This window comes from Adiantum capillus-veneris, unplaced genomic scaffold (assembly GCF_014529385.1).
Source record: "Adiantum capillus-veneris isolate H3 unplaced genomic scaffold, ASM1452938v2 Hic_scaffold_461, whole genome shotgun sequence".
NCBI lineage: Eukaryota > Viridiplantae > Streptophyta > Polypodiopsida > Polypodiales > Pteridaceae > Adiantum > Adiantum capillus-veneris.
In genome coordinates, this window is record NW_028221547.1 from 309,432 (window position 1) to 380,474 (window position 71,043).

Sequence of the window (71,043 nt, forward strand, 5' to 3'; positions counted from 1 at the left end):
CTAGTCATTTTAGTAGCTGGTATCCTAGTCATAGCTTTTCTTTTCGTATTCGCATTTCTGATTGAAGTAACTGTGGTGGAGATGGCATCATTATTCGTGAAATATCAATCGGTAATTATTAGAATTGTTTTTACTTAAGTAATTCCTAAAATCTCCAGCCTTTCCTCTTGGCAAAATCTAAATGATATTCAAGGCGGAAAAAAGGTTCTTTCCTTTCTACTCATTTTCATTGGCTATCCATCTTCGTTTTATTGAGTTGTATCTATCTAAATAGATATAGATAGAATAGATATAGATAGATTTTTCTGTATATTTGTATATGTGTATGTATTGGACTATTCGACAACTAACTCTTCAAACCCAAATTTTTAAAGGAATTGAAGTTTCTTTGAGTTCTAATAAATGAAACGAGCTTTCTTTTTTTTTTCATTAGTTATCGCAACACTTCGGGAGCTAACGAGACTACTCTGGCAAAATTACATTCCCTCAATTCCCTTGCTACTGGACCAAAAATCCTAGTTCCTCTAGGATTTCCTTCCTGGTTGATAATGACGGCCCAAGAGGCTTTCGACTTATTAACGTGGATGCCACGATTGAGAAACGGGGAACTTTGACTCTGTCAACGAATGCTTAGTTGTATTGTTGACATTATATAAAACCAATGAACCTTAATGATAACATTACCAATCTACCACTTATTCTTCATTTGGGTCAGGGCTCTGCTTACTATGTTTTTTCTTTGGATTCATCCGGAAATAATCTTGTTATCCGTTAAATTGTTACAATTAAATGGGCTTGCTTGCAAAGAGACAACAAGACTGTTTACCAAATGTCTTGGTTTTCCGACGACATCCAACGTGTTTGGTAAGGTAGGCATGCAAACTCTATCTTTCTTCTTCAAAGGCGTAAGCTTTCTTTGCCAGCCAACCGCTCTACTTCGTTTAAAGTGTGCTAACTACACTTTTTTATTATTATTACACAGACACTTAAGAATTAGTTACGCTAGAAGGTGCAAAATTAATTGGAGTAGGAGCGGCTACAATAGCCCTAGCAGGAGCAGCAGTAGGTATTGGAAACGTATTTAGTTCTTTGACAAGCCCTGTGGCGTGAAATCTATCGTTAGCTAAATAATCATTTGGTTATGTTACTTTAGGCTTTGCCTTAACAGAAGCTATTGCCTTGTTTGCTTTGACGATGGCTTTTTCAATCTTATTTGTATCTTAAAAAAAGAAAACAAGATAAACATGAATAACCTCACTAAAAAAAGAAATCTTTTGAATTTGAATAACCTCACCAGAAATCTCTCCTTTCTTTTGAATAACCTCACCATATATCTCTCCTTTATTTCTAAGAACCTCAACATATATCTCTCCTTTCTTTTTAATAACCTCACCATATATCTCTCCTTTCTTTCGTTGAGAAAGGTATTCTTGTTTGTTGCTCTTTTTTTAATTTTATTAAATCTAATTGGGCTTGGGTTTGCTGAAACAGCATACTGTATGAATATGGGCGCTAGTAGTTCTTCAATAGTAACTCAAGCGTCTTCACATTCACAGTTTATGCAACTAAAGGAGGAGGATTGCCGTTCAATCTTATTTGAAACTTGGCAAGATTGTGATAAAATACTAAAAACCTGCCAACAAGGCAGATTGCCCAGCGCTGAGAACGGTTATGAATTCGTTTCACAACTGCAGCCTGCGCAAATAAACAATCTAGTAAACTCTATCTCTGCCAAGTTAAACCCCTCCATAGTCAGCGAAGCCACAATGCAGGAATGGGCTCAGATTTCGGTACAGTTTAAGGAGGCAAACTCCCGTCTGTTCACGTCGTTCCATAAGGACCTTATTCCTGGCTTGATGCTCATCTCTGGGGTATCTCTCCCTTTAAGCATGTCCCCGGAAGAGGGCATAGAACTCCTCTTGAAGGTCCCCTTCTCCCAGGAAGTGATAGCGCATTATGCCGCGCAAATAGTCTCCCAGGCGCAACCTTTGATTGACATGTATAAAGCCCTGTTTGAGCTCTTGCCTTCGACTCCAGAAGTAGTTTTTGTTGAGCAAGACATGCCGCCGCTGAATCCAGAAACAGAAATAACTGTTTCGCAGGAGGAGGCGGATAAAATCCAAGCCGTTCATAATAAAGCCAGGGACGCTGTCCAGATTTTCGTTAAGTTCCATAGGCTTAGAAGCCGGATTCGTAAAGGGACTGCCTTTAAACTTAAACGTAGACGTCGTGGTTAAAAAACCGTCTCACGGGCAGAGCGGACACCCTGGGGAGGGTAAAAACCACAGCTGACGACTGAATCCGAATATTACGGATTACATATATCAAGTAATTACTTTCTTTTAGGGAAGGGATGGTTAAATTATTCGGTAACCAACCGAGAGATCATCAACGACAAAGATTGACTTTTTTGTCTTTTAATTGAGTTAATTTTCTTTAATTACGTAAACTCATTTTGAAATAACGCAAAAAACATTTCCAGGGTTGGGCTTTCCTTGACCCAACCCCCCCGCACCGATAGCTCAATTGGATAGAGTCCCTGGCTTCGAACCAGGTAGTTAGGGGTTCGAGTCCTCTTCAGTGCAACATCGTTTCATTTCGGGCTTCGATAAAGCTATATACCACTAACTCTCACTCTTATTGAGAAGAAAGCTTTCACAACTTGCAAGGTAAAGCATGTATCTTCCACCCGGTATTATGTTCAGTCCTCTTTCTTTCAGTTCTTGTTTTATTTAAAGTAAGCGGTTCCCTACGCTTTTTCCTATAGCCCACCTTTTCGATGTTTTAAATCCTATGCCAAGACTAGGGAGCGAGGGGCACAAAGTGTCAAGCAGGGTTGGGTTAACCTTTCTCGCCGATCCAATTTATACTGGGATCAGAGGAATGAGTTGAGAACGCCACTACGTTCCTGTACCCTTTGCTCTTAAAAAGTATCGCTGGTTTTCCCTGCATAATCTGGGCGCATGGTCGAATACGTCCAGTCTAGCGTTGGTAATTCCGTAGAAATAAATGGATGCACGAAGTTCATTCTAACGCCGTAGACACCGAGAGTTTAATTGGTTGAGCCCTGAAGTGCCGAAGGGCAATCCCAACGCAAACCGTAGACATTGATAGTTCCTCATACACGCCTTGTTTCTAAATTACCATGTTATCGCCATGACGGGTTTCGTAACCTCGTCGTGTACTCGAAGCGACAGTGAATTGATCTCTAATCACAATCACCCAGTCCTCTTAATGGTGTCGCTAGGGCAAACAAAACAAGCCAACCACGGGAAGGAAGGCAGAAAATTGAGTAAATAGAAGCAGAGGATCAATAATGTCTGGGTTATTGCACTGGCCCACTTTCCCTTCTTGCCTGCTTTCGATACTTTCTGCCTACAACCTCTAGCCTTTCTTGCTATCAAAGCAGTGCTTGCTTGGTTGCGGGGAGGCTAACCTTTCTCAGTTCCACGAGGCCTACTTTGGCTGCCTTTGCAGGATATCGCCTATCTTTACTTTTTAGGGGTTACGGGGGCTATCTTTCTTTCTTGATCGTATCGGTTCCTTTTTTGCTTTGTACGTACCCTGCATTAGTCTTGATCCTAAGTGGCGAGGCAAGGAAAAGGTATTCTGTACAATGAAACAACGAGGGCCGCAGGCAACGGGCAGTTCATATCTATGGCAACGCCAATCTATCGGTTACACGAAAACGCGTCGCGCCTTCGCTTCGGCTGCCCCCTTCGTCCCTTAGAGAGCAGTAAGACTTTAGCCATCGCAAATCAGTCAGTACTAACGTGTTCATCCCTTCGGGCCTCAATTTATTCATGTATTCAAAGCGGCAGCTAAAAGTTCAAGTGCTTCGCCGTGTTACACGTAAGTAGGGTCTAAGGTTGTATAACATAGTGACGAGGCTCTTGTCCTAAGCGTAGTAATGCGATTAGGCCATGCCAATACGATTTCAGCGGCTTCGCGCCTACGTATGCCCTGGTTACGTGTTATCGCTTCCCTTCAAAAAGGCTTGTATTTTCTCTAGGTTTCGAAGCAACACAAAAACAAGCCAACCTATGTAAGATTCAGCTTGCCAAGTTTAAGTTTAAGTTCTTTGAGCTAACCTCGTTCCCTTATTAAGCTACTGCAAGGCAGCTAATAAAGCAGCAAATTGCTAATCTATCAATCAATACATGGAAAGTGGCAGCTTGGACAGTCAGCTTCATGGCAGCAACATAAAACGGGATGGTCACGATGGGCAGCCTGTAGCCGCAATGGGGCTTAGTTGGGAGAGTTAGAAGCGGATAGCTTTCGGTATAGCGTTTCGCTATTCTTGCATAAGTGTTGTTTTCTCTACATCCTTCATTAGGGTTTTTTGCTCATTAGGCGAATGTGCTTCTAGACAACGCGCTGAGCTAGAGGCATACGTTTCTGACTTCGAGATGGCATGATTCACTTTTTTTGCCAAGCTTTTCACGCTACAGGGGCTGGGCCCCAGACCAGTAGATCTGGGCCAAGACAGGATTTTTGGGGGAGAAGGCACTTAAAAAAATCCAATACATACAAGAACTTTAAAAAAGACCGAGGATATAATATCTTTAAGCCAATCTGCCAAAGTGGGAGGGTCCCTTCCCAGTCAGGCACTGAATCACTTGAACCTGAGCTACTGCCCGGAGCAGGTTCTTGTGGAACTCCCTTCGAATTGTTAGTAAAGACTAGGGAATTAGAGGACTCTGCCTGTGGCCTTTCCGTAGGCATCGGCGGAGTTTTTGAGCGTTCTGCACGCGAAGCAAATAAACATGAGAATAAGGAAAAAAGCTAATCCATTAGAAAAAGGTTTCTATTTGATTTGTTTTACCGATATTTCTGGCATTTCAATTTAATTTTCATTGCCTCAGGCAGGATAGCGAATAATCTTACTTTACTAGCGGCCTTTAACTTGCTTGATAAACCAACGGAGCTTTAGATGTCAGCGTCCCAAGCAAGGACTACAACGAGCCATGCCCGTGTCATTAACGGCCAGACTCCTATACATAGTGACTCTACACCGTTTAAGGTATAAAGTTAACTGTAGATAGCCCGACTTACAGCTTATAACATAAAACTTCCTAAATGCCAGCCAAAAACGAATAGGCAAAGCACTGTCAGACTATTTGAATTGCTTTAATATGCTAAAATAAAGCAGAAAATAAGGAAAAAAAAGATTCCAATTCCTATCTTATTCGATCATAACGACTTTACCTGTCTCTGTCGAATCTAATCTTGCTGATAACTCAATAAGATGAAGCAATAGCCATAAAAGAAGAACTGCCATGAATACCGGAACAAAAAAAGAAAGGATTCATTAAGTACGTACTTACTAACAGTATCGTTGCCTCTGCTTGGTAGCTTCATAGCAGGTGCTTTTGGTCGTTTCTTAGGGTCAAAAGGAACCGCCATAGTAACTATTACGTGTGCTTTATTCTCTTTTACTTTCTCCCTGACTGTTTTTTACGAAGTTGCACTGGGAGCCAGTGCTTGCTATATAGAGATTGCTTCATGGATTTCCTTGGAGATGTTTGATGCTTCCTGGGGCTTCTTTGGCGACTGTGAAGTCACCGGATGAATTGCCGGATAGATCGATTGTCTGGACGCTGCTGTTGCTTTGTGGCGAGACGGGCTCGACTCACTCTATGGAATAATTTTCTTTTTTAGAGCCCCATAGCATGTTGAAAAAGGGGCCTGGCCTACTAGACTCAAAAACTGCCCTTGGCGGCTCCCGACCGTGTCTCCGAGACACGGGTAAGACTTACGGATCATGAACTACAGATCGGTGGAGAAGGGATCCTGGCTAGCGTCAGACAGGGTCCCCCCACACAATACAGAAGGCTATGGATAAGGCATATCCCTCGCGCATGCGCAGCAAGAAGGCGCAGATGCCTAGACAAATAAAGGCCTAACTGAGTCTAATAAGGACAACACACACACCATTAGCAAGCGCACCCGTGCCTCAACATCAATAGAGTATTCGGTGGAACCGGCGAACCATGCATTCGGCCCGCTGCCGGTTAAATGCGTAAAACAGAGGGCCCACAGTACCCGCTTCTTTAATTAGCAAAAACCAACTCCCGGATCGCCAATAGGCAAGTTCTCCCCTGGCCTAGTGAAATTGCCGTAGGGCTCAGCGACGCAAGGATATTGAATAAAGCGTAAAGCTTTTCCTAGCTTCCAACTGCCCCCCAGAGCCTCAGGGAAGGAAAGCGCTTGAATTAACAGAAGGAAAAGGGCCTAAGTCGGCTCGGCAGATGCCGTACACTTGAGTGTTCCCGCGACACTGTACCCTTGAATGAGACACAGGTAAGTGAGATCTCCCTGCCTGGGTACACAGAAGTTATCCCTTTACTAACCGTAATCCTAAGTTGGTGAGCCGTGTGATGGGCGACCATCTTACACAGTTCAAAGAGCACCTGATTCTGTCACTTGGGTAAACGGCCGCGTCATGTCATGATACAAAAACTCGCTTGATTTGTAAAGGGAAAGGCCTGGTGAAGTCACTTTTGACTCGGTGTTCGATAGTCTGACCGTAGTTATGCTAATTGTAGTGATATTCGTCAGTAGCTTGGTTTATCTTTATCCCATTTCATATATGTCCGAGGATCCACATAGCCCCTGATTCATGTGTTACTTATCTATCCTTACCCCTCTTACGCTAATGTTGGTTACTGGGGATAACTCTATTTAATTATTTCCAGGACGGGAGGGAGTAGGTCTCGTTTTATATTTGTCGATTAATTCTCGGTTCGCACGACTTTAAGCCAATAAAGCAGCTATTAAAGCTATGCCTGTTAATTGAGTAGGTGATTTCGGATCAGCTCTCGGGATTATTGGTCGTTTTACTCTTTTTTAAGTAGTGGACTCTTCTACCACTTTTGCTCGTGTTAGTGTTTTTTCTAAATCTAATCATTATTTTCTTTTTTGTAATATGGGATTTTATGCCATAACTGTTATTCGTATTTTACCTCTTGTCGGCGCTATCGGGAAATCTGCATAAATGGGATTGCATACTCGGTTACCCGACGCAATGGAGGGTCTCACTCCAGTATCCGCTTTGATTATGCAGCTATTATGGTAACAGCAGGCGTATTCATGATAGCAAGGTGCTCCCCTTTATTTGAATATTCACCCAATGCTTTGATTGTTATTACTTTTGTGGGAGCTATAACGTTATTCTTCGCGGCAACTACTGGAATGTTGTAAAACGATCTAAAGAGAGTCGTAGCTTATCCAATTTGTAGTTAATTAGGCTATATGATCCCTGCTCGCGGCATTCCTAATTATTCAGTTAGCGTATTTCATTTAATGAATCACGCTTTTTTTAAAGCATTACCTTTTTTGAGCGCAGGTTCAGCAATTTATGCTATGTTAGATGAATAAGATATGCGTAGAATGGGAGGGCTTGTTTCTCTATTACCTTCCACTTATGTTATGATGCTTATAGGCAGCTTATTCTTAATTGGATTCCCTTTCTTGACCGGATTTCATTCTAAAGATGCGATTTTGGAGCCCGCCTATACCAAAGTGCGACTTGAGGGACATAAGACAATATGTATAGCCCTCCTATAAGAGAAGAGAAAAGGGCTATATTGCCATCTCAGCCCAGTGGGAGGCTCCTACCCCACCATGCGTTCCTTTGGGGAGGGTGTGAAGCATGGAAAACAAAGCAAAGAATAGACAATGCAACATAGAACCTGCTAAAAGAAGCAAGATTATTCCTTTTGATTAACCACAGTGAACTGTGCAACGACGCTTCGCTTCTACAAAGCGGCCTAGCACACACCTACGAGCTGTAATTAAATAGGCCCTTGCTCCTGTAGGGAAGGGATGTGATTTAAGACACGACGTTTGGTTGCGTGCTCCGATCGGCAAATGATCACCGGAGTATAGCACAGGATCGCTTTTCCTTGTAATAAAGTCAACATGTCGACAAGGTAAACCCAATGGGCTCCCCTCAGGAGGTCTGGTCGTAAGATCAGATACGTCCAGTGGGCAGAAGACGATATGAAAAGCTTTAGCTTACCTTCAAGAGAGGTAAGATAGGCAACAATTTGCCGACCAAAGTGCTGACTCGAATCCTGGATAACAAAACACTATTGCGGGCCACTTCCATTAACCACACAAGAGTAGAGGTAGTCGGGACTGTGAGTAGTACTAAGTAATATGAGTCAATCGCGAAGTTACGGCGGCGGGGGAAGGGAAAGAATTTGCCTTTCGTGCGTGCCCCGCCCCAAAAGAAGAGAAAAGAAAGATGTTACAACTGGGCTAGGGAAAAGCGAATTAGAAACAGGCAAATGCGTAACTTGCGAAGTAACATTACGTGTGTCCATCAGTGACTTGCTGAGGCCAGCCCAGCCGTCACTTTTTTTTGCTGCTTAAGCCGTATGCAAGGAAACTTGCATGTGCGGTTCAAAGAGGGGGGAAAGCTTGAAAGAGCCTATCCTTCCTGATTATACCATTAGTGGTAACTTCGCTTTCGGTTAGGAAGCTTCTCTGTCTTCTTTACTTCCTATCACTCTTTTCGTTTTACTTTTCTTACATTTTCTAGCACCAACCAATTCATTCAAGCGAGACATCTTATGATGCCACGATGCGCCTATTCTTATGGCCATCCCCTTGATCCTTCTGGCTTTCGGAAGCATTTTTGTAGGATACTTAGCCAAAGTGTGACCTGTTAGCCCATAAGTCAGTCCCGTGACGAAACGGCTGTTGCTCACCTAGCATGATCCAAGCAAAGTGAACAATAATTGAGGATTGGATGCGAGCGAAACTCCCGCCAATGGCTGAGATGTTCAGTCGACTCTTTTCCCTTTGTAGGAGGTCTGGCAGCCTCTGAGTCACAGATAAGCAAAAAGGAAGAGAGAAAAGAGGCCCCGGCGAACCTTCATAAGTGAACAAGTGTAAGCTTTGCCGCCCAACAGTATCCAGTACTGACTACATCGAGGGACAGGCCCAGTGAGCAAAGGGCAAAAACAAAGGGTACAAGCAGTGTCAGTTTTCGGCCTTGCATCGAACATCCAATGGACCATGGACTAATAAACAGCCACTGCATGAAAAGACTATGTCCAAGAGACCGCCCCACAAGGTACATCTTGCGCCTATGGGCCACTATAACTGTTCAATACACTTGAAACTGGAGTACCCTAATAAGGTTCCCTTGCGGTGGGCTGCCAAGCTACAAGCCCTACGGGAGCAGGATTCTCCGAAAAGCAAAAGCCCTAACAAATAAAGGCTAGGGATATGCCCATTTGGAGATTTAGGATCTCGATGGTCAATGGAAAGAGAAATGGACTATAAGTATATTTTACATAGATAATACTTAAACAATACCTTGATGGAAACAAATCCCCTGGCCCAAAGCTAAGGCAGTTGTAGACCTAGAATTTACCAACAAGCTTCTTGCCCCAACGAACGATATGAACAAAATGTATGTTCTTTAATCTAGGCAACTCATACAAAATGTACACGCAAGATTATAGTAATACGAGTCACACAGGGTAACCAAAAAACAAACACCCCAGACCTCGACAATGGGGTAAGTGGTGACCTTAGGGTCGCAAGGAATAGAGACGGCAAGAGAAGGTCTCCTGTGGGTAGAAAGGCTATAGTACTCATTTGTTGAATATAGATACTAAAGCCTGAGAAAGAGAAAAGCGACTGCTTCGCACCTTTCGCACCTTTAGCTTTTATTTGTTTTGCCAACCACTAAACTAACAGGTGGAGGTGAGGTGAACCCCGCGCTGCGGAGTTGACCACACGAATAAAGGTTCAATGGGAACGCAAGTCCTCGAAAGCACATTACATAAGGGAGGGCGGGGAACTGGAGAGGGCCCTGAAGGTTCCTTTACTCGTCTCGTAAAGCCGGCCAACAAAATAACTTCCATTCCAACAAAAAAAGAATACTTGACAACAAAAAGACTTATAGGGCCAAAGGCTCCGGGGCTATGCCAGGAAAAGCTGCACAACCCCTTCTTTCTTTTTACTTTCTTTTTTCAGTTGAAAAGTAATCGCCGAACCGAATAGTTGAATGGCTAGCTAAGAGCACATAAAAGTAAGACAGAAGCTTAGTAAAACGTAAAGCGTTTAAAATCAATCAACGAAACTACAAACAACAAAAAAAAAAGCTTTGCAAACGCAAACAAAGGCCAGAAGCCTTTGTGGCCCAAAGAAAAATTGTTTAGGTAATCTATCTCCAGGTATACATATATTTAGAGATTGCCTTACATATCCGTATAGAATTGTTTTTTGAAACAAAGACTTAATAAAAGGCAACCTCAGCTCCTATGCAGGCATTGTCATATTGAAAATCCCTTTTTGAACCTTCGTTCGTAAAGCCAATAAAGATCTTCGATCCTGGGAGAAGCCGTATGAGGCGGGTAGAAGCTTCACGTACGGTTTTGAAGCCGGGCCTTTCTAGCAGCAATGGGGTGGCCTAGGGACCGATATGATGATTGGTTTAGGTACTAATTTTTGGGCCAATTCCCTTTCAATGCTACCCAAAAATGATATTCTTGCTGAATCTGAGTTTGCTACTCTAATCACTATCAAACTAGTACCTATTACGTTTAGCATCTTAGGGGCTCTTACGGCGTATAATGTAAATCTTTTTGCAAACGAATTACTTTTTGCTTTTAAAACCAGTACTTTCGGTAATAGACTTTATTGCTTCTTGAATAAGCGCCGGTTCTTTGATAAAGTTTTCAACGACTTTATAGTGAGATCGTTTTTGTATTTTGGATACGAAGTCTCATTTAAAGCCTTAGACAAGGGTGCTATTGAGATCTCAGGTCCTTATGGGATTTCGTATACATTCCGGAAATTGGCTAAGTAAATAAGTTAACTTTAAAGTGGATTTGTTGTGCGAGGAGTATGTCATGACTTGTTAGCCCTAAGCTCCGTGGTGGGTAAACGGTAAACTCGACTCTACGAGCCCAAAAAGCGACAATAGGGACGTAAAGGCCAGAGTTAATGTAGTGCTAGCAAGAACGTGAGTTAATAAGCCTCGGACTCCTTTTTTTTGTCCACAAGGCATGTTAAAATGAATAAAGGCATGGTAGGCGTATTTAACAAAGGTCGCGGTATGTTAGGTTTCGCTAAAGCAGGGAAAATTGCAGCCCCCTGCCTTTCCTTGATAATATGGAATCACGCTGCCGTCACTATACATACGGTAAAAGGTTTGAAAGGCAAAATAGCTAGAGCACAGGAAAAAAACAATCTCAGCAAGAGCCATACGTAACGACTACTAGTGCTCTTAAGGCTCTGGGATCTCCTGTAAACCCCCATACGATATATGACGGATATTAAGGGAAGCAGTAATGGGGACTATTTCGAAAGTGCGTGCTGCAGAGAGCCAGATGAGGGGAGATCTCCACGTCCGGTTCGGAGGGCAGTGGTATCTTGACCCTACTATCATTATGCCTTCGTTATGTTACCTGGATTAACTTTATTTGCGACTTTTTTGGTATGTGGGATTTTTGCTTTTTTTGGGTGGATAATCGATCGTATCTTATTTTCATAGTTTGTAGTTTCCTTTTATAGATACAGATATAGACTTTCTTTTTTTATATTATAAAACAGAACTTGAAAATACAAACTAACGCTGGGGAAGGTCCGATCCCTTCCCTTCCCGGAGGTATGGCTGAGCGGCTTAAGGCATTGGTTTGCTAAATCAACATACAATACATTGTATCATGGGTTCGAATCCCATTTCCTCCTACACTTTTCCTTGATGATTATGCTGAAGTACAGTACAGAATCGAAAATTACAAGACGCTCTTTCCCTATGATATGATGGCCAGGCCGTTACCTGAGCACTCTTCCCGCCGATCTTACCTTGGTAAGAATGTAACTGTGTCGTTGCCTCTGTTCCGTAACAATGAACAGCAAAAATAGACAATCAAAGGAAAAAGTGCAGTGGTCACCCCATTTGCCATCCCTTCAAAATGGCAAACCAAACGACACATAAGTCTACTTTGATAACTGTAACGGTAGCCGCTACCTTTACCTTATCAACGCTTTTTTGTTTTATTAACGCAAGCAAGCAATTCTATTTTTGCTTTCGTTTGCTTTCTCTCTTTTTAGAAAAGCAGCAAAAACAACAAGCTATAGTAGCGCTACAGCAGCTATAAAAGTAACCCAATCCCAGTCCTTCACGTTAAGCGGTCTCCTTTTCATGCTTTAGATAGCATAGCATCTCAGTCTCCTGCATTTATGTTATGGCCCTCGATTTCCCCAGCAGAAGGGAACCCAACCCTTTAGTCTCTTTTTACCCGTATATAGTGGACCTAAAAGCATGAAGCCTTACTACGAGCCCTTCAGACATGTATGCAGCAAGTCTTTCTAAAGGATCTCTAAACACAGACGCCGATTTATGAAGATCTTGCATTGCTAGCTCTGCAACCTCCATCTTTTCTTCAAATAACGCAGCAGCACATGTGATAAGAAGATTCTTCACACGACTGCCAAGATTCAATGCTTTCAACAAATGCTCAAAGGAAAAAGAACCATGCTTTAAAGCTGTTACTGCACTTATTTCCATCTTGGTTTCTTCTGGAGCTACTGAATCATGCACCAGCTCCTTTATATTATATGCTGCTGTTTTTTAGTCAAATGATGGAAACACCCAACCATACCCGTAATGATAAGACAAATGCCAACACGTAAGCCACTATTATTGCAATCAGAGCTCCTAATTGGCGCAAGTGGTGCAAGGACAAGCTATCTATGAAGGTATGGGATGTAGTATGGTGCAATGTCTGCATAGAAACGCTAAGGTTGCATCTCTGCTCTGGAAGTTTAGAATTTTGCTTAGCCTTAAGGGGTGAACTCTTCTCATGGTAAGCACTGAACCCAAGCCATACTCTGTGCATAGATCTTCATGCAGATGCTTGAAAAACGCAGGAATACTCCCTTTCCTGTGAACACATTTGCTTTGCACTAAGGTCAAGGACCTCTAAGCTACTGGAGTTGGCAAGGATGCAGGAAATGGCCCTGTAAAGTTGTTAAAGCTCAATACAAGCTACTGGAGTTGGCAAGGGATGCAGGAAATGGCCCTGTAAAGTTGTTGAAGCTCAATACAAGCTTACGCTTGAAAAAAAGAGAAAGGTTACTACACAGTCGATAAAGTAAGCCAACCGCAGGGACTAAACAAAAAGGCGTCACTTAGCTAGTTATTCAGCTAAAGAGGTGCTCTCTCTTTCCTTTCGCAGGGACTAAACAAAAAGGCGTCACTTAGCTAGTTAGCCAAAGAGGTGCTTTTTTGTATATATACAAGAGATTAATTATGTTCTTATCTAACGTCGTCGTGTGTTTAAACGATTTCAATCAGCGCAGCGGGTTTCTTTCTTCATTAAGCTCAAGTGGTGTGGTAAAATAGGACTAGGTGTTTCTTGGTTAGCTGCATTTTCGTTATGATTGTAAGCTTTACATAGATTCAAGGCTTTCCTTTCATTCTCACTTGCCTTTTGCATATCTTGTTCACAGCTCGATGGCCGTACTAAGAATATAGTAAACATGCGCCTCGATAAGGCGCGGCTAGGACGGCTCGTTGGTTCTTCCAACGTGCGTTTCCTTAGGGTCTTGGTTTCACTTGTCTTCATCCCGCATTCGCATGAGTCAGTTTGAGTGAAGGGCTGCTTTGGTTCCGCACGCTAATGCGTTGTTGAGTACCCTTTTTTATTGGCCTTCCGCCGTAGGTTATCAACCTACCCTTGGTACGGAAATGGGATTACTGCAGGAAAGGAAAGGGAAGGAAAGGAAAGGAATTACTTCCACCAAGGAAGGATCAATAACTTCCATTCAAGCTGTTTACGTACCTGCGGATGATCTGACTGACCCAGCCCCCGCTACGACGTTTGCACATTTAGATGCTACAACTGCGCTTTCAAGAGGCTTAGCAGCAAAAGGTATCTATTCGGCCGTGGATCCGTTGGATTCGACGTCAACTATGCTGCAGCCTTGGATTGTGGGTGAGAAGCATTACAAGACGGCATAAAGGGTTAAGCAGACTTTGCAGCGTTACAAAGAACTTCAAGATATTATAGCTATTCTCGGATTGGACGAGTTATCCGAGGAGGACTGTTTGATGGTAGCTAGAGCACGAAAAAGAGAGCGTTTTTTCTCTTTTTTCTTTTGGATTTCTATTTAATATGCTAATCTGTATACGAATGGAGACGATCGGACTTGAACCGATAACTTCATGCTTGCAAAACATGCGTTCTACCGATTGAACTACGCCCCCGTCCTCGTTTCATGTGCAACACGTATCATGTGGGCAAACAAAACACAAGAGAGCTATTGCTCATACGTGCGTGCCTATAGCCTTTTTTCTACAGAGTTTAGACTTTATCCAAGACACGGCCCCATTTCATCACACTGTCAATGAAAGAGGCTAAATGTCATAAAGTAAAGATGTGTCGTTGGCAGCAAGCAGTAATAGTTCACGAATCTTTTCTCGGTCCACCATTTTGATTGTATCGGCGTTAGGGAGGGGATAAGCCGTCTTGTCTTCTCGGAAGGGAAGCCTTGAGGCCAAAAGCGAAGCGAAAAGAAAAAGGTTATGGATACAAGAGATGAAAAACCGCAATCTTGGATACAAAAAACAAAAAAAAGTTTGAAAGATGAAATTTCAAAAGCCACCAACCGATAGTTATGGCTTCTTTTTTTCGCACTTAGATTTTTGGATAGATGCCCTTATACAGGAATACATCCGAGAAGAAGCGCTTGATAAACAAGAATTGCTTATCCAAAGATTCGCAGTTCTTATAAAAGTCAAAGAAAACCTGAAGGCAAAAAGGAACTAAGCTAGTGGCCCCGCTTTTCCTAGTTACTTATGAAATGGCACGTTGTCTATGTATTCGAGTGGTCTCATTGAATCTCTTCGGGGGTCTGCCCCCTGCCCCCATATACATCTTAATGATAATAGAAGCGTCGAAGGCCGATGCGTCGAGTAAAATCCAGGCCAGGGGAATCGCACAAGTAAGCGAAAGGGGCACGGCACCGAGTTTATCTCAAAGATTGTTTATCAACAGTAACATGGCTGGGTATTCATAACTTTTTCTTGCGTGAAACCACTTGCTCTGCTTTAGGTCGCTTCATAACTTAACTGGTTCGTACATAGCACGAGGCTTAATAAATAGAATAGGATTTTCTTTTGTAAAGCGTTAAAATCAACGAGACTACAAACAAAGAAAAACAAAGAAAGAAAAGAAAGCAAGCTGTAAGCAAAGAAAAAGAAAGGAAAAAGGAATATTAAGCACCATCCATTACCACGCGAACCACCGGTTCATAAAAAAACTAGGGTAGAGTGTTAAAATAACATTCTACATGGTATTCTGGAAAAGAACTCAAACAACTAAGGATGAAACAAATCAACGTAATAGCTAGGTTACCTAAACGGGTGAAGCTCTCTGTCTTTAACCATTTAGGAATGCAATCATTGTTCTTTAATTGGCTGCTCCGCTCGGGCTTTCCCTCCCCACGAAAAACCCTTTGCTACGCTTGCATCTTTAATTGGGCTTTCTCTTCACTTGCCTTGACCGTGGCTCTTTAGACTCTTAAAGGCATTTTCGTTAATCCTACCATTACGTTGAATGTAAATGCATTGTACTAATAAAAGATATAGCGCTTAATCGCTCGGGCTTTCCCCCGGAAATCCCTTCGCTTGCCATTACAGGGGCTAGCTTTATGTCGTAGGAACAAAGGTGCTACTAAAGCAAAGGAAGAGCTAGTGCAACTTGTTAATAACAACTTGTTTTCTAAGGGTAAATAGGGTTTAATTATTAACCATAATAGATTCTTTGTTTAAGGGTTAAATCGTTAATTTTAATGGCCTTTAATAGTTCACTATTAAAGTAAAGTCGTATAAGCCCTGGTCCATCACCTTATTGTCTAGCAATGCTTGGTACGTTGAGGCGAGACGGGCGACTCGCTTAGATCACCCAGCGGCAGTGTCAGGCCTTTACTGCTAAAGGATACGTCTTTACATTTAACAAACACTACACTACCAACAGTTCAGTTCCCTAGCCCCGGTTAGTTAACGTCAGGACAACTGTGAGAAGGGTCTCCGTGCCGTGCATGAACCGCCGCGATGCAATCATAGCCATAGACAACGCCAAACAGTTGCAGCTTCTTCAGTTCAGGGATACGAAGCAATCAGCGCTAAGCAGCAGCTTCGAGAATACAAAGCAAAGCCTCTACGTTCATTGACTGGACAAACAGTTATAAAATACGTATCTTCGGTGGTTGAAGGGCAAAGTGTTGACTAACGTCTACGGGCTTCAATTTTTTCATACTGGCCCTTCCCTTTTGCATGACCGAATAAGCGAGTAGCTATTACGTATTTCGGTATAGCTATCCCTCACTAATTCGTAGTTCGGTCGAGCAGTCATAGAAATCTATCACGGTTCATGATTAGACTTCATTCCACCTTGCAAAAAGTGGCATAATTGGCCCCGGCTAGAGCCGCGGTAGCTGCAGAATCGAGTAAGTAGACCACCGTATGGACAGATAGGCTTACCAGTCGACCGCCTTTCTTGCTACTAAAGCAGTGCCGCAGGCAGTGCTTGCTTGGTTGCAGGGATTTCAAAATACCTTTTCCCTGCCGCTCGGACGGACAATTAATTACGTTTCCCTGCCTCCCATTAATTACGTAATATAGAGAGTTGTTTCATTGCTCGGACGAGGAAATTAAGCAAACGACACACCTATTTGATCAAGGTATTTTGAAATCCCCGTGTCTGCGTGCTCGTTTGGGCACGAAGTTCACTCTAACGCCGTAGACACCGAGAGTTTAGTTGGTTGAGTTTCGAAGGGTAGAGCGGTAGCCTACGTTATAGTTCGTACAGTTCTTCGCTTCGAGGAGCCATAGTTGCCTACAAATAAGAATCAATCTGCCCACATTCTATCTCAAAAGAGCTTTGCTTTCCTCGCTTGGCAGTAGTTTAGTTTTTCGCAGCTCATGTAACTTAAAGGAGAGAGTCTGTGAAACGGCACCGTTCAAGCCCGGTCATGAGCCAAACTGGATCGGAAGGATCATCTACTACTCTGTCATTAAGTTGAGCACTGGTATGGTGACTGGAGATTATTGGGGCAACCCTTTTCCGGAATGTAAGATGATCCGCCTTGCCGTGGCCATTCCGCTTACGGTTATTGGCTTTGCCAGTAACTAACTAAGAGATCATCAACAAAAAATGATGAAAAATAACCTATTCGAAACTTCAAAAAGTCTAACTCTTTCGATGATTAGCCGTCGGGGGGTTTCCAGTGAACTACCAAAAAGAAAAATCCCTTTTCGTTTGTTCGTTAAGAGTTACCCGTACGGTGTCACTCTAGAGTGACTCGGGAGTTCATATCGAATGTGTTTTCTTAGTGGTCGCCATTTCAATGTACGAATTTGGAAGGAATAAGCGGGGCAATTTTTTAACTTGTTACTTCTATTCTTCCAATTCCGACAGTTCAGAAGACAGGCCGGAAGCGGAAACAAGCCAGCAGCCCGCCGAACAAGGCTCGACGCCGACAGAGAATTTATCGTTTCCTCCTCCTCCATCATCTTCGGGGGCGCCGTTATGGGAAGAGGAGTTTGGAGGGGATACTCGTGAAATCAAGGATGACAACTCCACTCCAGAAGGAGACAAGGCCGGACACGAATTGAGCTCAGGGCCGTCAAGCGAAGTTGAGGGAAGCCCTTCGTCATCGAAGAACAGGAAGGAGGAGGGTACTAGCGAGGCTCCCGAGACTAGCGAGGCAAAGAGCCAGAGCCCCTTTTCTTGACAACAAGAAGGAGCTGCTTTCCAAGCTGGATCACCTTGCACAATCACAAGTGCCTAAACGTTCTTGGTGGAACCGGGTTTTGTGTTTCTGTAGGGGACCAAAACCGGAGGAAGACACTCCTTCCGGAAATGAAGGGAACGGTCAGGATACTGGGTCGGGCGATAATGACCCCGGAGAATAGGAAGCACTGGGGGGAATTTCCTGGCTTTGCCCCTTCCTGCTTCCCGAAAAAGAGAATGGCAAGGATGAACCCGAGAATGAGAAAAGGAGCAGCAGTAGGTATTGGAAACGTATTTAGTCCTTTGACAAGCCCTGTGGCGTGAAATCTATCATTAGCCAAACAATTATTCGGTCTCCAGGCTTTGCCTTAACAAAAGCTATTGCCCTGTTTGCTTTGATGATGGCCTTTTCGATATTCTTCGTATTTTAAGGAAATCAATAAACAACCCTGAAGATAAGTCTAGATAAATAACGGTTACTTCGGGTTGGCCTTTGCTTTGGTCACCCCCCAACTAGGTAACATAATGGTAATGCGTTGGACTTACAGTCCTAGAATGATGGTTCGACTCCATCCCCAGTTTTTTTTAAGTAAACCCACTGTGGCATGACGGTACATGACAAGGGACCCTAGCTTAGAATGCAATGGATGTATGTGGGTTCCCCCCAGCTACCTACTCCTTTTGCTAGGGATTTGGACACGCGAGGAGGAGGCTCTGTTGCTAGCCCTTATTGACATAGAGCTACTGCCTTGGCAAGAGCTGCTGTCTTCGCTATGTCAACCGTGCATAAAGAAATGCCATAAACGTTGAAAACAAAGAAATTGCTAGAAGAATGTCGATTGATTCTACGACGTAAACGAATCATGATAATTCGTTGCAACTTGAAGTCCCGCCTTGGCAACCGCTACGTAGCATCCCAGGTTCAGTAAGCACATAGACTCTTAACAAGCTATGGGGCCGGATCATGTTAAGATGAAATGCCATTTGACCTCAGGTGCTGGCAAGGGCATCTAGCCAATGCCTTCCTGGCATGCGTGAATGCTGGGTTGTGAAATTAATCGTTTAAATGCAGAAGCCAACGATAGCACTATGACTACGAGATTAGGTCAGGCCCAAGGATTCCTCCCTTTACCGCGTCCTTTTCTATCTATCTATCACGGATTACCCTTTTAGCATTTGACCATGCCTATCTATTCGTAGCGTCTTAAAAGAGCTTTCGAAAGAATAGTCGTTTAATTTGTTTTTTTGGATTCGTCCGGAGAGAAGCAGTTAGTCGATTTACGCGTGCCGACCTTTTTTTAGAGCTTCGGTTCTTCCGCCTGAGCATCAGTGGAATAAGGACTACATGGCGCTAGCCACACAAATTCTTTGCTTTAAAAGAAAAGTTTTGTTTGCCTATATGATACGTGTTGCACATGAAACGAGGGCGGGGCGTAGTTTAATCGGTAGAACGCATGTTTTGCAAGCATGAAGTTATTGGTTCAAGTCCGATCGTCTCCATTCGTATACAGATTAGCACATTAAATTTATAACTAGGCTAGGAAATTCAAATTGTAATGAAAACTTCCTGTTGCCTGGAGCCCAGCACTACATTGGCCGGGACGCCTTACCCCTTGGCACGGCACCTTAAGCTAGGGAAAACCCGGCTAACCGCCACCCCGAGTCGCTGCCGGGGCCTGGTCAAGCGACTCAACGACGAGTGCACAGCGGCAGTTAATGCATGCTACATGCTCTATAGGCTCTTCTGGCCAAGGGAAAGCACCTACTTTAACCAAAAGAGCTCAGTACGGCACCTGTTCGCTACCACCTATACAGAATCGGTGGGTTACCCGCTTTAGGCTGTAGCCGAAGAACAGGCGGGGGGCTGCTACCATAGCCAATCTAAGGCGCGACCTTGAGGGGGTTCTAAGGGCGGCAATTGACCGTTTAATCCTCTTAGAGGAACTCTCCCTGAGCAAGGTAGACATGGTGGCTTGCCACACTGGCATATACGCCGGGCCCTCTAAAGCACCCGAGACATAGGAAGCCTACATATCAGGGTCCCTTCCCTATGTGAGTACATATTCCTTTGATGGGCTAGACATTTCGACTGCCCAAACCCAAAGCTCAAGCGCTGGCATTCATAAGGGTCAGTTTGCTTGCTGTTTTAGAAACGAAAAAGTTTTCTGTCGAAGAGTATCTCAAGGATCGAAGAGTTTACATCTTTTCTTAATTCTTCACGAAAGTCGAAACCGTATTTTTCTAGGGCTATAGCGGGAATTGGGCTTATTTTAGCTTTCGTTGAAGTAATTGTTTTTCTATTTGTCTTAATCGTCGGCTTGGTCTATGCATGGCGAAAAGGAGTTATTTTGCAGCGTGGCTTCTCATCTAGTTTAATAACAACACTTTAAAACAAAGCCTATATCGTATCCTATACGTCACGTTACGTATTATATCATTCCTGACTTACGCAAGCAAAATACTTGATAACTACGACCCGTATAGGATTTCAACTCGTTACTACTTTAGCTACCCATCTCTTTAGATCGTTTTTTTACCCGGCTATACGTGCTCATGCTAAGGTGTGTGTCGTACGCGCTTTCGTGCCATCCCTTGCCCCACCTGGGGTAACCATACAACATCGTTAGTGGAATCTTGAAAAGAGATTAGTACGAGGAAGCCCATTGTCCTTGCGGCGCTTTTACCTCTCGCCTATCAAAGTGATGTTCTTTCACCCGTAGAAGAACTTGTCTAGAGAAGGATTTCCCGCTTAGATGCTTTCAGCGGTTCTTCCCTACCAACTTAGCTACCCGGCGCTGTTACTGGCACAACAACCGGAACACCATAGGTTGACCTAACCCAGTCCTCTCGTACTAGGGCAAGCTTCTCGCAGTTCTCTAAAACCAACGGTAGATAGGAACCGAACTGTCTCACGACGTTCTAAACCCAACTCACGTACCACTTTCATCGGCGAACAACCGAACCCTTGGGACCTTATTCAACCCCATGTGATGAGTCGACATCGAGGTGCCAAACGACTCCGTCGATAAGAGCTCTTGGGAGTCATCAGCCTGTTATCCCCGCGTACCTTTGATCCGTTGAGCGAGAGCCCTTCCACACGGGACTCCCGGATCACTATGGCCGACCTTCGTCTCTGTCCGACTAGTAAGTCTTACAGTCAGGCAGGCTTCTACCATTACGCTCATAAGCTGTTATAATATTAGCTTGAGCCTACCTTCGCACACCTCCGTTACTCTTTGGGAGGCATCCGCCCCAGATAAACTACCCACCTTGCAATATCCCGCTTCTGACAGCAGCGGCGGTTAGGCATCCAACGACGAGAGAGTGGTATTTCAAGATTGGTGGCGACATTGCCATCACCTCCCATCTATCCTACACATTAAATCAAGGATGTCACTGCAAAAGTATAGTAAAGGTGCACGGGGTCTTACCGTCTAGCCGTTAGTACTCCGCATCTTCACGGAGAATTCAATTTCACTGAGTCCATGTTGGAGACAGCGGGGCAGTCGTTACCTGTAAGTCTTGCTAAACTTTTTGGTTTAGCTTGGGCTTTCTCTTTACCCAGGCCTTTTTCTCAGTTCCAATAGAATAAGCCATAGCGGTAAGCCTGGGCGCTTCATGTAAAGTCTCTGGGGATTGGACCTCTGCTATCCAGTCTGGATGTTCTGGAGCAAGTGCATGCTTTTCCATTCCCCAATCCTGCGGATCGTCCATTGTGTCATATCTAAGTCCTTGAAGACAAGTGCACTTAGATCTTTAAAGTGTTCCCGCATGTAATGTGGCCTAAAACCTAATAATTACTTAGAAGGCTGGCGTAACTTACTGTGTACACCATTCATGCAGGTCGCTACTTATGCGACACAATAAAGTTAATCAAACGGCAATGGATGGTATTCAGTTCCATGCCATCCTCGCCTATGGCCTTATAGTCGCCTATAAGTTCGGACTATATCATCATCTCGAAGGATGTCTGGCGTGTGGTCGTTGGGGATCGAGTTTAGATCTTGGAACTACGTTCGCGGGCGCACGGCGCGAGGCTACGAAAATGGTCAGCCGCGGGCTCGAAAGACGATGTATTTCCAACTTGCTATCCTGCTGATGGTCCGCGCCACCAACTACATTTTCCATTCAGCCGTGGATAGGCCGTAGGTTGGTTGAAAGCGCTTCGCGCTGTCGACAGCCAGATTTTTTTGATTTTATCCTGTTCTGTATGAGTATTGGATACTGAAATTCGGGCGGATGTCCCAGCATATTGCCCGATTATGTTGTCGAACATCTCTGTCAAACCACCCCTTTGTCGGGGAATTTCGCTACCTTAGGACAGTTAGAGTTACTGCCGCCGTTTACCGGGCTTCCATTCAAAGCTTATAACACTTCTCCTTTTTACCTTCCGGCACCGGGCAGGTGTCAGACTCTATACATCGTGTTACCACTTAGCGGAGTCCTGTGTTTTTAATAAACAGTCGCTACCCCCAATATGTGCCGCTTTCCCAATCCTTCAATAGGAGAGCACCCCTTCTTCCGAAGTTACGGGGCCATTTTGCCGAGTTCCTTCAACATGGTCTCTCAAGCGCCTTAGTATATTCTACTTGTTCACCCGTGTCAGTTTGGGGTACGGTTGGTTTTGCATTTTAAATGTTGAATCGCCCTCCCCAATTCCACGAAGTTTTTTCCCGGAGTTTCAACCCTGCAGCCGGAGTGACTTTGTAGCCCCCTGCCCAATCATCCAATTCACGAGTTTAACAAACACGCATGGTTCAGTAGTTAAAGCAACTTCGTCGCTTTCGTGTACCCATCGGACGTTGCCCTTTCGGGGTTCCTTAGGGACCGATTCACTCTGCGTAGATTGACTGAACGCAGAAACCCTGGAAACTGGCAGGCGATCATGTTTTTCACATGATTTCTCGTTACTCATGTCAGCATTCTCACTTCTGGTACCTCCAGGTGTTGTCACCAACAACTTTCCTTGATTGACAGAACGTTCCGCTACTGACACTTGAAAAAGCTTCTTTCAAGGTCTCGTCGCTTCGGTGAGTCACTTGAGCCCCGAGACATTTTCAGTGCCATGAAGCTAGACCAGTGAGCTATTACGCTTTCTTTGAAAGATGGCTGCTTCCAAGCCCACCCCCTGGTTGTCATCGCTTGATCACTTCCTTTTCCACTAAGTGATTGCTTAAGGACCTTAGCGTACGATCTGGGCTGTTTCCCTTTCGACTTTGGATCTTAGCACCCGAAGTCTGTCTGTACAAACCCATGGCCTGTATTCGGAGTTTCCTTGGGGTCGGTCAAGCTTTGGGCTACCCTAGCCCATTGAGTGCTCTACCTCAAGCCATAAACGTTATACGCTCTACTTCAATAGATTTCGCGGAAAACCAGCTATATCCGATCTTGGTTATTCAGATAGGTAAGCCCGGAACGGAAGAGCTTTCCCCCCTCTTTGAACCGCACGTGCAAGTTTCCTTGCATACGGCTCAAATGACGAATGGGAAGTCTAGGCCCCGGCAGCTTTTGGTTCCGCGTTTTCAGGAACCGCTCGGAGCGTTTAGAGAGAAGCTAGAAGCAAAGCGCAACTCAGTTTCCTTGGTTTCCAGTATGCATGAAACCAGAAGAAAGGGCAGCTGGCTCAGCCAGGGGAACCCTAGCGGGGGAAGCCCAGCGACCCTTGCATAACCTTTGTGGCGTTACTGCTCGCAGTTATTCATTTAAGGCACGAAGTGCGTATAAATGGTCTTTTCGCGCGCGCTTCGTCATTCATGATACGAGTTAGCACCGGGCCCCCAACTCAAAAGGTCAGGTCGGCGATTCATTGAATAGATATGTCTCTATCTACCTCCGCTGCCTATTTTACCCTACCCAGTAAAGCAAGCTGGTGGCTTTTCATATCGTCTTCTGCCCACTGGACGGTATCTGATCTTACGACCAGACCTCCTGAGGGGAGCCCATTGGGTTTACCTTGTCGACATGTTGACTTTATTACAAGGAAAAGCGATCCTGTGCTATACTCCGGTGATCATTTGCCGATCGGGGCACGCAGAGGCCCATCGTGTCCCAAATCACATTCTGGTTCATTCTTCGCCAACAGAGTGCCTGCTGGCCCGTAATGATACAGCAGCTTTATGGTTTCTACGAAGCGTTGTCGCACAGTTCACTTGCGTTGATCAGTAGTCTTGCCACTCCTAGCGGGTTCTATGCTGCCACCTCTTGCATTGTTTTGTTAGCTTCACACCCTCCCCAAAGGAACGCATGGTGGGGTAGGAGCCTCCCGCTAAGCTGAAATGACAGTAGCCTTGCAATCGGGTCTCCCCGGACACTTGCTTGTAAAGGAGACAGGGCGCGCGATTTGAAAGGGATAACCAAAGAAGCGCGCTTTTTTAGGGCCCTCTCTCTCCAGCGGAGTGACGTTTGCCCTAACGCAAGCAATTTTGCATTCTGCGGAATCTCATTTCAGCCAGCCATTTCTTTTCAAACAGTTTTCTCTTTTCGATTTGAAAAGAATGGAATGTTGAGAAAGAGTTAGTGCCGTTAGGCACTTCCCCCGGCAAAAGTGGGCGCTGCAGGCACTTACCCTGCCCGGCGGAAGAGAGGGACCTTAGGCTCCCGAAAGGAAAGTGCCGGTAAGTACAACGTTGGTCTTGAGTTTGGCGGCTGCCATAACCATTGCCTTATGCTCCTCAAGTCGCACGGCCTTTCCAAGCCGCTCTATCTCTCGATTGAGATTAGACTATACATTTTTCTCATCTCTAATTTAAGGTCAACGTTAGGGTACAAGTGCCGATGCAATATTTTCATAAAGGTGTGACTCTTGGTCAAAGAAGGCCTTGGTCTCTTCTCCATAAGCCGGACCGCCAACGTCAAGGCGAGATCACATTGGTCCAGTCCCCGCCCAGTGGAAGCATCCACTCGGATAGCAAGGAAAGGTCAGATGACTGCAGCATCCGCCGCTAGCAATTGTTTAGAATGACTGCAGCCACGTCATCGCTTTGGTGGTCGAATTACTGCAGTTAATTCGAAGAATTGCCTAGCTTTTGCTATCCGTTATGGCGTTCCTTTCTCTTCTCCTCTTCGCATCTTTAGTGGGTCCGGGCTGTCAACTATGTCTCCCGACAATTCTCAGTACATATAGCGGAAAACGCTTTTCACATATCGAGGTCGGAATGGATCAGGTGTTCCGCGTTTTACTAGGATGCCCGGACAAAACAAACACGCTTGATTAAGAAACAAAAAAGTGCTAACGACAAAAGCACCTGCCAGAGAAAATGCAAATACAGCTAGTACAAGCCTTTGATTATTTAATCGCTACCAACCCCACACTTCCCCCTCGCACAGTTAGCTTACCCGAACGAATTGACTTTATCAACTCACGTACAGTTAATAAAAAGACGCTAGCGCCTCCCTTTAAGATTCCCTCCAGCCACAGGTTCCCCTACGACTACCATGTTACGACTTCACCCATCACTGACCCAACCCAACCGTGATATGCGCCAAGGAGACCACCCATACCAAAATGGGCCACACTCAACGCCGGCATGAAACACTTTAGCAATAGGTGATCTCTGGTCGATGCTTTGGGCGAAACCAATTCCCAGGGTGTGACGGGCGGTGTGTACGGGCCCGGGTACGTATTCACCGCGGCATGCTGATCCGCGATTACTAGCGATTCCAACTTCATGTTCTCGAGTTGCAGAGAACAATCCGAACTGAGGCAATCTTTATGGATTCGCTCCGCCTTACGGCCCTGCTTCCTATTGTAATTGCCATTGTAGCACGTGTGTAGCCCAGCCCATAAGGGCCATGCGGACTTGACGTCATCCCCACCTTCCTCCATAGTAGAACTATAGGCAGTCTCCTGTGAGTGCAACATCGGCACAGAGGAAGTGTCATCAATCCCGTACCGCCCCGCTGACAAGTAAATAATGACATTGATCCTTTGAGAGCAGCATGTCTTAGCAACACAAAACAAGGGTTTCGCTCGTTATAGGAGTTAACCAAAAACGTCTCACGACACGAGCTGACGACAGCCATGCAGCACCTGTATGAATTTTCGTTTCATCCCGTTAAGGACAAGCACACTTGTTCATATGTCAAGTGTTCATACGTCAAGTGTTCATATGTCAAGGGCTGGTAAGGTTTTTGCGCGTTGTATCGAATTAAACCACATGCTCCACCGCTTGTGCAAGCCCCCGTCAATTCCTTTGAGTTTCAGTCTTGCGACCGTACTCCCCAGGCGGAGTGTTTAATGCGTTAGCTGAGCCCCCGATCCGCGGACCAAGGACGAACACTCATCGTTTACGGCATGGACTACCAGGGTATCTAATCCTGTTTGCTCCCCACGCTTTCGCACCTCAGCGTCAGTAGAAACCCAGAAAGCTGCCTTCGCTACTTCGGCGTTCTTTCGTATATCTCCGGATTTTATCCCTACCACACGAAATTCCACTCCCCTCTATCCCACTCAAGTGAATTGGTTTTGAAAGCATTCCGCCAGTTGAGCTGGCGCCTTTAACTTTCAACCTGATTCACTGCCTACGTGCCCTTTACGCCCAGTCATTCCGAATAACACTAGCCCCTCCCGTCTTACCGCGGCTGCTGGCACGGAATTAGCCGGGGCTTCTTTTTCGAGTCTTGTCATAATCGTCACTCGACGAAAGAGCTTTACAAGCGGCATTGCCCTCCCGCGTTAGCGACGTTTTTTCACTCACTCACGCGGCATTGCTGGATCAGGCTTTCGCCCATTGTCCAATATTCCCCACTGCTGCCCTCCCTATGGAGTCTGGGCCGTGTCTCAGTCCCAGTGTGGCTGATCGTCCGAAAAGATCAGCTAAGCATCTGCGGCTTGGTCAGCCTTTACCCAACCAACTACCTAATACTACGCAGGCTCATCAAATAGCGCTTTTTAGCTTTATCGAAGCTTGCTTTTTTGCTTTCGTTTCTTTGGGATTCGGCCCAAACTGTTTGGCAGATTCCCACGCGTTACGCACCCGTTTGCCACTTTGTCTTCAACTGTTCTATAAACAGAAAACAACGTTCAACTTGCATGTGTTAAGCATATCGCCAGCGTTCATTCTGAGCCAGGATCAAACTCGGTTTTTTGGTTAAAAAAGGTCAATCTTTGTCGTTGATGATCTCTTGGTTAGTTACCAGCTCTTGCCAATAACCGTAAGCGGAACGGCCATCGGCAAGGCGAATCATCTTACGTCCCGGGATTGGGGCCGAGCGGGGGTTAAGCATAATCTCAGATCAACAAAGCAGTGCTCAACTAAATAATAGATACTACCGCGACCTTTCCGATCCAGGAAAGCGACCGGACTTGAACCGGTGCCGTTTCCTTTCCTGGTACATAGGAATGCTCTATCCCTTAAGCTACGTGAGCCAAACGGGGAAGCCCAACAACCCCAAGCCCCCTGTTACTTTGTCGCCTGTGCGCCTCTCTTTTTGTTGAGTGCCCAAAAACACAACACTCTGGCTATCCAATTTCACTCCACCTTATGATTGATAGCCGACAAGTACACAGCTTGCTATCAACGACCGACCTGGCCTCTTAGTTTAGTGGTTTGTTACGTAAAGGATGGCTAAAGCCTAAAGACAAAGATTCTCTAGCGTTCTCGTATAATAGTCAACTATAATAATCAAATGTAAATATTTGTGTGGTTAATGGACAGATCATCAAGAGGTGACTTGCGATGTTGAGAAGTCCCCACTTGCGCTTGGTCCGGGATCCCTGAGGGATAGTTTGGCTTCAGGGCGGGCGCTCCAGCAAAGCTAATTCTGTATGCCTATGCAGCGTGTTAGCCAAAGAAGAAGACTGAATTAACGCCATAGCTGCTCTCCGCAGTCTTAGTAAGAGATTTTATCCTACTTGGTTTTGTGAATAAAGAAAGTTGAACTGTGCTCGATACAAATCCGCAAGGTTTCAGAGCCTCTCCAATTCCAAAAGCATGCCCCGCACAAAAGAAACAAAAAAACAGCTTCCGCTTACGGAAAGCCCCGCAACGAAACCTAAACCAAACAAGAGCATGGTGCAATTAATGCTTTTCTTTTAACATCTGTTTTTACACATTTTCATAAATGCTTTTATGTAGTGTAGCTAGCACGCAAAAAAGCTAATGTCGAACGGAGTAAAGCAGTTGGCCGGCAAAGATTGCTTTGCTTCGATTTTGCTTTCTTTTAAGCAAACGCATCTTTTTCTGCTTTCGCTTGTTTGCTTTCTCTATCGCATCTTTTTCTTTGCTTACAGCTTGCTTTCCTTTTCTTTTAAACGGTGTTATCTTTGCTTTAAAACTGCTGACAACATGTAGTGCGGGGCAGGATTCGAACCTGCAGTCTCAGGTCATGAGCCTGACGAGTTGGCCATTTACTCCACCCCGCAATCTTGGCCTTGGCGTTTGGGGTTGGTTGCCCACCAGCATAGGGACCACCTAGCCTACCATCGGTCCGAGAGGTTACGTTAGCCTAGCACCTAAAGATCTAAGGGGAACGATACTCCCCAGGCGGGATACTTAACGCTAAGTTAGCTACAGCACTTAGGGGTTGATACGCGCAGCGCAGCGATTAGTCTCCATCGTTTACGGCTAGGACAGGGTATCTAATCCCATTCGCTCCCCGCTTTCATCTCTCAGTGTCAGTGTTGGCCTAGCAGAGTGTCTTTGCCAAAGGAAAGGTGTTTGAATTGATTTCTACGCATGAAATAAATTGGAGCAGTGGTTTTAAAGCCTTTTTTTTTCTCCGTGCGTCGTATCCATAACTTTTTATTCTGAAGCAGACATATCATCTCATTAGGAGTTGCCTCGATACCACCGGCATTGCAGCGCCAGTAACTTAATTATTCTCTTATCCCTCGCCCTCAAAGCGTACAGAATCAGTGACCACTCCGCATACAGCCTCAAACATACGCGTACAAAATCACAGCGGACCACTCCGGCCTCAAAGCGTACAAAATCAGTAAAATATCTTATTTGTGTCCATCCTTTGCCTTGCAGGGAATCGGTGGTTCACGATAAATGGAAAGTAAAACTTCGAATTACAACGTGAACCACCGATTCCCCGTCAAGGCAAAGGATGGAACAAATAAGATATTACCTATTTTGTACGCTTTGAGGCCCGGAGTGAGTCGCTGATTATTGTACGCGTATGCTTTGAGGCGTATGCGTGAGTGGCGTACACTGATTCTGTACGCTTTGAGGGCGAGGGATAAGAGAATAATTAAGTTACTGGCGCTGCAATGCCGGTGAATCGAGGCAACTCCTAATGAGATGATATGTCTGCTTCAGAATAAAAAGTTATGGATACACGCACGGAGAAAAAAAAAGGCTTAAAACCACTGCTCCAATATTTCATGCGTAGAAATCACTTCAAACACCTTTCCTTTTGGCAAGACACTCTGCTAGGCCAACACTGACACCCTGAGAGATGAACGGGGAGCGAATGGGATTAGATACCCAGTGCCTAGCCGTAAACGATGGAGACTAATCGCTGCGCTGTCGCGTATCAACCCCTAAGTGCTGTAGCTAACTTAGCGTTAAGTATCCCGCCTGGGAGTATCGTATCCCCTTAGATCTTTAGGAGCTAGGCTAACGTACCTCTCGGGCCGATTGTAGGCTAGGTGGTCCCTATGCTGGTGGGCAACCAACCCCAAACGCCAGGCCAAGATTGCGGGGGGAGTAAATGGCCAACTCGTCAGGCTCATGACTGAAGACTGCAGGTTCGAATCCTGCCCCCGCACTACATGTTTTCAGCAGTTTTAAAGCAAAGAAAAACACCGTTTAAAAGAAAAGGAAACGCAAGCTGTAAGCAAAGAAAAGATGCGATAGAGAAAGCAAACAAGCGAAAGCAGAAAAAGATGCGTTTGCTTTAAAAGAAAGCAAAATCGAAGCAAAGCACATCTTTGCCGGCCAACTGCTTTACTCCGTTCGACATTAGCTTTTTTGCGTGCTAGCTACACTACATAAAAGCATTTATGAAAATGTGTAAAAAACAGATGTTAAAAGAAAAGCATTAATGCACCATGCTCTTGTTTGGTTTAGGTTTCGTTGCGGGCCTTTCCGTAAGCGGAAGCTGTTTTTGTTTCTTTTGTGCGGGGCATGCTTTTGGAATTGGAGAGGCTCTAAGAACTGAAACCTTGCGGATTTGTATCGAGCACAGTTCAAACTTTCTTTATTCACAACCCAAGTAGGATAAAATCTCTTACTAAGACTGCGGAGAGCAGCTATGGCGTTAATTCAGTCTTCTTCTTTGGCTAACACGCTGCATAGGCATACAGAATTAGCTTTGCTGGACGCCCGCCCTGAAGCCAAACTATCCCTCAGGGATCCCGACCAAGCGCAAGTGGGACTTCTCAACATCGCAAGTCACCTCTTGATGATCAGTCCATTAAACCACACCAATATTTACATTTGATTATTATAGTTTGACTATTATACGAACCTAGAGAATCTTTGTCTTTAGGCTTTAGCCATCCTTTACGTAACAAACCACTAACTAAGAGGCCAGGTCGTTGATAGCAAGCTGTGTACTTGTCGGCTATCAATCATAAGGTGGAGTGAAATTGGATAGCCGAGAGTGTTGTGTTTTTGGGCACTCAACAAAAAGAGAGGCGCACAGGCGACAAAGTAACAGGGGGCTTGGGGTTGTTGGGCTTCCCCGTTTGGCTCACGTAGCTTAAGGGATAGAGCATTCCTATGTACCAGGAAAGGAAACGGCACCGGTTCAAGTCCGGTCGCTTTCCTGGATCGGAAAGGTCGCGGTAGTATCTATTATTTAGTTGAGCACTGCTTTGTTGATCTGAGATTATGCTTAACCCCCGCTCGGCCCCAATCCCGGGACGTAAGATGATTCGCCTTGCCGATGGCCGTTCCGCTTACGGTTATTGGCAAGAGCTGGTAACTAACCAAGAGATCATCAACGACAAAGATTGACCTTTTTTAACCAAAAAACCGAGTTTGATCCTGGCTCAGAATGAACGCTGGCGATATGCTTAACACATGCAAGTTGAACGTTGTTTTCTGTTTATAGAACAGTTGAAGACAAAGTGGCAAACGGGTGCGTAACGCGTGGGAATCTGCCAAACAGTTTGGGCCGAATCCCAAAGAAACGAAAGCAAAAAAGCAAGCTTCGATAAAGCTAAAAAGCGCTATTTGATGAGCCTGCGTAGTATTAGGTAGTTGGTTGGGTAAAGGCTGACCAAGCCGCAGATGCTTAGCTGATCTTTTCGGACGATCAGCCACACTGGGACTGAGACACGGCCCAGACTCCATAGGGAGGCAGCAGTGGGGAATATTGGACAATGGGCGAAAGCCCGATCCAGCAATATCGCGTGAGTGAGTGAAAAACGTCGCTAACGCGAGGAAGGGCAATGCCGCTTGTAAAGCTCTTTCGTCGAGTGACGATTATGACAAGACTCGAAAAAGAAGCCCCGGCTAATTCCGTGCCAGCAGCCGCGGTAAGACGGGAGGGGCTAGTGTTATTCGGAATGACTGGGCGTAAAGGGCACGTAGGCAGTGAATCAGGTTGAAAGTTAAAGGCGCCAGCTCAACTGGCGGAATGCTTTCAAAACACAATTCACTTGAGTGGGATAGAGGGGAGTGGAATTTCGTGTGGTAGGGATAAAATCCGGAGATATACGAAAGAACGCCGAAGTAGCGAAGGCAGCTTTCTGGGTTTCTACTGACGCTAGGGTGCGAAAGCTTGGGGAGCAAACAGGATTAGATACCCTGGTAGTCCATGCCGTAAACGATGAGTGTTCGTCCTTGGTCCGCGGATCGGGGGCTCAGCTAACGCATTAAACACTCCGCCTGGGGAGTACGGTCGCAAGACTGAAACTCAAAGGAATTGACGGGGGCTTGCACAAGCGGTGGAGCATGTGGTTTAATTCGATACAACGCGCAAAACCTTACCAGCCCTTGACATATGAACACTTGACGTATGAACACTTGACATATGAACAAGTGTGCTTGTCCTTAACGGGATGAAACGAAAATTCATACAGGTGCTGCATGGCTGTCGTCAGCTCGTGTCGTGAGACGTTTTTGGTTAACTCCTATAACGAGCGAAACCCTTGTTTTGTGTTGCTAAGACATGCTGCTCTCAAAGGATCAATGTCATTATTTACTTGTCAGCGGGGCGGTACGGGATTGATGACACTTCCTCTGTGCCGATGTTGCACTCACAGGAGACTGCCTATAGTTCTACTATGGAGGAAGGTGGGGATGACGTCAAGTCCGCATGGCCCTTATGGGCTGGGCTACACACGTGCTACAATGGCAATTACAATAGGAAGCAGGGCCGTAAGGCGGAGCGAATCCATAAAGATTGCCTCAGTTCGGATTGTTCTCTGCAACTCGAGAACATGAAGTTGGAATCGCTAGTAATCGCGGATCAGCATGCCGCGGTGAATACGTACCCGGGCCCCGTACACACCGCCCGTCACACCCTGGGAATTGGTTTCGCCCAAAGCATCGACCAGAGATCACCTATTGCTAAAGTGTTTCATGCCGGCGTTGAGTGTGGCCCATTTTGGTATGGGTGGTCTCCTTGGCGCATATCACGGTTGGGTCAGTGACTGGGGTGAAGTCGTAACATGGTAGTCGTAGGGGAACCTGTGGCTGGAGGGAATCTTAAAGGGAGGCGCTAGCGTCTTTTTATTAACTGTACGTGAGTTGATAAAGTCAATTCGTTCGGGTAAGCTAACTGTGCGAGGGGAAGTGTGGGGTTGGTAGCGATTAAATAATCAAAGGCTTGTACTAGCTGTATTTGCATTTTCTCTGGCAGGTGCTTTTGTCGTTAGCACTTTTTTGTTTCTTAATCAAGCGTGTTTGTTTTGTCCGGGCATCCTAGTAAAACGCGGAACACCTGATCCCATTCCGACCTCGATATGTGAAAAGCGTTTTCCGCTATATGTACTGAGAATTGTCGGGAGACATAGTTGACAGCCCGGACCCACTAAAGATGCGAAGAGGAGAAGAGAAAGGAACGCCATAACGGATAGCAAAAGCTAGGCAATTCTTCGAATTAACTGCAGTAATTCGACCACCAAAGCGATGACGTGGCTGCAGTCATTCTAAACAATTGCTAGCGGCGGATGCTGCAGTCATCTGACCTTTCCTTGCTATCCGAGTGGATGCTTCCACTGGGCGGGGACTGGACCAATGTGATCTCGCCTTGACGTTGGCGGTCCGGCTTATGGAGAAGAGACCAAGGCCTTCTTTGACCAAGAGTCACACCTTTATGAAAATATTGCATCGGCACTTGTACCCTAACGTTGACCTTAAATTAGAGATGAGAAAAATGTATAGTCTAATCTCAATCGAGAGATAGAGCGGCTTGGAAAGGCCGTGCGACTTGAGGAGCATAAGGCAATGGTTATGGCAGCCGCCAAACTCAAGACCAACGTTGTACTTACCGGCACTTTCCTTTCGGGAGCCTAAGGTCCCTCTCTTCCGCCGGGCAGGGTAAGTGCCTGCAGCGCCCACTTTTGCCGGGGGAAGTGCCTAACGGCACTAACTCTTTCTCAACATTCCATTCTTTTCAAATCGAAAAGAGAAAACTGTTTGAAAAGAAATGGCTGGCTGAAATGAGATTCCGCAGAATGCAAAATTGCTTGCGTTAGGGCAAACGTCACTCCGCTGGAGAGAGAGGGCCCTAAAAAAGCGCGCTTCTTTGGTTATCCCTTTCAAATCGCGCGCCCTGTCTCCTTTACAAGCAAGTGTCCGGGAGACCCGATTGCCAAGGCTACTGTCATTTCAGCTTAGCGGGAGGCTCCTACCCCACCATGCGTTCCTTTGGGGAGGGTGTGAAGCTAACAAAACAATGCAAGAGGTGGCAGCATAGAACCCGCTAGGAGTGGCAAGACTACTGATCAACGCAAGTGAACTGTGCGACAACGCTTCGTAGAAACCATAAAGCTGCTGTATCATTACGGGCCAGCAGGCACTCTGTTGGCGAAGAATGAACCAGAATGTGATTTGGGACACGATGGGCCTCTGCGTGCCCCGATCGGCAAATGATCACCGGAGTATAGCACAGGATCGCTTTTCCTTGTAATAAAGTCAACATGTCGACAAGGTAAACCCAATGGGCTCCCCACAGGAGGTCTGGTCGTAAGATCAGATACCGTCCAGTGGGCAGAAGACGATATGAAAAGCCACCAGCTTGCTTTACTGGGTAGGGTAAAATAGGCAGCGGAGGTAGATAGAGACATATCTATTCAATGAATCGCCGACCTGACCTTTTGAGTTGGGGGCCCGGTGCTAACTCGTATCATGAATGACGAAGCGCGCGCGAAAAGACCATTTATACGCACTTCGTGCCTTAAATGAATAACTGCGAGCAGTAACGCCACAAAGGTTATGCAAGGGTCGCTGGGCTTCCCCCGCTAGGGTTCCCCTGGCTGAGCCAGCTGCCCTTTCTTCTGGTTTCATGCATACTGGAAACCAAGGAAACTGAGTTGCGCTTTGCTTCTAGCTTCTCTCTAAACGCTCCGAGCGGTTCCTGAAACGCAGGAACCAAAAGCTGCCGGGGCCTAGACTTCCCATTCGTCATTTGAGCCGTATGCAAGGAAACTTGCACGTGCGGTTCAAAGAGGGGGAAAGCTCTTCCGTTCCGGGCTTACCTATCTGAATAACCAAGATCGGATATAGCTGGTTTTCCGCGAAATCTATTGAAGTAGAGCGTATAACGTTTATGGCTTGAGGTAGAGCACTCAATGGGCTAGGGTAGCCCAAAGCTTGACCGACCCCAAGGAAACTCCGAATACAGGCCATGGGTTTGTACAGACAGACTTCGGGTGCTAAGATCCAAAGTCGAAAGGGAAACAGCCCAGATCGTACGCTAAGGTCCTTAAGCAATCACTTAGTGGAAAAGGAAGTGATCAAGCGATGACAACCAGGGGGTGGGCTTGGAAGCAGCCATCTTTCAAAGAAAGCGTAATAGCTCACTGGTCTAGCTTCATGGCACTGAAAATGTCTCGGGGCTCAAGTGACTCACCGAAGCGACGAGACCTTGAAAGAAGCTTTTTCAAGTGTCAGTAGCGGAACGTTCTGTCAATCAAGGAAAGTTGTTGGTGACAACACCTGGAGGTACCAGAAGTGAGAATGCTGACATGAGTAACGAGAAATCATGTGAAAAACATGATCGCCTGCCAGTTCCAGGGTTTCTGCGTTCAGTCAATCTACGCAGAGTGAATCGGTCCCTAAGGAACCCCGAAAGGGCAACGTCCGATGGGTACACGAAAGCGACGAAGTTGCTTTAACTACTGAACCATGCGTGTTTGTTAAACTCGTGAATTGGATGATTGGGCAGGGGGCTACAAAGTCACTCCGGCTGCAGGGTTGAAACTCCCGGGAAAAAACTTCGTGGAATTGGGAGGGCGATTCAACATTTAAAATGCAAAACCAACCGTACCCCAAACTGACACGGGTGAACAAGTAGAATATACTAAGGCGCTTGAGAGAACCATGTTGAAGGAACTCGGCAAAATGGCCCCGTAACTTCGGAAGAAGGGGTGCTCTCCTATTGAAGGATTGGGAAAGCGGCACATATTGGGGGTAGCGACTGTTTATTAAAAACACAGGACTCCGCTAAGTGGTAACACGATGTATAGAGTCTGACACCTGCCCGGGCCGGAAGGTAAAAAGGAGAAGTGTTATAAGCTTTGAATGGAAGCCCCGGTAAACGGCGGCAGTAACTCTAACTGTCCTAAGGTAGCGAAATTCCCCGACAAAGGGGTGGTTTGACAGAGATGTTCGACAACATAATCGGGCAATATGCTGGGACATCCGCCCGAATTTCAGTATCCAATACTCATACAGAACAGGATAAAATCAAAAAAATCTGGCTGTCGACAGCGCGAAGCGCTTTCAACCAACCTACGGCCTATCCACGGCTGAATGGAAAATGTAGTTGGTGGCGCGGACCATCAGCAGGATAGCAAGTTGGAAATACATCGTCTTTCGAGCCCGCGGCTGACCATTTTCGTAGCCTCGCGCCGTGCGCCCGCGAACGTAGTTCCAAGATCTAAACTCGATCCCCAACGACCACACGCCAGACATCCTTCGAGATGATGATATAGTCCGAACTTATAGGCGACTATAAGGCCATAGGCGAGGATGGCATGGAACTGAATACCATCCATTGCCGTTTGATTAACTTTATTGTGTCGCATAAGTAGCGACCTGCATGAATGGTGTACACAGTAAGTTACGCCAGCCTTCTAAGTAATTATTAGGTTTTAGGCCACATTACATGCGGGAACACTTTAAAGATCTAAGTGCACTTGTCTTCAAGGACTTAGATATGACACAATGGACGATCCGCAGGATTGGGGAATGGAAAAGCATGCACTTGCTCCAGAACATCCAGACTGGATAGCAGAGGTCCAATCCCCAGAGACTTTACATGAAGCGCCCAGGCTTACCGCTATGGCTTATTCTATTGGAACTGAGAAAAAGGCCTGGGTAAAGAGAAAGCCCAAGCTAAACCAAAAAGTTTAGCAAGACTTACAGGTAACGACTGCCCCGCTGTCTCCAACATGGACTCAGTGAAATTGAATTCTCCGTGAAGATGCGGAGTACTAACGGCTAGACGGTAAGACCCCGTGCACCTTTACTATACTTTTGCAGTGACATCCTTGATTTAATGTGTAGGATAGATGGGAGGTGATGGCAATGTCGCCACCAATCTTGAAATACCACTCTCTCGTCGTTGGATGCCTAACCGCCGCTGCTGTCAGAAGCGGGATATTGCAAGGTGGGTAGTTTATCTGGGGCGGATGCCTCCCAAAGAGTAACGGAGGTGTGCGAAGGTAGGCTCAAGCTAATATTATAACAGCTTATGAGCGTAATGGTAGAAGCCTGCCTGACTGTAAGACTTACTAGTCGGACAGAGACGAAGGTCGGCCATAGTGATCCGGGAGTCCCGTGTGGAAGGGCTCTCGCTCAACGGATCAAAGGTACGCCGGGGATAACAGGCTGATGACTCCCAAGAGCTCTTATCGACGGAGTCGTTTGGCACCTCGATGTCGACTCATCACATCCTGGGGTTGAATAAGGTCCCAAGGGTTCGGTTGTTCGCCGATGAAAGTGGTACGTGAGTTGGGTTTAGAACGTCGTGAGACAGTTCGGTTCCTATCTACCGTTGGTTTTAGAGAACTGCGAGAAGCTTGCCCTAGTACGAGAGGACTGGGTTAGGTCAACCTATGGTGTTCCGGTTGTTGTGCCAGTAACAGCGCCGGGTAGCTAAGTTGGTAGGGAAGAACCGCTGAAAGCATCTAAGCGGGAAATCCTTCTCTAGACAAGTTCTTCTACCGGGTGAAAGAACATCACTTTGATAGGCGAGAGGTAAAAGCGCCGCAAGGACAATGGGCTTCCTCGTACTAATCTCTTTTCAAGATTCCACTAACGATGTTGTATGGTTACCCCAGGTGGGGCAAGGGATGGCACGAAAGCGCGTACGACACACACCTTAGCATGAGCACGTATAGCCGGGTAAAAAAAACGATCTAAAGAGATGGGTAGCTAAAGTAGTAACGAGTTGAAATCCTATACGGGTCGTAGTTATCAAGTATTTTGCTTGCGTAAGTCAGGAATGATATAATACGTAACGTGACGTATAGGATACGATATAGGCTTTGTTTTTAAAGTGTTGTTATTAAACTAGATGAGAAGCCACGCTGCAAAATAACTCCTTTTCGCCATGCATAGACCAAGCCGACGATTAAGACAAATAGAAAAACAATTACTTCAACGAAAGCTAAAATAAGCCCAATTCCCGCTATAGCCCTAGAAAAATACGGTTTCGACTTTCGTGAAGAATTAAGAAAAGATGTAAACTCTTCGATCCTTGAGATACTCTTCGACAAGAAAACTTTTTCGTTTCTAAAACAGCAAGCAAACTGACCCTTATGAATGCCAGCGCTTGAGCTTTGGGTTTGGGCAGTCGAAATGTCTAGCCCATCAAAGGAATATGTACTCACATAGGGAAGGGACCCTGATATGTAGGCTTCCTATGTCTCGGGTGCTTTAGAGGGCCCGGCGTATATGCCAGTGTGGCAAGCCACCATGTCTACCTTGCTCAGGGAGAGTTCCTCTAAGAGGATTAAACGGTCAATTGCCGCCCTTAGAACCCCCTCAAGGTCGCGCCTTAGATTGGCTATGGTAGCAGCCCCCCGCCTGTTCTTCGGCTACAGCCTAAAGCGGGTAACCCACCGATTCTGTATAGGTGGTAGCGAACAGGTGCCGTACTGAGCTCTTTTGGTTAAAGTAGGTGCTTTCCCTTGGCCAGAAGAGCCTATAGAGCATGTAGCATGCATTAACTGCCGCTGTGCACTCGTCGTTGAGTCGCTTGACCAGGCCCCGGCAGCGACTCGGGGTGGCGGTTAGCCGGGTTTTCCCTAGCTTAAGGTGCCGTGCCAAGGGGTAAGGCGTCCCGGCCAATGTAGTGCTGGGCTCCAGGCAACAGGGAAGTTTTCATTACAATTTGAATTTCCTAGCCTAGTTATAAATTAATGTGCTAATCTGTATACGAATGGAGACGATCGGACTTGAACCAATAACTTCATGCTTGCAAAACATGCGTTCTACCGATTAAACTACGCCCCCCCCTCGTTTCATGTGCAACACGTATCATATAGGCAAACAAAACTTTTCTTTTAAAGCAAAGAATTTGTGTGGCTAGCGCCATGTAGTCCTTATTCCACTGATGCTCAGGCGGAAGAACCGAAGCTCTAAAAAAAGGTCGGCACGCGTAAATCGACTAACTGCTTCTCTCCGACGAATCCAAAAAAACAAATTAAACGACTATTCTTTCGAAAGCTCTTTTAAGACGCTACGAATAGATAGGCATGGTCAAATGCTAAAAGGGTAATCCGTGATAGATAGATAGAAAAGGACGCGGTAAAGGGAGGAATCCTTGGGCCTGACCTAATCTCGTAGTCATAGTGCTATCGTTGGCTTCTGCATTTAAACGATTAATTTCACAACCCAGCATTCACGCATGCCAGGAAGGCATTGGCTAGATGCCCTTGCCAGCACCTGAGGTCAAATGGCATTTCATCTTAACATGATCCGGCCCCATAGCTTGTTAAGAGTCTATGTGCTTACTGAACCTGGGATGCTACGTAGCGGTTGCCAAGGCGGGACTTCAAGTTGCAACGAATTATCATGATTCGTTTACGTCGTAGAATCAATCGACATTCTTCTAGCAATTTCTTTGTTTTCAACGTTTATGGCATTTCTTTATGCACGGTTGACATAGCGAAGACAGCAGCTCTTGCCAAGGCAGTAGCTCTATGTCAATAAGGGCTAGCAACAGAGCCTCCTCCTCGCGTGTCCAAATCCCTAGCAAAAGGAGTAGGTAGCTGGGGGGAACCCACATACATCCATTGCATTCTAAGCTAGGGTCCCTTGTCATGTACCGTCATGCCACAGTGGGTTTACTTAAAAAAAACTGGGGATGGAGTCGAACCATCATTCTAGGACTGTAAGTCCAACGCATTACCATTATGTTACCTAGTTGGGGGGTGACCAAAGCAAAGGCCACCCCGAAGTAACCGTTATTTATCTAGACTTATCTTCAGGGTTGTTTATTGATTTCCTTAAAATACGAAGAATATCGAAAAGGCCATCATCAAAGCAAACAGGGCAATAGCTTTTGTTAAGGCAAAGCCTGGAGACCGAATAATTGTTTGGCTAATGATAGATTTCACGCCACAGGGCTTGTCAAAGGACTAAATACGTTTCCAATACCTACTGCTGCTCCTTTTCTCATTCTCGGGTTCATCCTTGCCATTCTCTTTTTCGGGAAGCAGGAAGGGGCAAAGCCAGGAAATTCCCCCCAGTGCTTCCTATTCTCCGGGGTCATTATCGCCCGACCCAGTATCCTGACCGTTCCCTTCATTTCCGGAAGGAGTGTCTTCCTCCGGTTTTGGTCCCCTACAGAAACACAAAACCCGGTTCCACCAAGAACGTTTAGGCACTTGTGATTGTGCAAGGTGATCCAGCTTGGAAAGCAGCTCCTCTTCTTGTTGTCAAGAAAAGGGGCTCTGGCTCTTTGCCTCGCTAGTCTCGGGAGCCTCGCTAGTACCCTCCTCCTTCCTGTTCTTCGATGACGAAGGGCTTCCCTCAACTTCGCTTGACGGCCCTGAGCTCAATTCGTGTCCGGCCTTGTCTCCTTCTGGAGTGGAGTTGTCATCCTTGATTTCACGAGTATCCCCTCCAAACTCCTCTTCCCATAACGGCGCCCCCGAAGATGATGGAGGAGGAGGAAACGATAAATTCTCTGTCGGCGTCGAGCCTTGTTCGGCGGGCTGCTGGCTTGTTTCCGCTTCCGGCCTGTCTTCTGAACTGTCGGAATTGGAAGAATAGAAGTAACAAGTTAAAAATTGCCCCCGCTTATTCCTTCCAAATTCGTACATTGAAATGGCGACCACTAAGAAAACACATTCGATATGAACTCCCGAGTCACTCTAGAGTGACACCGTACGGGTAACTCTTAACGAACAAACGAAAAGGGATTTTTCTTTTTGGTAGTTCACTGGAAACCCCCCGACGGCTAATCATCGAAAGAGTTAGACTTTTTGAAGTTTCGAATAGGTTATTTTTCATCATTTTTTGTTGATGATCTCTTAGTTAGTTACTGGCAAAGCCAATAACCGTAAGCGGAATGGCCACGGCAAGGCGGATCATCTTACATTCCGGAAAAGGGTTGCCCCAATAATCTCCAGTCACCATACCAGTGCTCAACTTAATGACAGAGTAGTAGATGATCCTTCCGATCCAGTTTGGCTCATGACCGGGCTTGAACCGGTGCCGTTTCACAGACTCTCTCCTTTAAGTTACATGAGCTGCGAAAAACTAAACTACTGCCAAGCGAGGAAAGCAAAGCTCTTTTGAGATAGAATGTGGGCAGATTGATTCTTATTTGTAGGCAACTATGGCTCCTCGAAGCGAAGAACTGTACGAACTATAACGTAGGCTACCGCTCTACCCTTCGAAACTCAACCAACTAAACTCTCGGTGTCTACGGCGTTAGAGTGAACTTCGTGCCCAAACGAGCACGCAGACACGGGGATTTCAAAATACCTTGATCAAATAGGGTGTCGTTTGCTTAATTTCCTCGTCCGAGCAATGAAACAACTCTCTATATTACGTAATTAATGGGAGGCAGGGAAACGTAATTAATTGTCCGTCCGAGCGGCAGGGAAAAGGTATTTTGAAATCCCTGCAACCAAGCAAGCACTGCCTGCGGCACTGCTTTAGTAGCAAGAAAGGCGGTCGACTGGTAAGCCTATCTGTCCATACGGTGGTCTACTTACTCGATTCTGCAGCTACCGCGGCTCTAGCCGGGGCCAATTATGCCACTTTTTGCAAGGTGGAATGAAGTCTAATCATGAACCGTGATAGATTTCTATGACTGCTCGACCGAACTACGAATTAGTGAGGGATAGCTATACCGAAATACGTAATAGCTACTCGCTTATTCGGTCATGCAAAAGGGAAGGGCCAGTATGAAAAAATTGAAGCCCGTAGACGTTAGTCAACACTTTGCCCTTCAACCACCGAAGATACGTATTTTATAACTGTTTGTCCAGTCAATGAACGTAGAGGCTTTGCTTTGTATTCTCGAAGCTGCTGCTTAGCGCTGATTGCTTCGTATCCCTGAACTGAAGAAGCTGCAACTGTTTGGCGTTGTCTATGGCTATGATTGCATCGCGGCGGTTCATGCACGGCACGGAGACCCTTCTCACAGTTGTCCTGACGTTAACTAACCGGGGCTAGGGAACTGAACTGTTGGTAGTGTAGTGTTTGTTAAATGTAAAGACGTATCCTTTAGCAGTAAAGGCCTGACACTGCCGCTGGGTGATCTAAGCGAGTCGCCCGTCTCGCCTCAACGTACCAAGCATTGCTAGACAATAAGGTGATGGACCAGGGCTTATACGACTTTACTTTAATAGTGAACTATTAAAGGCCATTAAAATTAACGATTTAACCCTTAAACAAAGAATCTATTATGGTTAATAATTAAACCCTATTTACCCTTAGAAAACAAGTTGTTATTAACAAGTTGCACTAGCTCTTCCTTTGCTTTAGTAGCACCTTTGTTCCTACGACATAAAGCTAGCCCCTGTAATGGCAAGCGAAGGGATTTCCGGGGAAAGCCCGAGCGATTAAGCGCTATATCTTTTATTAGTACAATGCATTTACATTCAACGTAATGGTAGGATTAACGAAAATGCCTTTAAGAGTCTAAAGAGCCACGGTCAAAGGCAAGTGAAGAGAAAGCCCAATTAAAGATGCAAGCGTAGCAAAGGGTTTTTCGTGGGGAGGGAAAGCCCGAGCGGAGCAGCCAATTAAAGAACAATGATTGCATTCCTAAATGGTTAAAGACAGAGAGCTTCACCCGTTTAGGTAACCTAGCTATTACGTTGATTTGTTTCATCCTTAGTTGTTTGAGTTCTTTTCCAGAATACCATGTAGAATGTTATTTTAACACTCTACCCTAGTTTTTTTATGAACCCGGTGGTTCGCGTGGTAATGGATGGTGCTTAATATTCCTTTTTCCTTTCTTTTTCTTTGCTTACAGCTTGCTTTCTTTTTCTTTCTTTGTTTTTCTTTGTTTGTAGTCTCGTTGATTTTAAACGCTTTACAAAAGAAAATCCTATTCTATTTATTAAGCCTCGTGCTATGTACGAACCAGTTAAGTTATGAAGCGACCTAAAGCAGAGCAAGTGGTTTCACGCAAGAAAAAGTTATGAATACCCAGCCATGTTACTGTTGATAAACAATCTTTGAGATAAACTCGGTGCCGTGCCCCTTTCGCTTACTTGTGCGATTCCCCTGGCCTGGATTTTACTCGACGCATCGGCCTTCGACGCTTCTATTATCATTAAGATGTATATGGGGGCAGGGGCAGACCCCCGAAGAGATTCAATGAGACCACTCGAATACATAGACAACGTGCCATTTCATAAGTAACTAGGAAAAGCGGGGCCACTAGCTTAGTTCCTTTTTGCCTTCAGGTTTTCTTTGACTTTTATAAGAACTGCGAATCTTTGGATAAGCAATTCTTGTTTATCAAGCGCTTCTTCTCGGATGTATTCCTGTATAAGGGCATCTATCCAAAAATCTAAGTGCGAAAAAAAGAAGCCATAACTATCGGTTGGTGGCTTTTGAAATTTCATCTTTCAAACTTTTTTTGTTTTTGTATCCAAGATTGCGGTTTTTCATCTCTTGTATCCATAACCTTTTTCTTTTCGCTTCGCTTTTGGCCTCAAGGCTTCCCTTCCGAGAAGACAAGACGGCTTATCCCCTCCCTAACGCCGATACAATCAAAATGGTGGACCGAGAAAAGATTCGTGAACTATTACTGCTTGCTGCCAACGACACATCTTTACTTTATGACATTTAGCCTCTTTCATTGACAGTGTGATGAAATGGGGCCGTGTCTTGGATAAAGTCTAAACTCTGTAGAAAAAAGGCTATAGGCACGCACGTATGAGCAATAGCTCTCTTGTGTTTTGTTTGCCCACATGATACGTGTTGCACATGAAACGAGGACGGGGGCGTAGTTCAATCGGTAGAACGCATGTTTTGCAAGCATGAAGTTATCGGTTCAAGTCCGATCGTCTCCATTCGTATACAGATTAGCATATTAAATAGAAATCCAAAAGAAAAAAGAGAAAAAACGCTCTCTTTTTCGTGCTCTAGCTACCATCAAACAGTCCTCCTCGGATAACTCGTCCAATCCGAGAATAGCTATAATATCTTGAAGTTCTTTGTAACGCTGCAAAGTCTGCTTAACCCTTTATGCCGTCTTGTAATGCTTCTCACCCACAATCCAAGGCTGCAGCATAGTTGACGTCGAATCCAACGGATCCACGGCCGAATAGATACCTTTTGCTGCTAAGCCTCTTGAAAGCGCAGTTGTAGCATCTAAATGTGCAAACGTCGTAGCGGGGCTGGGTCAGTCAGATCATCCGCAGGTACGTAAACAGCTTGAATGGAAGTTATTGATCCTTCCTTGGTGGAAGTAATTCCTTTCCTTTCCTTCCCTTTCCTTTCCTGCAGTAATCCCATTTCCGTACCAAGGGTAGGTTGATAACCTACGGCGGAAGGCCAATAAAAAAGGGTACTCAACAACGCATTAGCGTGCGGAACCAAAGCAGCCCTTCACTCAAACTGACTCATGCGAATGCGGGATGAAGACAAGTGAAACCAAGACCCTAAGGAAACGCACGTTGGAAGAACCAACGAGCCGTCCTAGCCGCGCCTTATCGAGGCGCATGTTTACTATATTCTTAGTACGGCCATCGAGCTGTGAACAAGATATGCAAAAGGCAAGTGAGAATGAAAGGAAAGCCTTGAATCTATGTAAAGCTTACAATCATAACGAAAATGCAGCTAACCAAGAAACACCTAGTCCTATTTTACCACACCACTTGAGCTTAATGAAGAAAGAAACCCGCTGCGCTGATTGAAATCGTTTAAACACACGACGACGTTAGATAAGAACATAATTAATCTCTTGTATATATACAAAAAAGCACCTCTTTGGCTAACTAGCTAAGTGACGCCTTTTTGTTTAGTCCCTGCGAAAGGAAAGAGAGAGCACCTCTTTAGCTGAATAACTAGCTAAGTGACGCCTTTTTGTTTAGTCCCTGCGGTTGGCTTACTTTATCGACTGTGTAGTAACCTTTCTCTTTTTTTCAAGCGTAAGCTTGTATTGAGCTTCAACAACTTTACAGGGCCATTTCCTGCATCCCTTGCCAACTCCAGTAGCTTGTATTGAGCTTTAACAACTTTACAGGGCCATTTCCTGCATCCCTTGCCAACTCCAGTAGCTTAGAGGTCCTTGACCTTAGTGCAAAGCAAATGTGTTCACAGGAAAGGGAGTATTCCTGCGTTTTTCAAGCATCTGCATGAAGATCTATGCACAGAGTATGGCTTGGGTTCAGTGCTTACCATGAGAAGAGTTCACCCCTTAAGGCTAAGCAAAATTCTAAACTTCCAGAGCAGAGATGCAACCTTAGCGTTTCTATGCAGACATTGCACCATACTACATCCCATACCTTCATAGATAGCTTGTCCTTGCACCACTTGCGCCAATTAGGAGCTCTGATTGCAATAATAGTGGCTTACGTGTTGGCATTTGTCTTTATCATTACGGGTATGGTTGGGTGTTTCCATCATTTGACTAAAAAACAGCAGCATATAATATAAAGGAGCTGGTGCATGATTCAGTAGCTCCAGAAGAAACCAAGATGGAAATAAGTGCAGTAACAGCTTTAAAGCATGGTTCTTTTTCCTTTGAGCATTTGTTGAAAGCATTGAATCTTGGCAGTCGTGTGAAGAATCTTCTTATCACATGTGCTGCTGCGTTATTTGAAGAAAAGATGGAGGTTGCAGAGCTAGCAATGCAAGATCTTCATAAATCGGCGTCTGTGTTTAGAGATCCTTTAGAAAGACTTGCTGCATACATGTCTGAAGGGCTCGTAGTAAGGCTTCATGCTTTTAGGTCCACTATATACGGGTAAAAAGAGACTAAAGGTTGGGTTCCCTTTCTGCTGGGGAAATCGAGGGCCATAACATAAATGCAGGAGACTGAGATGCTATGCTATCTAAAGCATGAAAAGGAGACCGCTTAACGTGAAGGACTGGGATTGGGTTACTTTTATAGCTGCTGTAGCGCTACTATAGCTTGTTGTTTTTGCTGCTTTTCTAAAAAGAGAGAAAGCAAACGAAAGCAAAAATAGAATTGCTTGCTTGCGTTAATAAAACAAAAAAGCGTTGATAAGGTAAAGGTAGCGGCTACCGTTACAGTTATCAAAGTAGACTTATGTTGTTTGGTTTGCCATTTTGAAGGGATGGCAAATGGGGTGACCACTGCACTTTTTCCTTTGATTGTCTATTTTTGCTGTTCATTGTTACGGAACAGAGGCAACGACACAGTTACATTCTTACCAAGGTAAGATCGGCGGGAAGAGTGCTCAGGTAACGGCCTGGCCATCATATCATAGGGAAAGAGCGTCTTGTAATTTTCGATTCTGTACTGTACTTCAGCATAATCATCAAGGAAAAGTGTAGGAGGAAATGGGATTCGAACCCATGATACAATGTATTGTATGTTGATTTAGCAAACCAATGCCTTAAGCCGCTCAGCCATACCTCCGGGAAGGGAAGGGATCGGACCTTCCCCCAGCGTTAGTTTGTATTTTCAAGTTCTGTTTTATAATAAAAAAAAGAAAGTCTATATCTGTATCTATAAAAGGAAACTACAAAACTAAAAATAAGATACGATACTCGATACCCAAAAAAAAAAGCAAAAATCCCACATACCAAAAAATCGCAAATAAAGTAAATCCAGGTAACATAACGAAGGCATAATGATAGTAGGGTCAAGATACCACTGCCCTCCGAACCGGACGTGGAGATCTCCCCTCATCTGGCTCTCTGCAGCACGCACTTTCGAAATAGTCCCCATTACTGCTTCCCTTAATATCCGTCATATATCGTATGGGGGTTTACAGGAGATCCCAGAGCCTTAAGAGCACTAGTAGTCGTTACGTATGGCTCTTGCTGAGATTGTTTTTTTCCTGTGCTCTAGCTATTTTGCCTTTCAAACCTTTTACCGTATGTATAGTGACGGCAGCGTGATTCCATATTATCAAGGAAAGGCAGGGGGCTGCAATTTTCCCTGCTTTAGCGAAACCTAACATACCGCGACCTTTGTTAAATACGCCTACCATGCCTTTATTCATTTTAACATGCCTTGTGGACAAAAAAAAGGAGTCCGAGGCTTATTAACTCACGTTCTTGCTAGCACTACATTAACTCTGGCCTTTACGTCCCTATTGTCGCTTTTTGGGCTCGTAGAGTCGAGTTTACCGTTTACCCACCACGGAGCTTAGGGCTAACAAGTCATGACATACTCCTCGCACAACAAATCCACTTTAAAGTTAACTTATTTACTTAGCCAATTTCCGGAATGTATACGAAATCCCATAAGGACCTGAGATCTCAATAGCACCTTGTCTAAGGCTTTAAATGAGACTTCGTATCCAAAATACAAAAACGATCTCACTATAAAGTCGTTGAAAACTTTATCAAAGAACCGGCGCTTATTCAAGAAGCAATAAAGTCTATTACCGAAAGTACTGGTTTTAAAAGCAAAAAGTAATTCGTTTGCAAAAAGATTTACATTATACGCCGTAAGAGCCCCTAAGATGCTAAACGTAATAGGTACTAGTTTGATAGTGATTAGAGTAGCAAACTCAGATTCAGCAAGAATATCATTTTTGGGTAGCATTGAAAGGGAATTGGCCCAAAAATTAGTACCTAAACCAATCATCATATCGGTCCCTAGGCCACCCCATTGCTGCTAGAAAGGCCCGGCTTCAAAACCGTACGTGAAGCTTCTACCCGCCTCATACGGCTTCTCCCAGGATCGAAGATCTTTATTGGCTTTACGAACGAAGGTTCAAAAAGGGATTTTCAATATGACAATGCCTGCATAGGAGCTGAGGTTGCCTTTTATTAAGTCTTTGTTTCAAAAAACAATTCTATACGGATATGTAAGGCAATCTCTAAATATATGTATACCTGGAGATAGATTACCTAAACAATTTTTCTTTGGGCCACAAAGGCTTCTGGCCTTTGTTTGCGTTTGCAAAGCTTTTTTTTTGTTGTTTGTAGTTTCGTTGATTGATTTTAAACGCTTTACGTTTTACTAAGCTTCTGTCTTACTTTTATGTGCTCTTAGCTAGCCATTCAACTATTCGGTTCGGCGATTACTTTTCAACTGAAAAAAGAAAGTAAAAAGAAAGAAGGGGTTGTGCAGCTTTTCCTGGCATAGCCCCGGGAGCCTTTGGCCCTATAAGTCTTTTTGTTGTCAAGTATTCTTTGTTTTGTTGGAATGGAAGTTATTTTGTTGGCCGGCTTTACGAGACGAGTAAAGGAACCTTCAGGGCCCTCTCCAGTTCCCCGCCCTCCCTTATGTAATGTGCTTTCGAGGACTTGCGTTCCCATTGAACCTTTATTCGTGTGGTCAACTCCGCAGCGCGGGGTTCACCTCACCTCCACCTGTTAGTTTAGTGGTTGGCAAAACAAATAAAAGCTAAAGGTGCGAAGCAGTCGCTTTTCTCTTTCTCAGGCTTTAGTATCTATATTCAACAAATGAGTACTATAGCCTTTCTACCCAACAGGAGACCTTCTCTTGCCGTCTCTATTCCTTGCGACCCTAAGGTCACCACTTACCCCATTGTCGAGGTCTGGGGTGTTTGTTTTTTGGTTACCCTGTGTGACTCGTATTACTATAATCTTGCGTGTACATTTTGTATGAGTTGCCTAGATTAAAGAACATACATTTTGTTCATATCGTTCGTTGGGGCAAGAAGCTTGTTGGTAAATTCTAGGTCTACAACTGCCTTAGCTTTGGGCCAGGGGATTTGTTTCCATCAAGGTATTGTTTAAGTATTATCTATGTAAAATATACTTATAGTCCATTTCTCTTTCCATTGACCATCGAGATCCTAAATCTCCAAATGGGCATATCCCTAGCCTTTATTTGTTAGGGCTTTTGCTTTTCGGAGAATCCTGCTCCCGTAGGGCTTGTAGCTTGGCAGCCCACCGCAAGGGAACCTTATTAGGGTACTCCAGTTTCAAGTGTATTGAACAGTTATAGTGGCCCATAGGCGCAAGATGTACCTTGTGGGGCGGTCTCTTGGACATAGTCTTTTCATGCAGTGGCTGTTTATTAGTCCATGGTCCATTGGATGTTCGATGCAAGGCCGAAAACTGACACTGCTTGTACCCTTTGTTTTTGCCCTTTGCTCACTGGGCCTGTCCCTCGATGTAGTCAGTACTGGATACTGTTGGGCGGCAAAGCTTACACTTGTTCACTTATGAAGGTTCGCCGGGGCCTCTTTTCTCTCTTCCTTTTTGCTTATCTGTGACTCAGAGGCTGCCAGACCTCCTACAAAGGGAAAAGAGTCGACTGAACATCTCAGCCATTGGCGGGAGTTTCGCTCGCATCCAATCCTCAATTATTGTTCACTTTGCTTGGATCATGCTAGGTGAGCAACAGCCGTTTCGTCACGGGACTGACTTATGGGCTAACAGGTCACACTTTGGCTAAGTATCCTACAAAAATGCTTCCGAAAGCCAGAAGGATCAAGGGGATGGCCATAAGAATAGGCGCATCGTGGCATCATAAGATGTCTCGCTTGAATGAATTGGTTGGTGCTAGAAATGTTAAGAAAAGTAAACGAAAAGAGTGATAGGAAGTAAAGAAGACAGAGACGCTTCCTAACCGGAAAGCGAAGTTACCACTAATGGTATAATCAGGAAGGATAGGCTCTTTCAAGCTTTCCCCCCTCTTTGAACCGCACATGCAAGTTTCCTTGCATACGGCTTAAGCAGCAAAAAAAAGTGACGGCTGGGCTGGCCTCAGCAAGTCACTGATGGACACACGTAATGTTACTTCGCAAGTTACGCATTTGCCTGTTTCTAATTCGCTTTTCCCTAGCCCAGTTGTAACATCTTTCTTTTCTCTTCTTTTGGGGCGGGGCACGCACGAAAGGCAAATTCTTTCCCTTCCCCCGCCGGCCGTAACTTCGCGATTGACTCATATTTACTTAGTACTACTCACAGTCCCGACTACCTCTACTCTTGTGTGGTTAATGGAAGTGGCCCGGCAATAGTGTTTTGTTATCCAGGATTCGAGTCAGCACTTTGGTCGGCAAATTGTTGCCTATCTTACCTCTCTTGAAGGTAAGCTAAAGCTTTTCATATCGTCTTCTGCCCACTGGACGGTATCTGATCTTACGACCAGACCTCCTGAGGGGAGCCCATTGGGTTTACCTTGTCGACATGTTGACTTTATTACAAGGAAAAGCGATCCTGTGCTATACTCCGGTGATCATTTGCCGATCGGAGCACGCAACCAAACGTCGTGTCTTAAATCACATCCCTTCCCTACAGGAGCAAGGGCCTATTTAATTACAGCTCGTAGGTGTGTGCTAGGCCGCTTTGTAGAAGCGAAGCGTCGTTGCACAGTTCACTGTGGTTAATCAAAAGGAATAATCTTGCTTCTTTTAGCAGGTTCTATGTTGCATTGTCTATTCTTTGCTTTGTTTTCCATGCTTCACACCCTCCCCAAAGGAACGCATGGTGGGGTAGGAGCCTCCCACTGGGCTGAGATGGCAATATAGCCCTTTTCTCTTCTCTTATAGGAGGGCTATACATATTGTCTTATGTCCCTCAAGTCGCACTTTGGTATAGGCGGGCTCCAAAATCGCATCTTTAGAATGAAATCCGGTCAAGAAAGGGAATCCAATTAAGAATAAGCTGCCTATAAGCATCATAACATAAGTGGAAGGTAATAGAGAAACAAGCCCTCCCATTCTACGCATATCTTATTCATCTAACATAGCATAAATTGCTGAACCTGCGCTCAAAAAAGGTAATGCTTTAAAAAAAGCGTGATTCATTAAATGAAATACGCTAACTGAATAATTAGGAATGCCGCGAGCAGGGATCATATAGCCTAATTAACTACAAATTGGATAAGCTACGACTCTCTTTAGATCGTTTTACAACATTCCAGTAGTTGCCGCGAAGAATAACGTTATAGCTCCCACAAAAGTAATAACAATCAAAGCATTGGGTGAATATTCAAATAAAGGGGAGCACCTTGCTATCATGAATACGCCTGCTGTTACCATAATAGCTGCATAAATCAAAGCGGATACTGGAGTGAGACCCTCCATTGCGTCGGGTAACCGAGTATGCAATCCCATTTATGCAGATTTCCCGATAGCGCCGACAAGAGGTAAAATACGAATAACAGTTATGGCATAAAATCCCATATTACAAAAAAGAAAATAATGATTAGATTTAGAAAAAACACTAACACGAGCAAAAGTGGTAGAAGAGTCCACTACTTAAAAAAGAGTAAAACGACCAATAATCCCGAGAGCTGATCCGAAATCACCTACTCAATTAACAGGCATAGCTTTAATAGCTGCTTTATTGGCTTAAAGTCGTGCGAACCGAGAATTAATCGACAAATATAAAACGAGACCTACTCCCTCCCGTCCTGGAAATAATTAAATAGAGTTATCCCCAGTAACCAACATTAGCGTAAGAGGGGTAAGGATAGATAAGTAACACATGAATCAGGGGCTATGTGGATCCTCGGACATATATGAAATGGGATAAAGATAAACCAAGCTACTGACGAATATCACTACAATTAGCATAACTACGGTCAGACTATCGAACACCGAGTCAAAAGTGACTTCACCAGGCCTTTCCCTTTACAAATCAAGCGAGTTTTTGTATCATGACATGACGCGGCCGTTTACCCAAGTGACAGAATCAGGTGCTCTTTGAACTGTGTAAGATGGTCGCCCATCACACGGCTCACCAACTTAGGATTACGGTTAGTAAAGGGATAACTTCTGTGTACCCAGGCAGGGAGATCTCACTTACCTGTGTCTCATTCAAGGGTACAGTGTCGCGGGAACACTCAAGTGTACGGCATCTGCCGAGCCGACTTAGGCCCTTTTCCTTCTGTTAATTCAAGCGCTTTCCTTCCCTGAGGCTCTGGGGGGCAGTTGGAAGCTAGGAAAAGGCTTTACGCTTTATTCAATATCCTTGCGTCGCTGAGCCCTACGGCAATTTCACTAGGCCAGGGGAGAACTTGCCTATTGGCGATCCGGGAGTTGGTTTTTGCTAATTAAAGAAGCGGGTACTGTGGGCCCTCTGTTTTACGCATTTAACCGGCAGCGGGCCGAATGCATGGTTCGCCGGTTCCACCGAATACTCTATTGATGTTGAGGCACGGGTGCGCTTGCTAATGGTGTGTGTGTTGTCCTTATTAGACTCAGTTAGGCCTTTATTTGTCTAGGCATCTGCGCCTTCTTGCTGCGCATGCGCGAGGGATATGCCTTATCCATAGCCTTCTGTATTGTGTGGGGGGACCCTGTCTGACGCTAGCCAGGATCCCTTCTCCACCGATCTGTAGTTCATGATCCGTAAGTCTTACCCGTGTCTCGGAGACACGGTCGGGAGCCGCCAAGGGCAGTTTTTGAGTCTAGTAGGCCAGGCCCCTTTTTCAACATGCTATGGGGCTCTAAAAAAGAAAATTATTCCATAGAGTGAGTCGAGCCCGTCTCGCCACAAAGCAACAGCAGCGTCCAGACAATCGATCTATCCGGCAATTCATCCGGTGACTTCACAGTCGCCAAAGAAGCCCCAGGAAGCATCAAACATCTCCAAGGAAATCCATGAAGCAATCTCTATATAGCAAGCACTGGCTCCCAGTGCAACTTCGTAAAAAACAGTCAGGGAGAAAGTAAAAGAGAATAAAGCACACGTAATAGTTACTATGGCGGTTCCTTTTGACCCTAAGAAACGACCAAAAGCACCTGCTATGAAGCTACCAAGCAGAGGCAACGATACTGTTAGTAAGTACGTACTTAATGAATCCTTTCTTTTTTTGTTCCGGTATTCATGGCAGTTCTTCTTTTATGGCTATTGCTTCATCTTATTGAGTTATCAGCAAGATTAGATTCGACAGAGACAGGTAAAGTCGTTATGATCGAATAAGATAGGAATTGGAATCTTTTTTTTTCCTTATTTTCTGCTTTATTTTAGCATATTAAAGCAATTCAAATAGTCTGACAGTGCTTTGCCTATTCGTTTTTGGCTGGCATTTAGGAAGTTTTATGTTATAAGCTGTAAGTCGGGCTATCTACAGTTAACTTTATACCTTAAACGGTGTAGAGTCACTATGTATAGGAGTCTGGCCGTTAATGACACGGGCATGGCTCGTTGTAGTCCTTGCTTGGGACGCTGACATCTAAAGCTCCGTTGGTTTATCAAGCAAGTTAAAGGCCGCTAGTAAAGTAAGATTATTCGCTATCCTGCCTGAGGCAATGAAAATTAAATTGAAATGCCAGAAATATCGGTAAAACAAATCAAATAGAAACCTTTTTCTAATGGATTAGCTTTTTTCCTTATTCTCATGTTTATTTGCTTCGCGTGCAGAACGCTCAAAAACTCCGCCGATGCCTACGGAAGGCCACAGGCAGAGTCCTCTAATTCCCTAGTCTTTACTAACAATTCGAAGGGAGTTCCACAAGAACCTGCTCCGGGCAGTAGCTCAGGTTCAAGTGATTCAGTGCCTGACTGGGAAGGGACCCTCCCACTTTGGCAGATTGGCTTAAAGATATTATATCCTCGGTCTTTTTTAAAGTTCTTGTATGTATTGGATTTTTTTAAGTGCCTTCTCCCCAAAAATCCTGTCTTGGCCCAGATCTACTGGTCTGGGGCCCAGCCCCTGTAGCGTGAAAAGCTTGGCAAAAAAAGTGAATCATGCCATCTCGAAGTCAGAAACGTATGCCTCTAGCTCAGCGCGTTGTCTAGAAGCACATTCGCCTAATGAGCAAAAAACCCTAATGAAGGATGTAGAGAAAACAACACTTATGCAAGAATAGCGAAACGCTATACCGAAAGCTATCCGCTTCTAACTCTCCCAACTAAGCCCCATTGCGGCTACAGGCTGCCCATCGTGACCATCCCGTTTTATGTTGCTGCCATGAAGCTGACTGTCCAAGCTGCCACTTTCCATGTATTGATTGATAGATTAGCAATTTGCTGCTTTATTAGCTGCCTTGCAGTAGCTTAATAAGGGAACGAGGTTAGCTCAAAGAACTTAAACTTAAACTTGGCAAGCTGAATCTTACATAGGTTGGCTTGTTTTTGTGTTGCTTCGAAACCTAGAGAAAATACAAGCCTTTTTGAAGGGAAGCGATAACACGTAACCAGGGCATACGTAGGCGCGAAGCCGCTGAAATCGTATTGGCATGGCCTAATCGCATTACTACGCTTAGGACAAGAGCCTCGTCACTATGTTATACAACCTTAGACCCTACTTACGTGTAACACGGCGAAGCACTTGAACTTTTAGCTGCCGCTTTGAATACATGAATAAATTGAGGCCCGAAGGGATGAACACGTTAGTACTGACTGATTTGCGATGGCTAAAGTCTTACTGCTCTCTAAGGGACGAAGGGGGCAGCCGAAGCGAAGGCGCGACGCGTTTTCGTGTAACCGATAGATTGGCGTTGCCATAGATATGAACTGCCCGTTGCCTGCGCCCTCGTTGTTTCATTGTACAGAATACCTTTTCCTTGCCTCGCCACTTAGGATCAAGACTAATGCAGGGTACGTACAAAGCAAAAAAGGAACCGATACGATCAAGAAAGAAAGATAGCCCCCGTAACCCCTAAAAAGTAAAGATAGGCGATATCCTGCAAAGGCAGCCAAAGTAGGCCTCGTGGAACTGAGAAAGGTTAGCCTCCCCGCAACCAAGCAAGCACTGCTTTGATAGCAAGAAAGGCTAGAGGTTGTAGGCAGAAAGTATCGAAAGCAGGCAAGAAGGGAAAGTGGGCCAGTGCAATAACCCAGACATTATTGATCCTCTGCTTCTATTTACTCAATTTTCTGCCTTCCTTCCCGTGGTTGGCTTGTTTTGTTTGCCCTAGCGACACCATTAAGAGGACTGGGTGATTGTGATTAGAGATCAATTCACTGTCGCTTCGAGTACACGACGAGGTTACGAAACCCGTCATGGCGATAACATGGTAATTTAGAAACAAGGCGTGTATGAGGAACTATCAATGTCTACGGTTTGCGTTGGGATTGCCCTTCGGCACTTCAGGGCTCAACCAATTAAACTCTCGGTGTCTACGGCGTTAGAATGAACTTCGTGCATCCATTTATTTCTACGGAATTACCAACGCTAGACTGGACGTATTCGACCATGCGCCCAGATTATGCAGGGAAAACCAGCGATACTTTTTAAGAGCAAAGGGTACAGGAACGTAGTGGCGTTCTCAACTCATTCCTCTGATCCCAGTATAAATTGGATCGGCGAGAAAGGTTAACCCAACCCTGCTTGACACTTTGTGCCCCTCGCTCCCTAGTCTTGGCATAGGATTTAAACATCGAAAAGGTGGGCTATAGGAAAAAGCGTAGGGAACCGCTTACTTTAAATAAAACAAGAACTGAAAGAAAGAGGACTGAACATAATACCGGGTGGAAGATACATGCTTTACCTTGCAAGTTGTGAAAGCTTTCTTCTCAATAAGAGTGAGAGTTAGTGGTATATAGCTTTATCGAAGCCCGAAATGAAACGATGTTGCACTGAAGAGGACTCGAACCCCTAACTACCTGGTTCGAAGCCAGGGACTCTATCCAATTGAGCTATCGGTGCGGGGGGGTTGGGTCAAGGAAGCCCAACCCTGGAAATGTTTTTTTGCGTTATTTCAAAATGAGTTTACGTAATTAAAGAAAATTAACTCAATTAAAAGACAAAAAAGTCAATCTTTGTCGTTGATGATCTCTCGGTTGGTTACCGAATAATTTAACCATCCCTTCCCTAAAAGAAAGTAATTACTTGATATATGTAATCCGTAATATTCGGATTCAGTCGTCAGCTGTGGTTTTTACCCTCCCCAGGGTGTCCGCTCTGCCCGTGAGACGGTTTTTTAACCACGACGTCTACGTTTAAGTTTAAAGGCAGTCCCTTTACGAATCCGGCTTCTAAGCCTATGGAACTTAACGAAAATCTGGACAGCGTCCCTGGCTTTATTATGAACGGCTTGGATTTTATCCGCCTCCTCCTGCGAAACAGTTATTTCTGTTTCTGGATTCAGCGGCGGCATGTCTTGCTCAACAAAAACTACTTCTGGAGTCGAAGGCAAGAGCTCAAACAGGGCTTTATACATGTCAATCAAAGGTTGCGCCTGGGAGACTATTTGCGCGGCATAATGCGCTATCACTTCCTGGAGAAGGGGACCTTCAAGAGGAGTTCTATGCCCTCTTCCGGGACATGCTTAAAGGGAGAGATACCCCAGAGATGAGCATCAAGCCAGGAATAAGGTCCTTATGGAACGACGTGAACAGACGGGAGTTTGCCTCCTTAAACTGTACCGAAATCTGAGCCCATTCCTGCATTGTGGCTTCGCTGACTATGGAGGGGTTTAACTTGGCAGAGATAGAGTTTACTAGATTGTTTATTTGCGCAGGCTGCAGTTGTGAAACGAATTCATAACCGTTCTCAGCGCTGGGCAATCTGCCTTGTTGGCAGGTTTTTAGTATTTTATCACAATCTTGCCAAGTTTCAAATAAGATTGAACGGCAATCCTCCTCCTTTAGTTGCATAAACTGTGAATGTGAAGACGCTTGAGTTACTATTGAAGAACTACTAGCGCCCATATTCATACAGTATGCTGTTTCAGCAAACCCAAGCCCAATTAGATTTAATAAAATTAAAAAAAGAGCAACAAACAAGAATACCTTTCTCAACGAAAGAAAGGAGAGATATATGGTGAGGTTATTAAAAAGAAAGGAGAGATATATGTTGAGGTTCTTAGAAATAAAGGAAGATATATGGTGAGGTTATTCAAAAGAAAGGAGAGATTTCTGTGAGGTTATTCAAATTCAAAAGATTTCTTTTTTTAGTGAGGTTATTCATGTTTATCTTGTTTTCTTTTTTTAAGATACAAATAAGATTGAAAAAGCCATCGTCAAAGCAAACAAGGCAATAGCTTCTGTTAAGGCAAAGCCTAAAGTAACATAACCAAATGATTATTTAGCTAACGATAGATTTCACGCCACAGGGCTTGTCAAAGAACTAAATACGTTTCCAATACCTACTGCTGCTCCTGCTAGGGCTATTGTAGCCGCTCCTACTCCAATTAATTTTGCACCTTCTAGCGTAACTAATTCTTAAGTGTCTGTGTAATAATAATAAAAAAGTGTAGTTAGCACACTTTAAACGAAGTAGAGCGGTTGGCTGGCAAAGAAAGCTTACGCCTTTGAAGAAGAAAGATAGAGTTTGCATGCCTACCTTACCAAACACGTTGGATGTCGTCGGAAAACCAAGACATTTGGTAAACAGTCTTGTTGTCTCTTTGCAAGCAAGCCCATTTAATTGTAACAATTTAACGGATAACAAGATTATTTCCGGATGAATCCAAAGAAAAAACATAGTAAGCAGAGCCCTGACCCAAATGAAGAATAAGTGGTAGATTGGTAATGTTATCATTAAGGTTCATTGGTTTTATATAATGTCAACAATACAACTAAGCATTCGTTGACAGAGTCAAAGTTCCCCGTTTCTCAATCGTGGCATCCACGTTAATAAGTCGAAAGCCTCTTGGGCCGTCATTATCAACCAGGAAGGAAATCCTAGAGGAACTAGGATTTTTGGTCCAGTAGCAAGGGAATTGAGGGAATGTAATTTTGCCAGAGTAGTCTCGTTAGCTCCCGAAGTGTTGCGATAACTAATGAAAAAAAAAAGAAAGCTCGTTTCATTTATTAGAACTCAAAGAAACTTCAATTCCTTTAAAAATTTGGGTTTGAAGAGTTAGTTGTCGAATAGTCCAATACATACACATATACAAATATACAGAAAAATCTATCTATATCTATTCTATCTATATCTATTTAGATAGATACAACTCAATAAAACGAAGATGGATAGCCAATGAAAATGAGTAGAAAGGAAAGAACCTTTTTTCCGCCTTGAATATCATTTAGATTTTGCCAAGAGGAAAGGCTGGAGATTTTAGGAATTACTTAAGTAAAAACAATTCTAATAATTACCGATTGATATTTCACGAATAATGATGCCATCTCCACCACAGTTACTTCAATCAGAAATGCGAATACGAAAAGAAAAGCTATGACTAGGATACCAGCTACTAAAATGACTAGAGGTATCGTGCAAATCTTACTGGAAGAAGGTTTTTTAAAAAGCGTCACGGAACACACAGAGGGGGGGAAAATTTTTATGGATGTCAAGATATTTTGGCAAAGAAAAAAAGCCTTACCTTACGTGGCAACTAAACTATAACTATTAGGTACATTAGCAAACCCGGTCTCAGAATCTATTGCGATCATATAAGAATCCCTAAGATCTTAGGGGGCATGGGAATTGCAATTTTATCAACGTCTTATGGACTCATTACAGATCGGGAAGCTAGGCGAAGAAAAACTGGGGGGGGAAATTCTACGCCATATTTGGTAATTGAAAGGGAGAAACAGGGACAAAAGTTACTTATTTTCACCAGTTACGTCTTCAATGAAAAGAATTTTTTTGGAGAAACCTGTAATGTAAATAGGAGGTTTACTTATTCCAAATGATGAAGAAACAGAATCTCATTGACATGGAAGGTACAGTTACAGAATCTTTACCCAATGCCACGTTTTGAGCGTGTTCGGATAATGGATGTCAAGTTTTGACTCATATATCGGGGAGGATGCGACGCAGTTATATAAGAATACTACCAGGAGATAGGGTAAGAGCTGAACTGAGTCCCTATGATCTTACCAAGGGACGCATCATCTACCGCCTTAGAAGTAGGCATACAAACAATAGTCAGTAGATTTCGGTATCAGTTTAGATTTTCGGCAGTTAACCAAACCACTTCTCTTGCCAAATTTCCTATCTTGATTAGATCGAAGAAACATGTAGCAAACCTACAGGTAGATTTACCCAATTAATTCAAGGTTATAGATACGAAAATCCGTGCTTCCATTCGGAAAATATGTAAAAAATGTCGATTGATTCTACGACGTAGACGAATCATGGTAATTTGTTGCAACTCAAAACATAAACAGAAACAAGGATAATAAATATTTCTATCTGAAAAAGAATATTAATTAAACAGAGCTTCCCAATAAAAATAATTAATTAATTATGTCAAGTCAAATAAATCGAGAAAAATTCGTTCACGTGGGGGAAAACGCGGAGTTCAAAAGGGAGTCATTCATATACAGGCGAGTTTCAATAACACTATCATTACCGTCACAGACGTCCGGGGACAGGTAATTATTTGGTCTTCCGCCGGTGCCTGTGGATTTAAGGGAACACGCAAAAGCACGCCATTTGCTGCGCAAGCTGCGGCTGAGAATGCAATTAAAGCATCAGTGGATCGGGGTATGAAACAAGCAGAAGTTATGATGAGCGGGCCCGGACCGGGGAGAGACACCGCTTTGCGAGCTATTCGCAGAAGCGGCATAATCCTCAGTTTCATACGTGACGTGACTCCTATGCCGTATAATGGTTGTAGACCCCCCAGAAAGAGACGCGTCTAACTAGTGATTAGTCACATCAAAAGGAGAGAAAAAAAAATTACGTATGCGCACGCAAAAACGAGATGTCGACCTCTAAGCAGGCAATTCAGTGGAAATGCCTTGAATCCAAAATAGAAAGTAAGCGGCTTCATTATGGTCGTTTCCTTGTATCTCCCTTTAAAAGGGGTCAAGCCAGTATTGTAGGAATTGCCATGCGTAGAGCTTTGTCACAAGAGATTGAAGGGACAAGCATAACACGTGCAAGATTTTGCGGAGTCGTGCACGAGTATTCCACAATAACGGGTCTTCAAGAGACAATACATGATGCTTTAGTTAATCCGAAAGAGATTGTGCTTAGGGGCGATTCAAAAGAAGATATTCAAGAGGCGTTTTCATCTGTAACAGGTCCTAAAGAAGTAACTGCGGGCGATCCATCATTACCACCTGGCGTCGAAGCAATTGACAATTCGCAATATATAGCTACCATTACCCAACCAATATCTCTAACTATTGAATTAGAGATTGAAAAAGATTGCGGATATCGTATAGAAAATCTAGCGAAATCCGGAAAGGGACAATTTCCCATCGATGCTGTATTTATGCCTGTCCGAAACGTAAATTATAGCATCCATCTATTTGGAAGTGGTAGAGCGACGCAGGAAATCTCATTCATTGAAATATGGACTAATGGTAGTCCGACACCACACGAAGCACTTAGGAAAGCTTCTGAAAAACTCATGGACTTGCCAACCACCTTCTCGTATGTAAGGGGCGGAGACGTATCTCTCTTCGAAAATGGATTCTCTTGCTTCCTTTGCCTCCTTGAAAGTTTATAAAGGGTGATTCCCTTGCCTCTGCTTCCAAAGTAGCTTTTGCCTAAACATTTTTAGATTCCTTTGCCTTTTTTAGAGTTTCTAATGATTTTATGCCTTTGTTAGGCACATCTCTATGTTTATAAGCATAATAATAGAATAAAAAAGGCGTTCTTTAAAAAGATCTACTAAGAAGCAGAAACACACTACTGTAAGCACCAGATGAGTAATAAACAGTAATGAAACCCCCCTAACCTAAAAAAGTTAGTGGTTGGCTTGTTTTGTTTGCCCTAGCGACACCATTAAGAGGACTGGGTGATTGTGATTAGAGATCAATTCACTGTCGCTTCGAGTACACGACGAGGTTACGAAACCCGTCATGGCGATAACATGGTAATTTAGAAACAAGGCGTGTATGAGGAACTATCAATGTCTACGGTTTGCGTTGGGATTGCCCTTCGGCACTTCAGGGCTCAACCAATTAAACTCTCGGTGTCTACGGCGTTAGAATGAACTTCGTGCATCCATTTATTTCTACGGAATTACCAACGCTAGACTGGACGTATTCGACCATGCGCCCAGATTATGCAGGGAAAACCAGCGATACTTTTTAAGAGCAAAGGGTACAGGAACGTAGTGGCGTTCTCAACTCATTCCTCTGATCCCAGTATAAATTGGATCGGCGAGAAAGGTTAACCCAACCCTGCTTGACACTTTGTGCCCCTCGCTCCCTAGTCTTGGCATAGGATTTAAAACATCGAAAAGGTGGGCTATAGGAAAAAGCGTAGGGAACCGCTTACTTTAAATAAAACAAGAACTGAAAGAAAGAGGACTGAACATAATACCGGGTGGAAGATACATGCTTTACCTTGCAAGTTGTGAAAGCTTTCTTCTCAATAAGAGTGAGAGTTAGTGGTATATAGCTTTATCGAAGCCCGAAATGAAACGATGTTGCACTGAAGAGGACTCGAACCCCTAACTACCTGGTTCGAAGCCAGGGACTCTATCCAATTGAGCTATCGGTGCGGGGGGGTTGGGTCAAGGAAAGCCCAACCCTGGAAATGTTTTTTGCGTTATTTCAAAATGAGTTTACGTAATTAAAGAAAATTAACTCAATTAAAAGACAAAAAAGTCAATCTTTGTCGTTGATGATCTCTCGGTTGGTTACCGAATAATTTAACCATCCCTTCCCTAAAAGAAAGTAATTACTTGATATATGTAATCCGTAATATTCGGATTCAGTCGTCAGCTGTGGTTTTTACCCTCCCCAGGGTGTCCGCTCTGCCCGTGAGACGGTTTTTTAACCACGACGTCTACGTTTAAGTTTAAAGGCAGTCCCTTTACGAATCCGGCTTCTAAGCCTATGGAACTTAACGAAAATCTGGACAGCGTCCCTGGCTTTATTATGAACGGCTTGGATTTTATCCGCCTCCTCCTGCGAAACAGTTATTTCTGTTTCTGGATTCAGCGGCGGCATGTCTTGCTCAACAAAAACTACTTCTGGAGTCGAAGGCAAGAGCTCAAACAGGGCTTTATACATGTCAATCAAAGGTTGCGCCTGGGAGACTATTTGCGCGGCATAATGCGCTATCACTTCCTGGGAGAAGGGGACCTTCAAGAGGAGTTCTATGCCCTCTTCCGGGGACATGCTTAAAGGGAGAGATACCCCAGAGATGAGCATCAAGCCAGGAATAAGGTCCTTATGGAACGACGTGAACAGACGGGAGTTTGCCTCCTTAAACTGTACCGAAATCTGAGCCCATTCCTGCATTGTGGCTTCGCTGACTATGGAGGGGTTTAACTTGGCAGAGATAGAGTTTACTAGATTGTTTATTTGCGCAGGCTGCAGTTGTGAAACGAATTCATAACCGTTCTCAGCGCTGGGCAATCTGCCTTGTTGGCAGGTTTTTAGTATTTTATCACAATCTTGCCAAGTTTCAAATAAGATTGAACGGCAATCCTCCTCCTTTAGTTGCATAAACTGTGAATGTGAAGACGCTTGAGTTACTATTGAAGAACTACTAGCGCCCATATTCATACAGTATGCTGTTTCAGCAAACCCAAGCCCAATTAGATTTAATAAAATTAAAAAAAGAGCAACAAACAAGAATACCTTTCTCAACGAAAGAAAGGAGAGATATATGGTGAGGTTATTAAAAAGAAAGGAGAGATATATGTTGAGGTTCTTAGAAATAAAGGAGAGATATATGGTGAGGTTATTCAAAAGAAAGGAGAGATTTCTGGTGAGGTTATTCAAATTCAAAAGATTTCTGGTGAGGTTATTCAAAAGATTTCTTTTTTTAGTAGAGTTACTCATTTATGTCAAGTTTTCTGTTCAGGTTCAAGCTTGCAGCTTCTTTTAAACAAAGTAAATGAATTTCTTTTGTTATTTCTTTACTTAAGAGCTTTTCTTCTCAAATCTTTGAAAATATGTATGGGTTGTCAAGAAGTTTTTTTTCATATGTTGTGATCTGCGTTAAAGGGATTTAGTCCAGGAACCCATTGACCGCTACATAAATAATTACAATTTATTATTCGATAGGAATTAGGGAATATTATGCTTGTTTAAGTACCTCAGTAGGTCTAGCGCCGCGATGTGGCAAATACCGAGTAGCAGGATCGAGGTCTGACCCAAATTGCGCAAAAGCGGCAACTTCACGATATTATGCTAGCTCCAATTTCAAGGTGCCACAAAGGGCTTTCATAGCTTTCAGCTAAGCAGCAGACCCAACGCGACTAACGAATAATCCTACGTTAATAGCAGGCCGAATTCCGCGATAGAAAAGTTCAGTTTCCAGGAAGATTTATCCATCTATAATGGAAATGACATTAGTAGGAATATAAGCAAAAACGTCTCCAGCTTATGTTTCAATGACAAGTAAAGCGGTTAAGCTACCTGCACCAGTTTAATCTGACCTTTTGGCGGCTCTTTCCAATAAACAGAAATGTAAATAGAAGACATCTCCAGAAAAAGCCTCACGACCTAGTAGTCAACGTAGCAATAATGGCATTTATCAATATGCCACTGATTGCTTACTGAGATCGTCATAGATAATTAATGCGTGCATTCCATGATCTCTAAAAAACTCTCCCATAGCACAAGCCAAATATAGTGCCAGAAATTACAAGGGAGCAGGATCTAAAGCCGTAGCTGCAACAATAATAATATATTCTAAAGCACCAGCTTCTGCGAGAATCTTAACCAATTATGCCACGGTTAAACGTTTTTATCCAATCGCTACGTACACGCAAAACACTTTTTCACTATCGGAAGTGCCCTGTGCGTTGATTAGTTTCTGGTTCAAAATGGTATCAATAGCTATAGCAGTCTTTCCGGTTTATCAGTCGCCGATTATCAGTTCTCATTAACCACGACCTATAGGGACTAGGCTATCTACCGCTTTTAACCCTATTTACATAGGTTCGTGAACAGATTTACGTGCAATAATCCAGAATAGCAATAAGATCGTAGCCCATATTAACCAGGAAAAGAAATCCCCCAAGTCCGGAATGACAGACAGTTCGTACGGAGATTCTATTATTGGGGGATCTATTTGCACCTCTACATGCCCTGCCCCGCTTCCCGAACCTGAAGCTTCCCTTCCTTCTATGGTTTGATTTTTATTGTGGAATTGCTGGAAATTTTCAATATGAGTTTTGGCCTGTCTTAGTTTATTACGTAAAATGAAATTTTCGAAAGAGTGATCCTCTTTCGTGCTTCGTAATTGTTCTAGTTCCTGGGAAATATCGCCGTATTGGCGAGTCAACCCCCGGTTTATTTCAGAGATCTTTAGTACTTGTTTGGCAAGTTTTTTATTATCTTTTGATAATGAAAGTATTTTAAATAAAGTACTTGCTAGTCCCACAGAAGTTAATCCGACTACGAGGAATAATGCTAGTTCCATGTCTTTTGTTTTTTGCTTTTTGGCTAAAGCCCATATTAATGCAGATTTATATTCTGTGATTTCTTCCTCGACTTTGGAAGAAGAAGAAAGCAAGAGCGCTTCACAGCCTACAGAGCTTTGGGCACTGGCCTTGAACCTGTCCAGTGAACCGGAAAAAGATGTAGCTGAGCATGAGGATAGTGATGATAATAGCTGGATCGCGGCGTGCGAAAGACAACGTATGATAATGTTCAAAAAGAAGGCCAAAGCCGAACAAATCGAGATAGATTTCGACGCTGCCGAAGCAGTACGTGAAACCCTGAGAATATTCCAGGAAATCCGGGATACTATCCGTATAAGGAAAGGAGAGATCGATTCGCCAAGCGTCAAAGAGATAGGGAAGCCACAAGACTTTGGTTCAGAGCGAAGCAGAGACGGAAAAAAAGATAGGAAACAGGCGCGGGATCCACCATGAGAGATTAAACCGGTTTATCTAATGCTTTCTGGCACCATGCCAGATATGCCATTTTTTGATGGGTAGAATGGGGTCTAATTATTCACCATGAGAAATTGGTCGAAACGTTTAAAGTCCTAAGGCTTTCGCGTGCACCCTAACCTAAGCCAGGGCAGCCCGGACTTTCTCACGAAGGAGGGACCCATAAAGGAAAGACGATCATAAAGTACCAGAAATGCCCCGAGTTACCACTACATTCTAAAATACGTCAATTATGCCACTTTTAACTAAGTAGAATGGGGTCGGTCATCTGACAGGCGCATGCGAGGCCGTGATAGACGATGATTGGATTTCACGTGATGGAGGCCTATGTGCATTGTTGACTGCACTGCTGAGAGGCATTGGATTTGTTATTGCATAAGAGAGAGGCCCTATGATATATACGACTAGGTTAAACCTTCGCCGATCCGGCTGGCGTCGACCTTTCATTTTCACAATTTATCCCGATTTGATGGGATTTTGCTGATAAAATTATTAGTTTCAGATAGTAGTGATTGGTTAATAAAGCCTATTATTAGGGAACATAATGTATATCAAATAATTGTATATAATAAAAAGAAACCAAAAATACCGGTACTTGACATCAGGGATTCCCTAAGACTATTGCCAGGCAGTTTGAAGTCTTTAGCTGAGACAATGTGCCCAGAATTAGGTAGTAAGGGCTCAATACCTCACGAAGAACTGAATGAGTTTAATATTAAAGAGAAAAACTCAGAAATAATTAAATATTTGGATCAAGATATCTTACTTTTGGCTGGAATTATTAGGAAAGCACAATAAAAATATTGGAATCGATACCTTATAGATATAACAAATAACCTGACCGTATCGTCAATGGCTATGAAAATCTATCGAACCCATTATTATTCTCAAACGTATCCTATTTATAGACCAGAACCAAACAAATCAGCCTTTATTCGGCGAGGCTATTATGGTGGTCACACTGACGTATACATACCCTACGGTAAGAATTTATATTACTACGATGTAAACTCTTTATATCCTTATGCTATGACAAAACCGATGCCCAGCGGAAAACCTGTATGGAAAACTTCTTTGAAAGGGTGCGATCTAGATTCGCTATTTGGCTTTGTGGAGGCTAAAGTAACATGTCCTGATTCAATAAAAAGACCATTTCTTCCCTATAGAGATCCTAAAACAGAAAGCTTAATCTTTCCTATAGGTACATTTACAGGTGTATATTTTACAGAGGAGTTGAAATTTGCAGTAAAATTAGGTTATCAGATAGAGCTTAAACACGGTTATTTCTTTTCTGTGAGTGAAAGCCCCGCCCCTTTTCAGAATTTGTGAAAGAAATCTATGATGAAAGGGTAGAAGCTAAAAAGAAAAAAAGACAAAGATGAGGGTAACGAAGGGATCATACTTCTTATACGAACCCTTTCTGCGTGCGTGCGCAGTATGACTTTTCAAACTAAACCCCACCTCGAGGGCAAGGATCTGCCACTATAACCAACCACTAAGAAACTGCCATGAATATGGAAAATAAAACAGCCTCTGAGTGTGTTAAACATCGAGGCAAAACAAAAAAAAAGATAAATTTTAACAATGGAATTTCTTTTTTTAGGTCTGGGCCTTGCCCTCGGGAGTATTATAACTTGCAGTATTTCTTCATGCTTTGTTATACACATTTGGAAGGAACGGCGTAACGCGCTTTCAGAAGTCGAAAGGCTCCAAAGCATTCACTATTAAAGGCCATTAAAATTAACGATTTAACCATCAGATAATAAATATATCAGGGACAAAATGGTCTGAGGATTAAGTATTGTCTTCAGGGGGCGAAACCTAAAAACCTTATTTTTATTCAAAAAGTACAGAGAACAGATTACACTAGCCCCGGAGCGGAGAAGCTAACCAATAATTCAGGAAAGGGCTGTTTCGATAGATAAGGGAACACTAAAATAGTATTATGTACTTTCTCAAATACAAAAGTGCCAAATTCCCTTCTTCCATCATTGTTCTTTTTGACTTCAAGGGGGAAGCAAAGCAATATTGTATAATTTTTAGAGCAGATGTTAATGAAAAACAGATAGTCATTGTGTGTAAAACCATGGTATAAGTTTTGCGTTTTATAGATATGCAGGTTATTCTTTTATTAGTATTCATAGCTGTTTAGGAGTGGATTTGAACCACTGACCTAAGAATTTTCAGTCCTTCGCTCTAACCAACTGAGCTACCTAAACTAAAAGAAGAATCACTACTAACTATTACCTTTAGTTTTCCTGTAGTCATGACCTTACGCTATCTCTTGCCCCACCTGTCAATTGCGGATAACGGGAATCGAACCCATATCTTCTGCTTGGAAGGCAGATGGTCTACCGTTAATCTATATCCGCCTAAGTTTTATTTCCGAAAGGAGGGTTGTTATGTTATAAAGTAGAGAGATCGTTTCTATAATACGAATCGGCCGATCATTAGCGCGGGCTTAGCTTTCTATGCGGCTTTACTTTACCCTGCTTAAGCACCTAGTAGAATGCAAGTGATGGATCATTCGTGTTCAATTTCTTTCATATACGATAATTCATAAAACGCTATCGCTACCGCGCCTTTTTAATTTAAAAGAACCTATTAATCTTATTAACAGTATTTTTTAACATTTTTAGATAGTTTTTTTTGTAGAACCTTCTTGTCCTGTAAAACTAACTTAAAGTCTCAATTACTTTTTTCTTTTTTTGTTAATTACGCCACTATCACTAGTTCCTTTTTTCTGGAGGTGGGGGACAGACCCCCACCTCGGAAAGATTCAATGATACCACTCAAATACATAGACAACATGCCATTTCATAAGTAACTAGGAAAAGCGGGGAAAGATATAAGAAAAGGAAACTAATCAGCAAGAAACTAATAGCTAATAGTAACAACTTTTCAGGATCCATTAGTTTATATAGAATCCATCTTTTAGGCGTATCGAAATACATTATTTTCACTAAGCGTATGTAATAAAATAGAGTTACCCTCGGTGTCCCGGGACACCCAGTCCCCTCAGAACCGCAAAAGACAGTCGCCCATCGTACGGCTCACTTGCTTAACTTGCTTTAAACGTAAATTATAAATTGTTTAGGTTCAGATAACTTCATTGGCTTTACAAACGAAAGAGCGGAGCAATAAAGTGCCAAGCACTTTGTTTTCTTAGCGAGAATTGGTACCTTATTATCGAAGACTTGTTTTTTTCTTCTATTTGCTTGCAGAGTCTTCAGCCCTTCTTTTATTCGAAGGGAGCAGGAGGGGATACTAATAAAAAAGGCAAGCCTGCTTATCCTCCCTGTTTGATCTCCTTTAGACTACCTGCGGCCCTGTTCAAAAAGCTATGCATCCAAAGATTCACAAGAATCAAATCCCCTGTCTAAACTTTGTCAAACGCACGCATCCAATGGACAAAAGAGTTAAGCAGAATGAATACGTAAGGTATAACTCACTAAGGCTTTTAGCTATTTAGGCCCCTTCCCGGCTACCAGATTATTACTCTGGTGCTGCTTTCCCCTAAATGAAGCTAAGACAAAAGAGAAGTAGGCAGGTACTATGGACCTTCTGTTGTCCATCACAGAGCCCGCTATAAAAAGAGTGCAGTAAATAATCAATAAAAAAAAAAGAACATTTCTATACGATTAATAGAAAAAGAAACAGATACGTATAGATAGATGAATGTATCTATATCTATCTACCTATATATAGCAATGCCTTTGCATCCCTCTCTGCACGCACTTATTTTCGAAAACAGAAAACAAACACTGTTAAGTCTAGAAAGCGCCCCCGGCCAAAAAAGCTTCTCTCAGATTAACTTGGCCAATAAGGCCTGTAAGGCGCGCCTTTTTTGCGCTTCGCTAATGGCACTTTGCCTGGATTGGCGGTTCTTTTCGGATGGGATGGACTTCGCCGTTATTTCCTAAGGGCTGTATTATCGTATCGAGATGCCGATTTGTTCCCTGTCCCCAGTAATATGGGTAATCTGCCCCGTTCGTCTTCGTCTGGCTTGCGTTGTTTCAATTACCGGTAGGGGGCACTTCGGCAATCGCGCGCTGTAACTGGGAGTTCTACTACACTAAAGGGTACTTTAATTTACGGCAACTTAGGTTCATCTCGTGTAGCGATAGCGGCAGACTTGTACAAGGATCTTGGGTAGATTTATGATATCCTAGCGGTACCCCCTCACTTGCCCTTTCGTAGATGCGTTCTTTCCATCTGTCTTGCGACGTTTTGGTAAGCTACGCGTCCAGTGCACGACCCCGCACCAAGGCCTCCCACACCAACTCTAGGCAACCCCTTTCGGCCGCCCAACAACCAATAACGCTAGTAACTATCCCTATCAAAGCTAATAAGTAAGCCCCACAGCTCAAGGCAGCAAAAAATAAATAAAATTTGCTACGAAAGCCAGCTAACGAGGGTATTCCTGCATATAAAGACATAGTAACAGATAAGGTAATAGCTGAAATAGGATTAGTTTTAGCTAAAGCGCCTAAATCCGTTATATATTTAACACAGGTTTAACGTAATGCTAAAACTGTAGCAAATGCATTAATGGTCATTGATATATAAATAGAGATACCAATTAGTAGTGATTAAATTCCTTCTATGGTTCCACATGAAAAACCAATTAAAAGATAACCTACGTGCCCAATAGAACTATAAGCTAAAAGTCTTTTTACTTCTTTTTAAGCCATAGCGGCCAGTGCTCCTGGGATCGTAAAAGCGATGCTGCGGAAAAGGAAGAGTTATTACCATGTTAGATCGTAAAAACTGTAGAAAAAAACACATAACATATTAGCAGGAATAGATATTTTAGGTGCAATGGAAAAAAATGCTGTAACCAAAATAGGTAAACCCTCGTATACATCAGGTGCCCACACATATAGGGTCAAAAGTAAATCATTGACCGAGCCATGCAGCAAAGCCGTCGTTCACTCGCTGTTCACCTAGCGAAGAGTTCAGGGAATTCTCAAATGGCCTACTACGGTGCTCCCCGAACCGTACGCGATAGTCGCCTATCGTACGGCTCTCTAACCCTACAACACTTGGATTAGATATACCTGAAGGTCCGCTGCCTGCTTTTAGCTATTCTATACGCTGTTGGATATACTTAGTCATCAGAAACGATTTCAGTGGATTTTGAACAGAGAATACCTGCTCAATATAAGCAGGTATTAGATAAATAGACCTCTTCCTTTTCGTTGTTGCCAGTCTCTTTTCAGGCTGAGAAGAGGACAGGGCCTGTTTTCTTTGCAGGTAAGGATAGTGTACTACCATTCGGCAGCGGCAAGTCAAGTTTCCTTAAAAAAAGAGAATTTGTTAGTTCGCAAAGCAAATAAAGGCCAAAGGCTTCGTTTAGGGTCTCCAACTAACCTATGTGCTTCTTTAGTTACCCCTCTCCCGAATGGAATGAAGTAAAGGAGCACTTGTTGTGTCCTACTTTTTTGCCTGGCAAGCTCTTTAGGTTAGTTCTCAAGTTGCTCTTCTTACTTGCCTGTGATACAAAGGCTAAAGGGGCACAGAATGCTAGATAGGTACTAAAGGTCCTATGACTTCCGGCCAGGGATCTAGCTTACCGTTGGATCTCGCCGATACAGCCTATGGTTTTAGTGTCTTGGAATATCGTTTCGTTAATTGGGGGTTTCGGCTTTCATGCAGCTGTTTCCAGCTCCTCCAATCTAGACCTTGTCGCTGCTTAATTTCGACAGGCAGAAAGCATACCAGCGTGCGTTTGCATGTTTCCCACCGTGCTTGTGACACGGGCAGGTCAGGTAGCTAGTTAGCTGACTATAACTTCGATTCGCCAGGCGGGCTTATCTCATGTAACACTATAGAGTTTGCGCGGCGCCCTTCACTTCCTAGCCTCCAACCGCGCTTTTGTAACATGCTATAGTCTCACGCTCTTACGAGGTAGTGATAGGTTCCACGCTCCGGCATAAGGCGCCCCGGTAGTACTGAGATTGGCCGCAATTTGCCGGTATCCATAGGCCGTCTTACGGCCGCTCGAAAAGAAACTGCAGTGATCTTAAATAAGAAACCTACAGCAATAAATAAGATTCCCATAAAGATACCACTAGATTAAGCACCAAGCAAAGTGATTTCATATCCAGTGAAGGTCTTGGCCGATTCTTCGAAGTTAGTGATTCCAGTAGACCCATAGATCATAGAACAAATAGGGCAACATAAGCTTCCATTCATACTCCACGTATAAACGCGACCTCCCTCGTAACCGTACATGCAACTTATACTGCATACGGCTTGCACGGACACTATTAAATCTATCCCATTACGAGGCCTTCCATCCTGATTCCCATTTCGAAAATAGAACTTGCGGTGCCTGCCCTCAACGTTAAAGGAGTGGCGCATAGCGCTTACCGGCTAGAGGCAAGGCTTTAGCCATTCGATTGAAGGGAAGGCCGGGTTCCGAGAGGAACACTCAGCGAACCAACTTCCTTGGCCGGGCGGGAAGTTAGCCATTTTCAGGGCCTCCGGCCCGCTTGCCCTGGGTGGCTCCGCATGCTTTTAGTAGCCCTTTCATTTTTACCTTTACTTGTTTATGACAATATTTGCATAAGGCCAAAGGCTTACTTATGACCTGTAGGTATTCAGCAATCAAGTCGCTCTGCGCCTTCGCTGTTGAGAGCTTGCAGACACGACACAATGGATTTCCATTGGCCTTGCGTACTGGGCATCGTTTATTAAGCGAGAATGCAAGGCCCAAGGCAAAAACTTTGGACCTTGCGTTAGCCAGGTATATGTTGAAGTGTCGAAATCTTCTTAAATTCCTTGATTGAGTATGAGACTGCATTTTCCTATAAATAGAAACACTTTTTATTATTCTTCTTTCAGCAAGCGCCTGTCGACTTTAGGTGCGGACCCTGGTTGCCCTTTTGTCTAGGGGTGAGGTAGGCTATCAAAAGGTCTCGAACGCGCTTCGTTTAATTTTCTGTA

The 71,043-nt window shown here is 44.1% G+C and overlaps 2 protein-coding genes, 2 long non-coding RNA genes, 4 other non-coding genes and 3 pseudogenes across 8 annotated transcripts; 5 read left to right on the top strand and 6 right to left on the bottom strand.

Moving 5' to 3' along the window:
* The first annotated feature begins 59 nt into the window (after positions 1–59).
* LOC147416812 (uncharacterized) lies at positions 60–2,454 on the top strand. Its single transcript, XM_086508055.1, has one exon. It carries the CDS (start codon positions 1,245–1,247, stop codon positions 2,235–2,237), a length of 993 nt encoding a protein of 330 aa, XP_086364181.1. The 5' UTR covers positions 60–1,244; the 3' UTR covers positions 2,238–2,454.
* A 6,077-nt stretch (positions 2,455–8,531) lies between these two features.
* LOC147416813 (uncharacterized) lies at positions 8,532–9,581 on the bottom strand. Its single transcript, XM_086508044.1, has 2 exons — positions 8,962–9,581; positions 8,532–8,882 (listed from the first exon to the last, which is right to left on the bottom strand). The coding sequence occupies exons 1-2, from the start codon at positions 9,089–9,091 to the stop codon at positions 8,656–8,658; spliced, it is 357 nt and encodes a 118-aa protein (XP_086364170.1). The 5' UTR covers positions 9,092–9,581; the 3' UTR covers positions 8,532–8,655.
* Positions 9,582–14,166: 4,585 nt separating this feature from the next.
* On the bottom strand, positions 14,167–14,239 carry TRNAA-UGC (transfer RNA alanine (anticodon UGC)). The gene has a single exon. It is a non-coding gene; the product is annotated as a tRNA-Ala (tRNA).
* A 6,791-nt stretch (positions 14,240–21,030) lies between these two features.
* LOC147416815 (uncharacterized) lies at positions 21,031–23,026 on the bottom strand. Its single transcript, XR_015187486.1, has 2 exons — positions 21,599–23,026; positions 21,031–21,281 (listed from the first exon to the last, which is right to left on the bottom strand). It is a non-coding gene; the product is annotated as an uncharacterized LOC147416815 (long non-coding RNA).
* A 2,148-nt stretch (positions 23,027–25,174) lies between these two features.
* LOC147416816 (18S ribosomal RNA) lies at positions 25,175–26,850 on the bottom strand (annotated as a pseudogene).
* A 3,843-nt stretch (positions 26,851–30,693) lies between these two features.
* LOC147416817 (18S ribosomal RNA) lies at positions 30,694–32,367 on the top strand (annotated as a pseudogene).
* A 2,147-nt stretch (positions 32,368–34,514) lies between these two features.
* Positions 34,515–37,719, top strand: LOC147416818 (uncharacterized). The gene is made up of 2 exons (XR_015187485.1): positions 34,515–35,942; positions 36,260–37,719. It is a non-coding gene; the product is annotated as an uncharacterized LOC147416818 (long non-coding RNA).
* A 5,591-nt stretch (positions 37,720–43,310) lies between these two features.
* TRNAA-UGC (transfer RNA alanine (anticodon UGC)) lies at positions 43,311–43,383 on the top strand. The gene has a single exon. It is a non-coding gene; the product is annotated as a tRNA-Ala (tRNA).
* Positions 43,384–55,073: 11,690 nt separating this feature from the next.
* Positions 55,074–56,189, top strand: LOC147416820 (uncharacterized; annotated as a pseudogene).
* A 10,048-nt stretch (positions 56,190–66,237) lies between these two features.
* Positions 66,238–66,311, bottom strand: TRNAF-GAA (transfer RNA phenylalanine (anticodon GAA)). The gene has a single exon. It is a non-coding gene; the product is annotated as a tRNA-Phe (tRNA).
* Positions 66,312–66,393: 82 nt separating this feature from the next.
* Positions 66,394–66,464, bottom strand: TRNAG-UCC (transfer RNA glycine (anticodon UCC)). Its single transcript has one exon. It is a non-coding gene; the product is annotated as a tRNA-Gly (tRNA).
* Positions 66,465–71,043: the final 4,579 nt, after the last annotated feature.

Bases quoted from the DNA above. Each gene is read 5' to 3' on its own strand.
- LOC147416812 (XM_086508055.1), top strand. From the start codon at position 1,245: ATGAATAACCTCACTAAAAAAAGAAATCTTTTGAATTTGAATAACCTC.
- LOC147416813 (XM_086508044.1), bottom strand. From the start codon at position 9,091: ATGTACCTTGTGGGGCGGTCTCTTGGACATAGTCTTTTCATGCAGTGG. The intron at 8,883-8,961 runs GCTCACTGGGCC...TCACTTATGAAG, and splicing joins ACCCTTTGTTTTTGCCCTTT to GTTCGCCGGGGCCTCTTTTC.